This window comes from Scyliorhinus torazame, chromosome 1 (assembly GCF_047496885.1).
Source record: "Scyliorhinus torazame isolate Kashiwa2021f chromosome 1, sScyTor2.1, whole genome shotgun sequence".
NCBI classification, from domain to species: domain Eukaryota; kingdom Metazoa; phylum Chordata; class Chondrichthyes; order Carcharhiniformes; family Scyliorhinidae; genus Scyliorhinus; species Scyliorhinus torazame.
The window spans coordinates 76,334,602-76,395,549 of record NC_092707.1 but is presented as its reverse complement, the minus strand read 5'-3'; the positions used below and the strand labels follow the sequence as shown (position 1 = coordinate 76,395,549).

The window sequence follows — 60,948 nt, the reverse complement described above, 5'->3', positions numbered from 1 at the left end:
TGATTGGATGAGAGTTGAGGGTTATGGACGACAGACAGGAGTGTGCAGTTAAGGCCACAATCAAATCAACCATGATTTTATTGAATGGCAGAGCAGGTTCTGGAGGCAAACTTCTATTGCTTCGGAAAATGGGCACTGCTTGAGGTGAAGAGCAGTGATGTTCGTATCCTGGGCAATGTAAATTGGTTGAGCAAAGAATCGACCACACCTTTGCTTGGCTTTCACTGGCAACTGGGAAATTTGGCGAAACCTTAAAAAAATATGCAGCCAACATCAAAAGCAACTTTAAATTGTTTATTTCTAAAAGTTAGACCACAGTACTGAAAATATATTCTATTTTTTTTTAAATATAATGAAAATAAACAGACTTGGACAAATTATCAAACCTTCTCCAGTGGAGATATTTTGCACTTGTTAAATCTAATTGGAGGTATAAAACATTTTGGTGCAGTGACGAGACTTATTGTATGGAGTTAAATAGTTGCAAGTGATTTCTTAACCCAAAATGTGACAACACTTCCCTTCTATTCCGTGAAAATCTCATCATTGATCATAGCCGACCTGCAAAATCCATTGATACAAAAAAAATGCACACAGACCAATAGCATTGTACCATTGAGTTAATTTTGCTTGCATCTCCACATTTTCCAGTTCTTATCATTTTTTTGTTTGGTTGACATTTGTTTAATTTTTCAAACATTTTTTATAAAAAATCTTGTCACTTGCAATTCTTCACTGGATTTAAACCTAGTGCATGTGAAAAATATAACAGTAAGAGTGAAAAATTAGAAGACAGACTAGCCCAGAGGTGGCATAGGTACAATGAGCCAGAGTCTTTGCTTCTGTACTGTAAAATTCTGATTCTAGGGCAAGATAAATTACTAATCCACTGAAAAAAGGTGTAAAGTTACAAAGGGACGGTACGAAAATACAAACAGGAAGGAATGTTAACCAAATCCCACAAAATGTTTAAAAATGAAGTGTGGTTACAGCTTGCAGTTAAGAGATTTCAATTGGAGAAGAATTTAAAAGATAAATCTAGAATATTCTTTTAACCAATTGCCAAGATAAGGTACAAATTAGTAAAAGGAAAAATTTTAATTTTCCAGACCACATTTAGAGATTTGATTAGTGAAAATAAATTATTTAAAGGAACAATTATGACCGTAGTTAGTGTCTTTTGAGATAGATGGATAAAATGAACCTCCTTGTGCAATTCTGAGCCACATAATTCTTGTGAATACATGATTGGTTTTCAAAGTATACTAGAGACAAGAAGGTGGCACAACATGTGAATTTTGTTTCTCTAATTAATTGGAAGTTTCAATAACAAAAACATTTTAATCTTCAGCCTGAGTTTTGAACACATTCATGGTGTCCTACCTTGATCATTCATATGACTCTTTACAAAGTAGAACGTTGCAGAGGTTTGCAAAAGATTGATCGCTCCAGATGGCTCAATTTCTAATTGAACATATGCTAAGCAACTTACAGAAAATGTGCAAGGCTTTTTTGTTTTTAAATCACAACAAATCAAAAATACTCATTCAAATAAATCTTGGTAAAAAAAATATTAATTATCTGATATTATTGATAAGATTTTCCTCCCATCCTGTTACACTGCACTTCCAGGGGCAAACTAGAACGTCTTGTAAACCAAAAACTCTTTTATTTTCTTTGGAATGGGCAAGAGCATAACTTGGTGGGTCGTCATCACACGGCGCAGAGCGTTGCGACAAACGTGTTGCAGAGTTGGCAGCACTCTAGATATTGTCCAGAACTTAACATGACCATCTCTTGTCCTGAACAGTAGGGAGGGAAAAATGCAAGTTGAAAACTAGTTTGTATAAATACATATAATGAAGCATCTGCAGAGAGAATATATTCTAATATTTTGTCAGCCATTTTCCTCCAGAATTCACTGCCATAACAGATAGATGAATGTCGGTGGTTGTTCTTCTACTCAACTACTATCAGCACCTTCCAACAGGACAGCTAAGATTTGGGTCTCGCTAATGTCACCATTTTGGTTATATAATTAATCAATATAGTGCTCAAAAGTACACACTAAAATCCTACAGATCACCAGTTAGACCCTTTCATAATATCGAACCTCACTTACCCTGTTGCCAATACGCTACCATGTGGAGAGAACGTACAACAGAGCCCATTGGTCAGAGGAGCAACATAGATCGGCCTTTGTAAATCCAAGCACCAAATTCTCAGCAACCTAGGCACAAAAATGTTTTAAATTTAAAGTTATGATCTGCAGATTTCATATTGAACAAAGAACAGATTTGCCTTTAACCCAAGTAGCACAAACAATGGCAGGTTAGGTGGACGCCATGAGTAAATTGGCAACACAAAACTTATCTAAAAAACTAACTGCTGATTACAAATGATCAGATTTAATGACAGAAGCCCGACTTGCAGAACCTGAAATTATATTATTACTGAAGATTTCACACATAAGACCATAAGACATAGGTGCGGAAGTAAGGCCATTCGGCCCATCGAGTCCACTCCGCCATTCAATCATGGCTGATTTCAACTCCATTTACCCGCTCTCTCTCCATAGCCCTTAATTCCTCGAGAAATCAAGAATTTATCAACTTCTGCCTTAAAGACACTCAACGTCCTGGCCTCCGCCGCCCTCTGTGGCAATGAATTCCACAGACCCACCACTCTCTGGCTGAAGAAATTTCTCCTCATCTCTGTTCTAAAGTGACTCCCTTTTATTCTAAGGCTGTGCCCCCGGGTCCTAGTCTCCCCTGCTAATGGAAACAACTTCCCTACGTCCACCCTATCTAAGCCATTCATTATCTTGTAAGTTTCTATTAGATCTCCCCTCAACCTCCTAAACTCCAATGAATATAATCCCAGGATCCTCAGACGTTCATCGTATGTTAGGCCTACCATTCCTGGGATCATCCGTGTGAATCTCCGCTGGACCCGCTCCAGTGCCAGTATGTCCTTCCTGAGGTGTGGGGCCCAAAATTGCTCACAGTATTCTAAATGGGGCCTAACTAATGCTTTATAAAGCTTCAGAAGTACATCCCTGCTTTTATATTCCAAGCCTCTTGAGATGAATGACAACATTGCATTTGCTTTCTTAATTACGGACTCAACCTGCAAGTTTACCTTTAGAGAATCCTGGACTAGGACTCCCAAGTCCCTTTGCACTTCAGCATTATGAATTTGGTCACCGTTTAGAAAATAGTCCATGCCTCTATTCTTTTTTCCAAAGTGCAAGACCTCGCACTTGCCCACGTTGAATTTCATCAGCCATTTCTTGGACCACCCTCCTAAACTGTCTAAATCTTTCTGCAGCCTCCCCACCTACTTAATACTACCTGTCCCTCCAGCTATCTTTGTATCATCGGCAAACTTAGCCAGAATGCCCCCAGTCCCATCATCTAGATCGTTAATATATAAAGAGAACAGCTGTGGCCTCAACACTGAACCCTGCGGGACACCACTCGTCACCGGTTGGCATTCCGAAAAAGAACCTTTTATCCCAACTCTCTGCCTTCTGCCTGACAGCCAATCGTCAATCCATGTTGAATGAAGTTCTACAGTACTGGTTCTTTTGTCATTCATCTTAAATCAGCTACCTTCAATCAACTAAAGACGATATAAGGAAAATTTCCCTTGGTCAGTAAGTGGGATTTGAAATGCACTGCCTGAGATTTTGATTTGATTTGATTTATTATTGGCATGTATTAGTATACAGTGAAAAATATTGTTTCTTGCATGCTATAAAAACAATGCACACTCCATAGGGAAGGAAGGAGATACTGCAGAATATAATGTCACAGTTATAGCAAGGTGTAGAGAAAAGCTCAACTTAATACAAGGTAGGTCCATTCAAAAGTCTGATGGCAGTAGGGAAGAAGCTGTTCTTGAGTCGTTAGGTACGTGACCTCAAACTTTGGTATCTTTTTCCTGACGGAAGAAAGTGGAAGAGAGTATGTCCGGGGTGCGTGGGGTCCTTAATTATGCATGCTGCCTTTCCAAGGCAGCGGGAAATGTAGACAGAGTCAATGGATGGAAGGCTGGTTTGCGTGATGGACTGGGCTACATCACGACCTTTTGTAGTTTCCTGCGGTCTTGGGCAGAGCAGGATCCATACCAAGCTGTGATACAATCAGAAAGAATGCTTTCTATGGTGGATCTGTAGAAGTTGGTGAGAGTCGTAGGTGACATACCAAATTTCCTTAGTGGTTTGAGAAAGTAGTCGTTGGTGGGCTTTCTTAACTATAGTGTCGGCATGGGGGGACCAGGACAGGTTGTTGGTGATCTGGACATCTAAAAACCTGAAGCTCTCAACCTTTTCTACTTCGTTCCCATTGATGTAGACAGGGGCATGTTCTCCACTATGATTCCTGAAGTCAATGACAATCTCCTTCGTTTTGTTGACATTGAGGGAGAGATTATTGTCGTTGCACCAGTTCACCAGATTCTCATCTCATTCCTGTATTCTGTTTTGTCATTGTTTGAAATCCGACCCACTACTGTGGTGTCATCAGCAAATGTGAAAATCGAGTTGGAGGGGAATTTGGCCATACAGTCACAGGTGTATAAGGAGTATAGTAGGGGGCTGAGGACACAGCCTTGTGGGGCACCGGTGTTGAGGATATCCTTACTGATTGTGGCCTGTGGGTTAGAAAGTTTAGGATCCAGTCGAAGAGGTAGGAGCCGAGGACAAGGAGTCTGACATAGGTGTCTTTGTTATCTAGGTGTTCCAGGGTAGAGTGCAGGGCCATGGAGATGGTGTCTGCTGTGGACCTGTTGCAGCGGAAAGTGGAGAGCGTAAAGAGGCAGATTAATTCAACTGTGGCTTTCAAAGGGGTATTGGATAATTATCTGAAGAGAAAATAATTGAGGTTACAGAGAAATGATGAGGAAGTGGCACTAACGGCTGTTCTTGTGGTGAGTAGGCATAGACACAAAGGGCCAAATGGCCTCCTGAATAGCAAAAATAGTTGCAGAGTTGTGAATCCGAAGTCCCACCCGTGAACCCTGCCCCTGCCATTTCACATGGGGGGGGGGGGGGGGGGAGGAGAAAGAGAGAATGGGGCAGGTTCTAAATAACACATCCACAGTCACAGAGCTGCCTTAGTCAGATCTGACTTCTGCTTGTGGTATGTCTGTAACATGACTTATGCACTTTAGACCCAGTGGACCTGGTAGAGGGTCTAAATTTACCAATTTCTTTTTGGGAGAGGCAGTGTACCCTTTTGGATATCCTCCCAGGACATTTTTGGGAGCAGTCAGATACTCCATGCTATTGTTAAAGGTAGACATGAAAGTGCGTAAAAATAGTAGGATCTGTCAAAAGGCTTTAATCCTATCCTGCTTATCAAAAGTGCTTGCTATTTCACAGTCTGCTGATCTAAGCCTGAGGGCTACTATTATAGGTTAATGTTACATGACTTATTTCAAGGGGCAGCATATGGCACAGTGGTTAGCACTGCTGCCGACAGCGCTGAGGACCCGGGTTCGAAATCCAGCCCTGGGTCACTGTCCGTACGGAGTTTGCACATTCTCCCCATGTCTGCTTGGATTTCACCCCCACAACCCAAAGATGTGCAGATTATGTGGATTGGTCAAGCTAAATTGCCCTTTAATTGGGTATTCTAAATTTATTTAAGAAAACGTAAATGACTGATTTCACAAACTGTCACCACTATGGGGGCCTGATAGTTCACAGTTTGATTAATAGCTCCAAGTGCTTACAAGTCTTTGAAGTGGGACCATGGATATAAATGCTCATTTTCAAATGGGATTAATGCAAGTTAAATGAAGAAAATGTTAATTAGCGATAGTTTTCATTAAAACAGTGCATTGATCATTAAATACTCGAACTTTATTTAATCTCAGCGTGGGTCCGGAGGTTTGTCCATGGTGGTTACTGGGTGAATTGGCCTGGTGGAAATGAGGGCAACGGGTAGTATGCAGGGTCCATGGACTAGCATGAGCTGGTACTAAGTCAGCATAGTGGGCTATAAAGGGCTATGTGGATCAGTGGTGGTGGTGGGGGGGCATGGCGGGTATGAGGTGGCAAGGGTTAGCATAGAAAGAGAAATGTGAGAGGTGAGTTTTGGTGTGCTGTCTTTTGTTTGTTATTCAAAATAATTTCAAAGTGGCAGAGCCTTTTGCACCGTCCATGTCAGCAGCCTCCAAACTCTTTCCGGCACACAAAAATTCTAGTTCTTTGACACAAAACATCTAGTTCTTTGACTAGTAAGATAGTTTATTAACAAAATGAACATGTGGAAAGATAACTAATCAACCATAATACAAATGGTGACAGATAATTGAATTCTCCTGGAACTACTTCCAATGTGACTGTCCTCGAGTACAACTTACTACCAACTGCCAGTTCTGTGGAGTCACATGGTGGATCTCTGTCCCCACCTGCTGGTCGGAGGTCATACATAAAACTATACATTGCTGTGCATATGCACACCACCACATCCCCCTTCCTTTGGAAACGTGAATGTTTAACAAATATAACTGCTTTACAAAAAAGGTTATGCAGAATAATTTTGAACATGTTACATATACAAGTCTGACTGCTTTATAAAACATGATATGCATAACAATTTCTAACTTGTCCCTTGTACACAGTTCATTACACGTTCAGTCTTTCAAGTTAACGACACCTTGTTGGTCTCCTGAACCTTGACCGAATAAGTGATCCTGTTTAATCTTTTGAAAGACTGGTTTTCTGGCTGGTCTTGGAGTCACCACTCTTTCACCCTTTTGAAGTGAAGCTTCCTCCCTGCATGTGTTCTTGTATATTGGCCTTATTGCCGATGCCCGTGTCTTCACTGTCACAGCTGCTACCCAATCGACTAACTGTGTCCTCGACTCTTCGCTTACCCTTCCTTCTCTTTTTTTATAATCAGCTCTTTCCATCTCCTTTTCTTAGCTTCACCTGTGAAACTGGTGTGGTTCACACTCGCATCTGCCTGTCCACCTAGAGCGTCATTCTTGCCAAGGGATTAGCTGTTTCTGGATCCCTTGCTGCAATAGCTGCTTTTAGATTGTCTGCTGTAGCAGCTGTTTCTGGATCTGCTGCTGTAATTGCTGTCTCTGGGTCTTCTGCTATGAAAGCGGTTTCTGGCTCTTCTGCCACAGTAGCTGATTCTGGATTGAGGAGTTTTGGTTGATCCTGGTGCTTGCACTCGAACGCTATACTGCATGCCCATCAACTGGTGAGGCATCCAATGTTGGCATACTTTTGGAATCTTTTGAAGATGCAGGCTTGTGACTTCAGGAATGATCTGCAAACACTCACATTCTGGTCTCTTAGCTGGATCAATGTCCTCAACATCAGGTATCATTTCGTATTTTATTCTCATCCATGGACTCATCCTCACCTGATATAACCATACATACTTGGTCTGTTGTTGTAGAACTGCACAAAAATGTATCCATCTGTTCTTGCTGCATGTGTTTTGATGGACTGGCCTCGAGTATTTGGGAATCAACTGCAGGAACTTATGCCTCTGCTTCGTTTTATTGGTCCTCATGGTTATGTTTTTTCCTTTCTACGTTTTATTGGTCCTCATGGTTATATTATTTCCTTTCTACAAGTTGATTTGGCATCCTGTGCATCCTATCATTTGTACTCGATCAAAAAAGAAAAAAATCTGACTCATCAGGTTGGGACTTCATTGTGTGTATCTTGATCATTGCTTCATTTGTGAAATACTCATTTGACTCAAACTTAAACTCCAGAGTAAAACTCATTGGCTGCCCTGGACCTGAAAATCTCACCTCAGTCTTTTGCAAATGCTTTAGGATGGGCTCATTAAGCTCCTGTATAATGTCACTGACGCAATCCACATTCTTGAAGACGGTTAACCAGAATTCGGGAATTCCTATTGGCTCCTCCATCTGGTTTATCTTCTTTCACCTTGACTTTTGCTTTCATCTCATCGGATAACTGCGCCACTTCATCTCGTTGCCATTTGCAATCATCCTCTGCTGTAGTACTGTCTGGAATGTACAGCTGCTCAACAAGGTTCAGTGCCTCGCACGCTTGCACTCCCATGATGGGCCCCCGTTCCGTGTCCACACTGGAAAATGTTATGGTGTGACTTCTGTTGTGTACCTATGCTTTGAGCTCACATGCGTCCTAACATTGCAATCTCCTTCCCATTGTAGTCTCTCAGCAGTCTTGTTTGATTGATGACTCTCAGTTTGACTCACGACCTGTTCAAATCTGACAAACTGATAAGGTTGGCCCTTGCTCCAGTGTTGAACTTACATTTAATTAAAGTGCCATTGATCATCAATGGAATCGTCTACCTGGCTTCCATAGAGTCACGATCACGATCATTGCTGCTGCATCTTCTTCACTGTGCATATTCGGACTCATCGTGTCCTCAGTCGAAATCGGATCAACGGAAACAGGTCTTCGAAGCACATCTCAATCACATTAACTGATGTTTGGTCCCCAATTGGACGATAAGAACATTGCCTCGCAAAATGATTTGTTCTGCCACACTTGGAACACACCTTCCCAAAAGCTGGACATTGTCGTGGCCCATGGACATTGTCGATTGCCGCATCAGTAGCACAAAATGGGGGCTCTGACTGGCTATTTAAAATGGCCACCCACACTGGAACCGCGTTTCTTATTGGAATGAGTCACTAAGCTTGTGGCGCTGGTGTCTTCTCCCACATTGGCACCAAAATGTTTCAGGTTGAGTGTACTGATCTGCACAGCGAGCTCGCTTGCATGATAATCTTGATAGTTTTCAAATTGAAGCTCTTCTCTCAATAGCCTCTCACCTACCTAATATTCAACACCCAAATACTATCTGATCGCGGATCAGTTGACGACTTTAACTGAAATTGCATGACTGCGCCTTCAACCGAAAGTCGGTTAGAACACCATCAAAAGATTCTCCTGCCTTCTGAGTACACGTCACGCTCGAATATTTCATTTTTCTTCAGGGAAGGTATTATACATTCCGATGGCTTGAGGACCTACTACCATGAGCAGCAACAATATACATCTCTCGTCAGGTCGTGTCTGCAGGCCAAGGGCTGCAGCATAGAGTTTGAATTGCTGCTTAAAAACAGCAATTCTCATCTACACTACTGGTGACTTGAAGCTGGTAGGTGCCTTCAGACCTTCCATCTCTAACCTCAGTCTTTCTGTGCATTGATTTTCAGTTGCGAGTAGTTTACCAGGTTGGTGGAAGAATTTTCTTATTTCTTTCTTCGGTCTATTTCATCCCATCTTCTCTGTAGTTATCTTCAATTGTTCTACACTCTTGGTACCATGTTATGTTCTATGTTATGGCCATGGTAAAGATGCACACAGAACATCTAGTTCTTTGACCAGCAAGATAACAAAATTAACATGTGGAAAGATAACTAACAAACTATAATACAAACGGAGACGAATAATTGAATTCTCCTGGAGCTACTTCTAATGCGACTGTCCTCTAGTGCAACTTACTACCAACCGGTTCTGTGGAGTCAATGGTGCATCTCTGTCCCCACCTGCTGGTCAGAGGTCATACATCCAACTATATACATTGCTATGCATATCACCACAGTGGCCATGAATTCCATAGTCACCCATCCCGCCAGAACAAAAGTCCCAACTTCCAGGCTCCCAGGTTGGGTTCATGGGGCCACGAATTGTCTCAACTCTGTCCTTTTAGATCCAGGAGCAAAAATTCAGGCCTCAATGATCAGATTGTGTCCTTAATAAAAATTACTTCTACAGTTCTTTGAAATAAAAACAATCCCCCCATTTAAGAGGGCACTTTTGATCTCACCCGTCATCTGCTACCGAGGTAACATTTAGTCCTTCCTGGGAAAAGGAGACTGCTCGTACAAATCCAGTACTGAAACCATCATTAACATCCAGAGCTGCAAAGGGGGTACAATGCCTGCAATACAGGAGCTTTATGTTAAGAAAACTTGTTCTGATTTATAATCAAGGACTTTACCTAGTTTAGTGATATATTTTCATTTTAAAAAAACAATTTCTCCCCTAATTCATGGGGACGGAGGCTGCTTCCCAAAGCAGAAATCCAGCTTGTTCGCTCCAATTGGGCAGAAGCATTGGGAGACAGGAAATCCACTTGAAGATTCTGTGAGCCCTGAATACAGGAAGGTAAGTGAAGTACCGGATAGTGCTTTCAGCGCTCCCTGGAATGGCCAGGTCACAGATTCTCTAGGTGGTGGATGGGTCTATCAATGTGGCCACTAAGAGTCAACCATGTTACTGTGAATCTGGAGCCAGACCAGGTAAAAGGTCCCTAAAAGGACACTAGTGAACCAGATGGGCTTTTACGACCATCATTTCATCGTCACCATTAGACTATTTATTCCAGATTTTTACTGAATTCAAATTCAATCTGCACTGGCGGGATTTGAACCCGCTCCCAGAGTATTACTCTCGGTCTCTGGTTGACTAGTCCAGTGACAATACCACTATGCCACCGCCGCCCCTCATAAGCCAATATCATTCCGAACACGTTGCAAAATACTTGCTATATAATTTTGCACAAAATGCTTTTTTTTACCTCAACTTCATCAGGCTTTCTCCAGTGTATGGGTCCCACACAATTACATGTGTGTCATAAGATGCAGTAGCTAGTAATGCTCCACTGGGGGAAAATTCACATGATACGACATCACCACCATGTCCTTCTAGTTTCCGAATCACTTTATATGATACCGTACTCCACAGCAACACCTGCAATCATACCACAATTTCTTGGCAATGTCACAGAAAAATGTCAAATCAGAAATAATTAGCTAGCAAGCGCACTGTTTAATGTTCATACCAAAGGTATAATCAGGATAGTATTCTCAGTCCTTGCTTGCAATGAGTGCCTCAGCAAACACATCAAAATCCTGTGGGCCTACTGCCCTTAACAGAAACGTTTACACCATCAATAAGACGGATATCAGATATTGTAGGAAACTCCAATTATCTGAGATTCATCTCTCTCTCACACACATAAACAGCCCAAATTCTGTGCTGTAAACATCCAGATAGGAGACATTTCTTTAGCAGAAGGACTGATGCTGGAACTATTGAAGCCAAGACAAAATAAGTTACCTGTTCATTTCAAATCAGTTTTCAAGATTCCTTCAAATTGATAGTGACAAAATGTACCCAAGACTTGCAGTAACAAATACAAGAATTTGCATAATGTCTTTCACAGAAAAAAAACATTCAAAAATGCTTCAGGAATAATCAGGCAAAAGGATATACAAGAAGGGCTGACCAAAAGCTTGGTCAAACAGGTTTTACAGAAGGTCTTAAAAGGAGGGTTATACATATACAGAAGACCGCATGCATGTACATAATGGAATAAAGCTAGGTCTGCAAACCCATCCCAAAACAAGTCTAGCATAGGAAGTAGACTCAGTGAAATAACTGACAAATTAAAATGAAACAAAGGGGAGGCGAAAACAAAGATACTGGTTCAGATGTCTAATCTACCAAGAGAACTTTGTGTACTGAACTCTTGGGACACTGACACTGCCACGCCTTCCTATTAAAGGAACACTATGACGTTAGGTCATAACATTCATTGTTTTGCAATTCTAACTTCTTCACAGCCACAAACATCTTAGCCATTTCAGTAATGTCAGGACAGAGAAAAAAATATTGTAGAAGGTAAATGGACCAAAAGGAAAGTCTAACTAATGGAAAGAAATAAAAGACCCCGGTGCAAAAGTTAAAATTAAAATCAATCATGTACAGCACCCCAAACTCTGAAGATAGCCATCAAGAAATAGATGAATAGTCTTGCTGAACTTTATATCTGAATGCTTCCTCTGACTGTAAACAAATGCAGCCACAGCAGATGATCTAATAGGTCCAGCAAGAAAATATTGCAAATGACAGGTTCATTTGTGCTTACCCACGAGTCATAGACAACCTTTCATTTACTAATTAAAGCTGCAACTAAAGTAGAGTAGTCAGCTTTGACCAGAAGGGTGTGAATTTTCCAACCATCCCACAAATGTTAGTAATGGTTATTTATGGCCTGAAACTGGGTATGTAAGAAGAGATTGTGAACATTAAACAAAGGGAGTTAACTTCCAAATTCCTTTATAATGTTCAATAGAACATCCTACAATTCTTTTAGAATTACCATGTACTTTTAATGAAACTAGCGTCACTCAGTAGCATCTTACTGTCATTGAATAACTATCTACAAGCCACATCTTATGTAAATGAAATGTTCCTTGCTCAAAAGGCTCAGGCTGATTGACCTTTTGGAAACTTACAGTCTTTCCTCCTCCCACAGAACAAAGCATGCTCGAGTCAGGAGTGACAGCACAAGAATAAACCCATTGGTTGTGGCCATTTAATGTATGCAGTAGTTTACCTGGAGGGTGGAGAGAAAAAAAGAAGCAGCAATGTATTATACTTAAACAACCCTCAGCGATGAAAGCCAGAATTGTGACAATTGTGCAGTATATTCAGAAGTAGTAGACCGAGGAGCACCCAGCTATGAGAAATATTCCCACAACTGAGAATGCTAGGAATTCCAATTGACAGAGATAAAGTATCTATTTAACAAGTGCAATTTTAGATTCTTAGTCATCGTATACAGTCAACTTTTAAATATGATTCACATATTTAGTTGACATAGTTCATTAAAATACTGAATGTTTTAATAAAAAGCACCTTTTTGATAATCAGAATATCAAAAAAAAGACATCCATAGAACCAAACCATAATGGCAGACAATAAAATCTTGAAGTAAAGACACTAATATTGCATAACTACAAATTAATATTGAGAACATAATTACATTTTTAAATTTGCTTCATGCACCAGCCTTTTGGATAAGATCAAGCCCAAGATGAGATGCAATTTCTTTTCTTGTCAGCTTGGATCTTGTATATCTCTCTTGTGGAGACCATGAATTGGATTCAATTTGAATTGTTTTTTGGAGCAAGCAATGAGATGGATTAAGGGCTTACCCAGCAGTGGCTTTGTAACTTTAATGGGATAAAAAATTTAAAAATCTAATGTGTTTTCCTCTCTTACAATGCCTGCTGCTTTTGTTACATATAAACCAATCTAATAGGTGGGCATGAATGGGAGTTGTCTTTCGATTTCCTCACCCCCTCTATATCATTGTCCAACCACCATCAGGATATCTACAGGTATTCATTTTCTTCCATTCACTCTGTAGAATATTTTGGATGATCAATATTCCATGCAACAAGCACATATGAAGTATGAATAAGTGGAGCAAAAATGTGAACCCAAAAATCTTTATAAACACATAGCAGAAGGATTGTTGAGAGTTGGATCCAATTAAAGACAAAAAAAAAAGGTTCTTGCGGAGGCACAAGGCATGGCTGAGGTACCAAATGAATACTTTGCATCTGTCTTCACTAGAGAAGAGAGAATGCTGACAATATAGCAGCAAAGTGGAAGGTAGTAACAAATTTAGATAAGAGGTGGTACTTTTAAAAAAGGTCCACAGTTTAGAAAAGTCATCCAGTCTGGATGGGATACTTCCTCAGTAAATGAAGGAAGTAAAAAGGGTGAATTTACAGAGGATCTGGCCACTAAATTGCCTTTGATATAAGGCAGTGATGCTAGAGGACCGATAAATGTCATCATAGAAACATTACGGCACAGAATGAGATAATTCAGCCTATTGTGCCTGTGCCGATTGAAAAATAAACAATAAACTAGCTTCCTATTCAAATCCCATCATCCAGTACCAGGCCTGTAGCCTTGCAAGTTACAGCACCTCAGGTTCAGATCCAGGTACCTTTAAAATGAGTTGAATATTTCTACCTCCAGCACCAAACAGGCAGCAGATTCCAAACACCAGCACCCTCTGGGTGAAGAAGATTTTCATGTCCCCTCTAATCCTTCTACCAATCACCTTAAATCTGCACCCCCTAGGCGATTGCCCTCTCCGCTAGGGGAAACTGGGCACCCCTGTCTATTCTATTCAGGACCCTCATAATTTTGCACACCAAAAATCGGGTCTCCAATCAATCTCCTCAGTTCCAAGGAAAATAAACTCTGCCTGTCCAATCTATCCTCATAGCTGCATTGTCAAGCACTGGCAATATTCTTCGAATATTTCTCTCTCCAGAGGAATTTATGGCATTCCTGTAATGTGGCAACCAGAACTATATAAAAATTTCAGCTGTGACCTAACCAGCGTTTTATAAAGTTCCATCATTACCTCCCTATCCTCCCAATTGTGCATTCCCTAGCTTATCTGCCCTATCCAAATCCACACAGACTTCTCGGAATTGAATTCCATCTGCAATTTTCTCGCTCACTCAATCAAGCTATCGATATCATTCTAGAGATAACAGCTATCCTTTTTCACCATCAGGTACATGGCCTATTTTTGTGGCACTAAAAATTTCACAATCATGCACTGTTATGTCCAACAAACAGCTAGAGACTCAACACTGAGCCTTGCGGAACACCACTGGAAACTATTTTTCATTCACAAAAACATCCAGCAATCATTACCCTTTGTTACCTTTCGCTAAGCCAATTTTGGATCCAACTCGTCACCTTCCCCTCCTTTATCCCATGGGCTTTTACTTTTCTGACCAGTCTGTCATGTGATACCTTGTCAAATGCCTTACTAAAATTCATGTGGACGACATCTTAAAACAAAACAAAAAAAACAAAAGAGAGTGGCGACGGTAAATATTGGTCCTTTAGAGGATGAGAAGGGAGATTTAATAATGGGAGCGGAGGAAATGGCGGAGGAACTGAACAGGTTTTTTGGGTCGGTCTTCACAGTGGAAGACACAAATAACATGCCAGTGACTGACAGAAATGAGGCTATGACAGGAGAGGACCTTGAGATGATTATCACTAAGAAGGTAGTAATGGGCAAGCTAATGGGGCTAAAGGTAGACAAGTCTCCTGGCCCTGATGGAATGCATCCCAGAGTGCTAAAAGAGATGGCTAGGGAAATTGCAAATGCATTAGTGATAATTTACCAAAATTCACTAGACTCTGGGGTGGTCCCGGCGGATTGGAAATTAGCAAACGTGACACCCCTGTTTAAAAAAGGAGATAGGCAGAAAGCGGGTAATTATAGGCCAGTGAGCTTAACTTTAGTAGTAGGAAAGATGCTGGAATCTATCATCAAGGAAGAAATAGCAAGGCATCTGGATGGAAATTGTCCCATTGGGCAGCCGCAGCATGGGTTCATAAAGGACAGGTCGTGCCTAACTAATTTAGTGGAATTATTTGAGGACATTACCAGTGCAGTAGATAATGGGGAGCCAATGAATGTGGTATATCTGGATTTCAAGAAAGCCTTTGACAAGATGCCACACAAAAGGTTGCTGCATAAGATAAAGATGCATGGCATTAAGGGGAAAGTAGTAGCATGGATAGAGGATTGGTTAATTAATAGCAAAGAGTGGGGATTAATGGGTGTTTCTCTGGTTGGCAATCAGTAGCTAGTGGTGTCCCTCAGGGATCAGTATTGGGCCCACAATTGTTCACAAGTTACATAGATGATTTGGAGTTGGGGACCAAGGGCAATGTGTCCAAGTTTGAAGACGACACGAAGATGAGTGGTAAAGCAAAAAGTACAGAAGATACTGGAAGTCTGTGGAGGGATTTGGATAGGTTAAGTGAATGGGCTAGGGTCTGGCAGATGGAATACAATGTCGACAAATGAGGTTATCCATTTTGGTAGGAATAACAGCAAAACAGATTATTATTTAAATGATAAAATATTAAAACATGCTGTGCAGAGAGACCTGGGTGTGCTAGTGCATGAGTCGCAAAAGGTTGGTTTACAGGTGCAACAGGTGATTAAGAAGGCAAATGGAATTTTGTCTTTCATTGCTAGAGGGATGGAGTTTAAGACTAGGGAGGTTATGCTGCAATTGTATAAGGTGTTAGTGAGGCCACACCTGGAGTAGTGTGTTCAGTTTTGGTCTGCTCATCTGAGAAAGGACGTACTGGCGCTGGAGGGTGTGCAGAGGAGATTCACTAGGTTAATCCCAGAGCTGAAGGGGTTGGATTACGAGGAGAGGTTGAGTAGACTGGGACTGTACTTGTTGGAATTTAGAAGGATGAGGGAGGATCTTATAGAAACATAAAAGGGAAGGGAATAATTAGGATAGATGCGAGCAGGTTGTTTCCACTGGCGGGTGAAAGCAGAACTAGGGGGCATAGCCTCAAAATAAGGGGAAGTAGATTTAGGACTGAGTTTAGGAGGAACTTCTTCAGCCAAAGGGCTGTGAATCTATGGAATTCCTTTCCCAATTAAGCAGTTGAGGCTTCTTCATTAAATGTTTTTAAGATAAAGATAGATAATGTTTTGAAGAATAAAGGGATTAAGGGTTATGGTGTTCGGGCCAGAAATTGGAGCTGAGTCCACAAAAGATCAGCCATGATCTCATTGAATGGCAGAGCAGGCTCGAGGGGCCAGGTGGCCTACTCCTGCTCCTAGTTCTTATGTTCTTATTTATCTTCTGCGCTACCCTCAACAAACCTCCTTGTAAGACATGACCATGCTGATTATCCCTGATTAATCTATTCCTTTCTAAGTGACAGTTATTCCGTCTCTCGGAATGGAATAATTTGCCCACCATTCGATTAAACTGACCAGCCTATAATTATTTGACCTATCCCTTCCACCCTTTTTTAAATAATGGTACAACGTCCGTAGACCTCCAATTCTTGCGTGTATCTAGTGAGAATTGTAAAATGATCCTCACTGGCTGCCATGAACAGCCTGGGATACAATCCATCTGGCCCTGGTGATTTATCCACCTTCAAGAATGTCAGTCCCTCCAGTAATTTCTCTCCATGCTTATTGTATTTAATATTTAAGGTCCTCATTAACTAGAATAATCAGCATCATCCCCCTCCTTAGAGAAGACAGACAACGTATTCATTGAGAACCCTGCCCACATCGTCAGCACACAAGTTACCACGTACATCTCAGATAGACCCCACCCTTTCCTTAGTTATTCCCTTACTCTTATTATTCCCTTACTCTTAATGTACTGGTAAAACATATGCGTTTTCTTTGATTTTACCTGCCAATAATGTTTCATATTCTCTTTTTTACCTTCCTAATTACCTTTTTTATTTCACCCTTGAATTTTCTATATTCCTCTAGGCTTTCCGTCATAAGCTTTCAAGCTTCTAGATAACCAACAGGCTCTAGATTTGGCAGTACTGCCGCCTTTTTTCTTTGTAGGGACATGTCTACACTGTGCCCATAGGATCTCGCTTTTGAATGTCTCCCGCTGGTCTGTCACTTCAATTGCTGCAACCAAACTACTTTGATCACCCCTCAGCTTCATAAAGTTTGTCTTTCCCCAATTTAGAACTGTTACTCCTGTTCTATCTTTATATTTTTTCATAAGGATGCTAAATCTAACTGCATCATGGTCACCCACTGCTACTTCATCCACTTGCCAAACTTCATTTTCTACGACTAAATCTAGAATTACACCCTATCTCAGTGGACTTGTTGCGTGCTCGCTGAACAAAAGGTTCTCTTGAACGCAGTTAAAGAATTTTGTGTCCTCTGTGCCAATTACACTGTTCAGATCCCAGTTGATATTGGAGGAGTTGAAGTCCCCAACTATTCGTGCCCTATTGAGCAAATTGTCATCGGGAGTGACAAGGTATAGGACATATTAGCGGGCTTAAAAGTGGACAAATATCCAGGTCCGGAAGAATTGTGTCAGAGACTGCTGTGGGAGGCAAGGGAGGAGATTGCCAGGGGTCAGACCCAAATTTCTAATTCCTCTCTAGCCTCGGAGGCAGTGCCAGAGGGCAGCTAATGTCCCACTATTTAAGAAAGGTTGCATAGACAAGCCAGGGAACTACAGACCAGCGAGTCTCACGTCAGTGGATGGGAAACTACTGGAGAAGATTCTGAAAGAGAGAATCTATCTCCACTTGTAGAGGCAAGGTTTGATCAGGGGTAGTCAGCATGGCTTTGTCAGTGCGAGGTCATGCCTAACAAATTTGATTGAATCTTTTGAGCATGTGACTAAGTGTATAGATGAGTGTAGTGCAGTTGATGTAGTTTACATGGATTTCAGCAAAGCCTTTGACAAGGTCCCAAATGGGAGACTTATTTAGAAGGCAAATGCACATGGGATATAGGGCGATTTGATAAAGTGGATTCATAATTGACTTAGCAGTAGGAGACAGAGGGTGATGATAGACGGCTGCTTTAGTGTCTGGAAGCCAGTGACCAGTGGTGTAACACAAGGATCAGTGTTGGGCCACCTATTGTTTTCATTCATATAAATGATACAGATGACTATGTGGGGGGTAGGCTCAGTAAGTTTGTAGATGACACAAAGATTGGTTGTGCCTGACAGTGAGGTTGAGTGTCTTGGGTTACAGGAAAATATAGACGGGATGGTCCAACGGGCGGAAAAGTGGCAGATGGAATTTAACCCTGAAAAGTGTGAGGTGATACACTTTGGAAGGAGTAATTTAACAAGGAAGTATACAATGAAAGGCCTGACACTGGAAAGTTCCGAAGAACAAATGGACCGTGGCATGTGTGTCCATAGGTCTCTGAAGGCAGAAGGGCAGGTTATTAGGGTGGTGAAAAAGGCATATCGCTTTTATGAATCAGGGCATAGATTACTAAAGCAGGGAGGTCATGATGGAGCCGTATAGAACTTTGGTGAGACCACAGCTGGAGTACTGTGTGCAATTCTCTATCTATCCTGCCTAAAACCCCTATACCAGGGATGTTGAATTGTCATTCTTGACCCTTTTTAAACCAAGTCTCTGTTAGAGCAATGATATGCTGTCATGCATCTACCCGTGCCCTCAACTCACTAGCTTTATTACACTCCTTCCATTTCAAGAAATCACATTTTAACATTGCCGTATACCTTTTAACCTTTGCTTCTCGGTCTTTCAGTCATTCGCTAACATTCAGTCTCCCGCTACCTCCTCTGAATTTGTTCTATATGAATCTGCCCTCCGGTTCCCATCTAACTGCCAATCTAGTTTAAACACTCCTCAACAACATTAACAAATCTCCTTGCAAGGACATTCACCCTGTTCCTATTTAGGTGTAGACCGTGTGGCTTGTACAGATCCCACTTTCCCCTGGGCTGGTCCCAATGCCTCAGAAATCTAAAACCCTTCCCCCTGCGCCATCTCTCCAGCCACTAATTAATCTGGTGCATTCTCCTATTTCTATACTCATTAGCATGTGGCCCTGGAAGTAATCCAGAGATCACCACCTTGGAGGACCAGCTTGCTCATCTCTTTCCTAATTCTCTGAACTCAGCCTGCAGGACATCATCCCTTTTCCTACCTATATTGTTGGTACCGATATGAACCACAACCTCTGTCTGGACACCCTCCCCCTCTAAAACAGTCATTTCCAAAGTTGGGGTCGAAACCTGCGAGCTAAAAATGCCGGCTGCGACCAGCTTTCAGAATGCAGGTGGACTCGCATGTGTTCACGCTCATAAGTGCGCATGCCCGGAGTCCAGCAAGATACACTGCCTCCTCCTGATGTCAGCGCACTGACCTTCACGCTCATCAGTGTGCATGCCCGGAGTCCAGCAAGGAACATGGATGGCCTCCTCCTGACGTCAGCACGCTGACCCAGGAGAAGATTTTAATTTTTTTTTAAATTCAATGCAGTCTTCCTGCTGAAGCGGCGGCAGAGAGCAGGTCACGTGCCCCGAACACTGCGTCACGTGCTCTGGACGCTATTGTGATTCCTCCATTTTGCAGCAGCAAACAAGCAACAGGACTGTAAAATTTTAAATGGATCATTTTGTAATAAGGAAGAGAGGGCCAGAGACACAAGCAGGCCAGGATCTCCAGCGCTAAACCTGCTGGAGTGAGTGGCTCAGGAGAATCCACAACAGGACAAAGCAGTGGTGGTGTGAGTTCCAGGACCTCTGATGAACAACCCATACAGAAATGTAACATTGAATGGCAAAGCAAGTGAGATCGTGAGGACCAAGCAGGCTCACCTGTCACATTAAAGGTAAGCGAAAATGGTGGGTCACGAAGGCTGGCTGGCAGGGGTCACGGCGGTCGGCGGGCTGGTAAAAATGGGTCCCCGGAAAAAAAGCTTGAAAAACACTGCTCTGGAATGTTCCGAAGTCACATGATGCTATCCATGACTCTTGCATTAGGGAGACAACATACCACCCTGGAATCACATCTTCTATCACAAAAGCATCCCTATGTTCCACTATCTATGGAAGCTCCCCTGTTCCCCTTTCTATTGTATGCCCCCCCCCCCCCAAACTCTCCTTTCTTTTCTCCTCCCTTCACAGCTGAGCCAGGTGATCTGGCCATGACCCTCGCTGCTCTCTCCAGAGGACCCCTCTTTCCCTCATTAGTACTCAGAATTTAGCAACTGTTAGAAAATGGGATGTCCTCAGAGGTCTGCTGCACAACCTCTACCTTGTCCTTCTAGTCTGTCCAATGTTCACCCAGTCCCTCTCTGCCTACTCTTCCTGAAGCTGTGGGGTAACCACCTTCTGAAATGTGTTATTCCACACAAATTCACCTCAGTGGCCCTTGGAAAGAGTATCCCAGTTAAGCACACACCTCCACCCTATCCCCGGAAATCCACTTGACCTTTTTGGACACTTAAGGGCAATTTAGCATGGCGAATCCACCTAACCTGCACATTTTTGGACTGTGGGAAGAAACCGGAGCACCTGGAGGAAACCCACGCAGACACGGGGAGAACATGCAGACTCCGCAGAGTGACCCAAGACGAGGAATCGAATCTGGGACCCTGGAGATGTGAAGTAACAGTGCTAACCACTGTGCTACCGTGCTGACCAAAGTGCATATATTCCACATTGACATCACTTTGCCTCCAGCTGCATGATTCAACAGTCGTTCAAATGCTGATTGAATTCCAAGAGCGATGATTCTTTATTTTAAATTTAGAGTACCCAATTCATTTTTTCCAATTAAGGGGCAATTTTAGTTTGGCCAATCCACCTGCCCTGCACATCTTTGGGCTGTGGGGCAAAACCCACGCAAACACGGGGAAAATGTGCAATCTCCACACGGACAGTGACCCAGAGCCGGGATCAAACCTGGAACCGCAGCGCCATGAGGTATCAGTGCTAACCACTGCGCCACCGTGCTGCCTATGTCAATGGTGGTGCTGATGAGTACAATCCAGGAATATAGGGGAAGATCTTTCTCATCCCATACTGTAATACTGTATCAGCAAGGTAATAAAAGGGAGAATTGAAAATGCTGTGAATTCATACTCACAACTATTACTATTCAACCTAGCATCATTGTTCCCCACATACAACTTTGGGAAGAAATTATTGATCAAGTTTGATATGGTATTGCTGGAGGTTTGTTCCACATGCATACAGCTATACATGGGGTGGGGATTATTCCTTTCCTAATTCATAGTCTCACTGGAGGCACTGTTTGCTCACAACACAATGTTAATTAGCTGGTTTCTCTTTAACAATATAGACAGAAAATTATGTGTGCTTTTTCTTTCCACGTACCATCCTGTTTTAGATCCCATACACGCATTGTTGTGTCTCGTGACGCAGAAATCAACATGAAGTTTTCATTGGAGATAAAAGCAAAACATCTCACTACAGACTGGTGTCCTTTTAAATTGAAGAGAAGATGTGCTGCAACAGAAATAGGAATGTTTAAAACTACATGCCGTGTAAAATGAAGTTCAGTTCAGCCTCTGGATAAGGTTTTCAGGAGTGTCAGATTTGCACTCTCTCACTTGAGTAATTATTCTTGTAAATTCAAATGCTGAATATTGGCAAGCTACTCAACTACAGCAATCATCACAGCCAAGACCTCTCCTGCCCGAACCCAACCCAACACATGGACCTGGCATGTGGAGTGACTATGATAGCGATGATGAGGAGGAACCCTGGCAGATTCTGATTTTATCCCTCAGACCAATGATCATTGATACCCCAAAGGAGAGACATCAGTTAATTACTGGGGATCAAACTGGTGAGCTTCTTATTCTGAAGGTGTCAGTTCCAGACTTTAAACAAGATATCAAGTGGAAGATTTGTAACAGCGTTGAAATACTCAGTACATATTGCAGGCAACTTTCCAAACATAAAATTACTAAATAGTTTACTTTGGTGCTGGCCCAACATGATGTTTGCACCTTCAGCTGCTACTAACCACACAACTGGATCATAAATTTCTCAAGTTACAAATGAATCAGAACAGGAACATGTTCCTACATGTTTTAGTTTTTAAATGACCATTGTTGAGGCAAGCTTAGGTACTTAGCAGAACTTTAAACACCATAGATCAATGACGGCCAATCAATACTAGTTGTCCATGAAACTTGTAAAAGTAGAAATAGCTAATATTGAAACAATCTTAGCGTGAAAAACATCGAAACATCTACCCTGGTTTGTCAATTGAGACCATCAGTAATCTGTTAAAAATTAACCAGTTAGAAGCGTTAATTGTGATCTGAATGCATTGGCATTTTTCTCTTCATCTCTGCAAGCATAAAAGGTTGAAGGCATCAATGGTTTGGTGGAGTGAGTGCATTCAACAGGGAGAAAGAGAGCTGAATTAGCACATACCATGGTTCTCTTGCTGTCAAATTACCCAACTTATACAACAAAGTGCAATTAGTACAGGCTACCTTCAGGACTGTGAATTTTCAAGCTCTTTCCCCACCCATGTTTGAGAAAATGTCCCCACACACCAGCAATAGCAGATTGAAAACAAGTGTCATCATCCGCAAAGAGAACCAAGAGTTTCAGAGCATTTCACAAAACTAGCGGGGACTTGCATTAGGGGGTCACATCTAATGATGCCACTTGCCTCCAGAAGCAGCATTATTTACTGCAATGAGTGAAAATTGCAATCTCACAGAAACTAAGAATGAACCAATGTTAACTTTTGAGACCTCACACTGTCAATGGCACTCCTTTCAATGGTTTGGTGAAGTGAAAACACTCCGTTCAAAACAAGATGGCGCCGGAGCAAGGCGAATCTGCAAGCTCTCCCCAACACATCCACTTTTTACTTAACTTATACTCGTTCTAATCTTTTAAAATTTAATTCTAAGACTAACATTATTACTAACGTCTCTCTTTTATCTTTTCTTGTAGGCTTGAACATCCTCCGAGGCCCGTGAAGACCTTTTGACCTGACCTCCACGACCTGGAAGTGGATCGGGCTCAAACCAGAAGTGAAGCCCCGACCTCGATTTGGAGCCGACCCGGACCTCAGAGCTCCTAACCCGGCCTAACAACCGACGCCAGCCCTTGGATCGTCCGGCCCAGTCCCCGGAGCTCCTGACCCGACCCCCGAAGGAGACACCCGGTCCAACTCGACCCCGAGAGACCCGCCCAACGACCCGACCTGGAGAGCCCGTCCAGCAATCGGACCTACCTCGAGATGGAAGAAAGAAAAATTCGCGTGGAGGCCCGACCGGGCCTACTTCAAGACCGGACCCCAGCAGCGCCCAGGGAGGGAACGGACCACGGGACTCAGCCCAAGCTGCCTCAGGAAGCCCCTGCCCACGACCCAGGACCCCTGAAATGGCGGAGACCCCGCGCGAGGACCCAAACATGCCGCAAGGTATTCCCGTGCCCGCAGAACGCCAGGACCCATCTGGATCGCAAACATGCCCCCCCGAGTAACCCTTCTACCTCAACCAGTGCCCGGGACCCTGCCAGATGTGACTCCGGAAACATAACCAGCGCCCTGGTCCCCGCCAGAGCCCTGGACCCCGCCAGACACAATCACCTACTTTCCACAAGGTCAGACTTCTCCCATCGGATGCCAGGACCATCCAGCCGCAGCTACCGACCGAGGAAGCGAGGGAAACACGGTGGTCTGCAGGTTAGACTGAAGCAACGCGGTTTCAAGACCCCTCTCCCCAGCATACTCCTGGCAAACGTCCTAGCGATCGAAAACAAGCTGGATGAACTTAATGCCAGACTTACCTCCCAGAGGGAAGTGAGAGACAGCTGTTGGCTTTGTTTCACAGAGACATGGCTCACCCCCGCCTCACCGGACTGTGCCATACAACCTGAAGGCTTCTCCATTCACCAGACGGACCGTGTCATCAGGCAAAGCGAAGGGTGAAGGGGTTTGCCTTCTCATCAACTCCTCCTGGTGCTTGGATGTGGCGACCCACTGCTCCCTGAACCTGGAATACCTGACCGTGAAGTGGCGCCCATACTATCTTCGACGTGAGTTCACTTCAGCCATTATCACAGCAGTCTACATCCCACCCCAGGCAGAAGTAAGGAAGGCCCTGGACGAACTGTACACAGTTATAAACAACTACGAAACAGAACATCCGGAGGCCTTGTTCATAGTGGGCCAACAAGGCCAACTTCAAGAGTGTACTGCCAAAATTCCACCAGCACATCTCCTGTCCCATCAGGGGCGACAACACCCTTGACCACTGCTACTCAAAAATCAAGGGCGCCTACCGTTCCATCCCCCGACCGCACTTTGGGAAATCAGACCATAAGACGATGCTCCTTCTCCCGGCATACAAGCAGAAACTCAAGCGGGAGAATCCAGCTAAGAAGGTTGTGCAGTGTTGGTCCGAGGAAACAGAAGAGCTCTTATGTGACTGCTTAGAGACAGTGGATTCGTCCATATTTAAGAACTCAGCGACCAATTTAAATGAGTATGCCACCACCGTCACAGACTTCATCAGCAAATGTGTGGACGACTGCGTGCCAAAGAAAGCAGTACGTACGTTCCCCAACCAGAAACCATGGCTCAATCATGAGATTGACTCCCTACTGAAGGACAGATCTGAGGCGTTAAAGTCAGACGACCCTGACCTATACAAGAAATCCAGGTATGACCTCCGCAAAGCCATCAGAGATGCCAAGAGAGAATATAAAACCAAGCTAGAGTCACAGACAGACTCTCGGCGATTGTGGCAAGGACTAAACAACATAACAGGCTACAAAGCGAAGCCAAGCAGTATCTCCGGCAGGAGCGCACCCCTCCCCAATGAACTCAATGCATTCTATGCTCGGTTCGAGCAGGTAACCAACAATCCGCTGTCGAGTGCCCCAGCAGCCCATAACTCACCCATGCCCACCATCACAGATTCCGAAGTCAGATCGGCCTTCCTAAAAGTGAACCCGCGGAAGGCGACGGGCCCAGACGGGATCCCTGGTCGTGCACTCAAAGCCTGCGCAGACCAGCTGGCAGAGGTATTCACGGACATCTTTCACCTGTCCCTACTCCACTCTGAGATCCCCACCTGCTTCAAGAAGCCCACCCTTATACCGGTGCCAAAGAAGAACCAGGCAACGTACCTCAATGACTACCATCTGGTGGCCCTGACATCAGTCGTAATGAAGTGCTTCGTGTCATGAGAATGTCACTTTAAGAAATGCTTAGCTGCTCATGTTACTGCAGTAATGTCAAAGTGTGGGTGGAGCTAAGCTCTGGTTCTGCTTTTTAGTTTCACTTTGAGAAAAAGCTTGGGTGTGTCTGGGTTTTCCAGTGAGCTGCAGCTGAAGTTAAACAAAGCTGTCCTGTTGATCTCTGCCATCCAAAGACTATCTCTGGATCATTTGGTGAATTCAGAATTATAAATGTTCTCCATAGTGAATGTGAATCTAATGTGCTCCTATTTAAAGGTTTATTAAGTCTTTTGGATGTTAAAAGGACAGCTTAAAGAATTACTTAGTGTTGTATTCTTGGGGTTATCTTTGAATTAATGGTTGCTAAGATATTCACTGTTTATTTTAAAAAGGTTAACTTGAGTTCATAGAATAAACATTGTTTTGTTTTAAAAAGTACTGGTCCATTTCTGCTGTACCACACCTGTAGAGAGCCGTGTGCTCCCCATACCACAATCTATTAAAAGTTGTGGGTCAGGTGAACTCCATGATACACTTTGGGATTCTCTAAACCCTGACCCATAACATTAGAGGGGTTGATCATGAAGCGCATCACCTCCCTACTCCCAGAACACATTGATCCACTGCAATTTGCATACCGTCGCAACCGGTCCACAGCAGACGCCATTTCCCTGGCCCTACACTCAACCCTAGAGCATCCCGACAACAAGGACTCCTACATCAGACTCCTATTTATTGACTACAGCTCCGCCTTCAACACCATAATCCCAGCCAAGTTCATATCAAAGCTCCAAAACCTAGGACTTGGCTCCCCACTCTGCAACTGGATCCTCGATTTTCTGACCAACAGACCACAATCAGCAAGAATGAACAACACCCCCTCCACAATAGTCCTCAATACTGGGGCCCCGCAAGGCTGCGTACTTAGCCCCCTACTCTACTCCCTGTACACATACGACTGCGAGGCAAAATTTGGTTACAACTCCATCTACGCTGACGATACGAACATAGTGGGCCGGATCTCGAATAACGACGAGTCAGAATACAGGAGGGAGATAGAGAACCTAGTGGAGTGGTGCAGCGACAACAATCTCTCCCTCAATGCCAGCAAACCTAAATGGCTGGTCATTGACTTCAGGAAGCAAAGTACTGTACACACCCCTGTCAGCATCAACGGGGCCGAGGTGGCGATGGTTAGCAGTTTCAAATTCCTTGGGGTGCACATCTCCAAAAATCTGTCCTGGTCCACCCACGTCGACGCTACCACCAAGAAAGCACAACAGCGCCTTTACTTCCTCAGGAAACTAAGGAAATTCGGCATGTCCACATTGACTCTTACCAACCTTTACAGATGCACCATAGAAAGCATCCTATCTGGCTGCATCACAGCCTGGTATGGCAACTGCTCGGCCCAGGACCGCGAGAAACTTCAGAGAGTCGTGAACACAGCCCAGTCCATCACACGAACCTGCCTCCCATCCATTGACTCCATTTACACCACCCGCTGCCTGGGGAAAGCGGCAGCATAATCAAAGACCCCTCCCACCCGGCTTACTCACTCTTCCAACTTCTTCCATCGGGCAGGTGATACAGAAATCTGAGAACACACACGAACAGACTCAAAAACAGCTTCTTCCCTAAATGATTCTCTTATGGACTGACCACATTAACACTACACCCTGTATGCTTCATCCGATGCCGGTGCTTATGTAGTTACATTGTATTCCTGGTGTTGTCCTATTATGCATTTTCTTTTCTTCCCATGTACTTAATGATTTGTTGAGCTGCTGGCAGAAACATACTTTTCACTGTACCTCGGTACACGTGACAATAAACAAATCCAATCGGTTCCCATTAATAGCATTTGTTTGCAAACAAAAGCTATGAAAAATGAAAAAGACATTAATCATAATTATTTCAATGTTTTACACTGCAGAATTCCAATTGTAGATTACCTCATGCCCGGTGTTACAATACAATCCACTTAGCTGCTCTCCACTCCATTACTGCCGATTCCATGTGAAAATGGTTCTTCCCATACAAAAATTTCCCAAAAATGATATTAAAAATCATCTTGCGAAGTCAATTATTCTCATATAAGCTAGAATATAAAATAGTAACCAGAGACAATCTCGGACTTACATAAAACACATCTGTTTGAAACTAGAGAAATACATAGAATTTTGAAATTCTATGAAAAATTTTGAAAACACCAAAGGGTTATGTGCTCCAACAACACAGTACTTTTCAATCTGACATCAGCCCCAAAACATCCACCTCTCCTCACAACTCAAACAAAAGATTTTAATTCGTACTTTAGTAGCTTAGTCAAACACTGCAATGGGTATTTTTGCCCACAAAACGACCAATAAATAGCTATCACGCAGTACAGGACACTTTTACACTAGATCGCTTTCAAAAACATCTCTGAATTCAGTGACTCAGTATACCCCTTTTTACAACCAAAATTTAAACAAGGAAATATTCTCCTTGCTGGTTTGTGAAACTTTAGAGCACTTCATGGAAACTATACAGCAGAGAACTGTAATGCTGAACACAGCAAGATCATAAGTAAAACAAATGTAGATGCAAGGAACATTAAAACAGTCAAATTTATAAACTGACAATTTCCAAATGCTGGAGACCATAACATTTTTAATTCTTTTTCTTTTGCACATGGGAAACATGTGGAAACTTGAACCCAATGATAATATTAACACAATTGGACAGGATCAGCCAAATTAGTACAAAATAAATCAGGAGAATTTTAAACATAATGAGTTATGGCCAAAGCCACTTACAATTGTGTCACTGATGATTCTGTTGGTTCAAGATTAAAATTGCTGGAATCAGGCCCCGCTCACAAAAGCGGCCATGGTCCGGACTCTGTTGTATTCATTTTCTTAAATCAGGCAGGCACATTTCGGGAAAAAATTACATTAACAAAGTATTTAAATTTATGAAAAAAAACACCTTGTTGCACCATTGTAATTGTTGAACGGTTCAGCAGTTTATAATATTCTTTATAACAGTCATTTTTAGTGATTTTAATTTGGATTATTTAGAGGTGGAAAACTGGACACTTATTCAAAAATTATTATTTTTGTTGACAAGGCAATCTTCAATGACATTTTAAAAAAAATTTAGAGTGCCCAATTAATTTTTTTTTCCATTTCAGGGGCAATTTAGCGCAGCCAATCCACCTACCCTGTACATCTTTTGGGTTGTGGGGGCGAAACCCACGCAAACACGAGGAGAATGTGCAAACTCCACACGGACAGTGACCCAGAGCTGGGATCGAACCTGGGACCTCGGCGCCCTGAGGCAGCAATGCTATCCACTGTGCCAGCGTGCTGCCCTTATCTTCAGCTATATTAATAAAACTCAAATAGATCAGGGAATATTTTTGGGCAACAAATTATGTTTGATTATGCAACCTGATGCACTCATTCATGGCACATTTTATGTTTGTGTTTATGAAAAACGAAAAACGATTTTAGCAGAAACCCGAAGCCAAACCAATGCAATTTAATGCGTATTTTGGACATAATTCCCAATTGAACACATAGGACTAAGAGAATTTTTGATAATGTATTTCATTGTAAAGCGACCTTCAACCCAATTCGTATTGGTTCAAACTTTTTTTAATAAAAGCACTAGTGGGACTTGCGGGTGCGGCGATGACCAGCTAAGTCGCACGTTTCGGCAGCTCCCGGTGGAACGGACTTTTGGGCTCTTGATAGGAGCCCCAACGGCAATTTTAACGGCAAAAAACACTGTGCAGTAATCCAGAAGGGAATCCCCCCTGGACACGGATGGAAAAAAAGAGAGGAAAGTGGCCGGATTGCGGTGGATCCTCTAGAGCAGCGGCCAGGAAGGCAGGCACAAAGCAAGATGGCGTCGGAAGGAGGCAGTTTAATATGGGGCCCTGACCAACAAGAGTTCCTGCGGCGTTGCGTGGAAGAACTCAAAAAGGAGATGAAGAAGGAGCTGTTGGCCCCGATATTACAAGCGATTGAGGGGCTAAAAGAGGAGCAAAAGACCCAGAAACAGGAGCTTCGGGTCGTGAAGGCAAAGGCTGCTGAGAATGAGGACGACATACAGGGCCTGGTGGTGAAAACGGAGATGCACGAGGCACAACACAAAAGGTGTGTGGAAAGGCTGGAGGTGCTGGAGAATAGTGCGAGGAGGAAGAATTTAAGGATTCTTGGTCTTCCCGAAGGTGTAGAAGGGGCGGACGTCGGGGCATATGTGAGCACGATGCTGCACTCGTTAATGGGATCGGAGGCCCCGACGGGTCCGCTGGAGGTGGAGGGAGCCTATCGAGTTATGGCGCGAAGACCGAGGGCTGGAGAAATTCCTCGAGCCATAGTGGTGAGATTTCTCCGATATAAGGACATGGTCCTCAGATGGGCAAAGAAAACTCGGAGCAGTAGGTGGGAGAACGCGGTGATCCGCGTGTATCAAGATTGGAGTGCGGAGGTGGCGAGAAGGAGGGCAAGCTTTAATCGGGCCAAGGCGGTGCTGCACAAACGGAAGATTAAATTTGGAATGCTGCAACCGGCAAGACTGTGGGTCACACATCAAGGGAAACACCACTACTTCGAAACGGCAGATGAGGCGTGGACATTTATTGTCGAGGAGAAACTGGAGTGAGCGGGCCAGAAAAAGAACGCTTGGGACAAAGTGGGGGGGTGAATATGTGGGATGAAGGGGGGGGAAAAAGAGGGAAGAGATGACTTCCCAAGTTGTTAATCCTGCGACCCTGTTACTTTTCTCTCTTCCCCATGTCGTGGGGGAGGGGGGGTGGGGGGGGGGGGGGGGGGAGGATGAGGAGCTGAGGGCGCCGGCCATTGGGGGCAGGGCCAAAAGGGTAGTGCGGGCTTTGTTTCCGCGCTATGGTAATCACGGCGGGAACAGGGAAGCAGGAAGGAGGGGGCCTCGCACAGTGTGAGCCGAGGTCACGGGGGGAAGCCGAGGTCGGCCAGAGTTTGCTGACTTCTGGGAGCAACATGGGGGGTGCAATTACACTAGTTTGGGATCTAGCGGGGGGGGTGTTAACTGGGTTGCTGCTGCTGGGGAGAAGGGGGAGCTGGGGGGTGGCCGGGGGGGGGCGCCGCTTGGGGGAGATACGGCTACGTGGGAACCGGGTGAGGAGCTGGATTGAAAAAGGAGATGGCTAGTCGTCAAGGGGGGGGGGGGGGGTAAAGAGCCCCCCAACCTGGTTGATCACGTGGAATGTGAGAGGGCTGAACGGGCCGATTAAGAGGGCACGGGTACTCGCACACCGAAAGAAACTTAAGGCAGATGTGGTTATGCTTCAGGAGACGCATCTGAAGCTGATAGACCAGGTCAGACTACGCAAAGAATGGGTGGGGCAGGTGTTTCATTCAGGGCTAGACGCAAAAAACAGGGGGGTGGCCATACTAGTGGGGAAGCGGGTAATGTTTGAGGCAAAGACTACAGTGGGGGCAGATACGTGATGGTGAGTGGCAAATTGCAAGGTGAGGCGGTGGTATTAGTGAACGTGTATGCCCCGAACTGGGATGATGCCAACTTTATGAGGCGTATGTTAGGACGAATCCCGGACCTAGAAGTGGGGAAGTTGGTAATGGGTGGAGATTTTAATACGGTGCTGGACCCAGGGCTGGACAGATCGAGGTCCAGGACCGGAAGGAGGCCGGCTGCAGCTAGGCTGCTTAAGGACTTTATGGAGCAGATGGGAGGAGTAGACCCCTGGAGATTTAGTAGACCTAGGAGTAAGGAGTTTTCGTTTTTCTCCTGTGTCCACAAAGTTTATTCACGAATAGATTTTTTTGTTTTGGGAAGGGCACTGATCCCAAAGGTGACGGGGACGGAGTACACGGCTATAGCCATTTCGGATCATGCTCCACATTGGGTGGACCTGGAGATAGGGGAAGAAAAACAACAGCGTCCACCCTGGAGAATGGACATGGGATTATTGGCAGATGAGGGGGTGTGTTTAAGTGTGAGGGGGTGTATTGAAAGGTACTTGGAACTCAATGATAATGGGGAGGTACAGGTGGGAGTGGTCTGGGAGGCGCTGAAGGCAGTGGTTAGAGGGGAGCTGATATCTATTAGGGCACATAAAGGAAAGCAGGAGGGTAGGGAAAGGGAGCGGTTGTTGAAAGAACTTCTGAGGGTGGACAGACAATATGCGGAGGCACCGGAGGAGGGACTGTACAGGGAAAGGCAAAGGCTACATATAGAATTTGACTTGTTGACTACGGGTAATGCAGAGGCACAATGGAGGAAGGCACAGGGTGTACAGTACGAATACGGGGAGAAGGCGAGCAGGTTGCTGGCCCACCAACTGAGGAAAAGGGGAGCAGCAAGGGAGATAGGGGGGGTGAGAGATGAGGAGGGAGAGATGGAGCGGGGAGCGGAGAGAGTGAATGGAGTGTTCAAGGCATTTTACGAAAGATTATATGAAGCTCAGCCCCCGGATGGGAAGGAGAGAATGATGTGCTTTCTGGATCAGCTGGAATTTCCTAAGGTGGAGGAGCAGGAGAGGGTGGGACTGGGAGCACAGATTGAGACAAAGTAGTGAAAGGGATTGGGAGCATGCAGGCGGGGAAGGCCCCGGGACCAGACGGATTCCCAGTTGAATTCTATAGGAAATATATGGACTTGCTGGCCCCGCTACTGATGAGAACCTTTAATGAGGCGAGGGAAAGGGGGCAGCTGCCCCCGACTATGTCAGAGGCAACGATATCGCTCCTCCTAAAGAAGGAAAAAGACCCGCTGCAATGCGGGTCCTACAGGCCGATTTCCCTCCTGAATGTGGACGCTAAGATTCTGGCCAAGGTAATGGCAATGAGGATAGAGGATTGTGTCCCGGGGGTGGTTCATGAGGACCAAACTGGGTTTGTGAAGGGGAGACAGCTGAATACAAATATACGGAGGCTGCTAAGGGTAATGATGATGCCCCCACCAGAGGGGGAAGCAGAGATAGTGGTGGCGATGGATGCCGAGAAAGCATTTGATCGAGTGGAGTGGGATTATTTGTGGGAGGTGCTGAGGAGATTTGGTTTTGGGGAAGGGTATATCAGGTGGGTACAGTTGCTGTATAGGGCCCCGATGGCGAGCGTGGTCACGAATGGACGGGGTCTGACTATTTTCGGCTCCATAGAGGGACGAGGCAGGGATGTCCTCTGTCCCCGTTATTGTTTGCACTGGCGATTGAACCCCTGGCCATAGCATTGAGGGGTTCCAGGAAGTGGAGGGGAGTACTCGGGGGGGGGGGGTGGAGAAGAACACCGGGTATCTCTGTATGCGGATGATTTGTTGCTATATGTGGCGGACCCGGCGGAGGGGATGCCAGAGATAATGCGGATACTTGGGGAGTTTGGGGATTTTTCAGGGTATAAATTGAACATGGGGAAAAGTGAGTTTGCGGTGCATCCAGGGGGGCAGAGCAGAGAAATAGAGGATTTACCGTTGAGGAAGGTAACAAGGGACTTCCGGTACTTGGGGATCCAGATAGCCAAGAATTGGGGTACATTACACAGGCTTAATTTAACACGGTTGGTGGAACAGATGGAGGAGGACTTTAAGAGATGGGACATGGTGTCCCGGTCATTGGCAGGTAGGGTGCAGGCGGTTAAAATGGTGGTCCTCCCGAGATTCCTTTTTGTGTTTCAGTGCCTCCCGGTGGTGATCACAAAGGCTTTTTTCAAAAGAATCGAGAAGGGTATTATGGGTTGTGTGTGGGCTGGGAAGACCCCGAGAGTGAGGGGGGGATTCTTGCAGCGTAGTAGGGACAGGGGGGGCTGGCACTACCGAGCTTAAGTGAGTACTACTGGGCCGCCAATGTTTCAATGGTGTGTAAGTGGATGGGAGGAGGGGAGGGAGCGGCGTGGAAGAGATTGGAGAGGGCGTCCTGCAGGGGGACTAGCCTACAAGCAATGGTGACGGCACCGTTGCCGTTCTCACCAAAGAAATACACCACAAGCCCGGTGGTGGTGGCTACATTGAAAATTTGGGGGCAGTGGAGATGGCATAGGGGAAGGACGGGAACTTCGGTGCGGTCCCCGATAAGAAACAATCATAGGTTCGTTCCGGGGAGAATGGATGGGGGATTCGGAGCATGGCAAAGAGCTGGGGTAGTACAACTGAGAGATCTGTTTGTAGATGGGACGTTTGCGAGTCTGGGAGCGCTGACGGAAAAATATGGGTTGCCCCAAGGGAATGCATTTCGGTACATGCAATTGAGGGCTTTTGCGAGGCAACAGGTGAGGGAATTCCCGCAGCTCCCGACGCAGGAGGTGCAGGATAGAGTGATCTCAGAGACATGGGTGGGGGATGGTAAGGTGTCGGACATATACAGGGAAATGAGGGACGAGGGGGAGATCATGGTAGATGAGCTGAAAGGGAAATGGGAAGAACTGGGGGAGGAGATTGAGGAGGGGCTGTGGGCTGATGCCCTACGTAGGGTAAACGCATCGTCCTCGTGTGCCAGACTAAGCCTGATACAATTTAAGGTGTTACACAGGGCGCATATGACTGGAGCACGGCTCAGTAAATTTTTTGGGGTAGAGGATAGGTGTGCGAGATGCTCGAGAGGCCCAGCGAATCACACCCACATGTTCTGGTCATGCCCGGCACTACAGGGGTTCTGGGTGGGTGTGGCAAAGGTGCTTTCGAAGGTGGTGGGGGTCCGGGTCGAACCAAGCTGGGGGTTGGCTATATTTGGGGTTGCAGAAGGGCCGGGAGTGCAGGAGGCGAGAGAGGCTGACGTGTTGGCCTTTGCGTCCCTAGTAGCCCGGCGCAGGATATTATTAATGTGGAAGGAAGCCAAACCCCCGGGTGTGGAGACCTGGATAAACGACATGGCAGGGTTTATAAAGTTAGAACGGATTAAGTTTGTGTTAAGGGGTTCGGCTCAGGGGTTCACCAGGCGGTGGCAACCGTTCGTCGATTACCTCACAGAAAGATAGAGGGAATGGAAAAGAACATAGAACATAGAACGATACAGTACAGGCCCTTCGGCCCACGATGTTGCACCGAAACAAAAGCCATCAAACCTACACTATGCCATTATCATCCATATGTTTATCCAATAAACTTTTAAATGCCCTCAATGTTGGCGAGTTCACTACTGTAGCCGGTAGGGCATTCCACGGCCTCACTACTCTTTGCGTAAAGAACCTACCTCTGACCTCTGTCCTATATCTATTACCCCTCAGTTTAAAGCTATGTCCCCTCGTGCCAGCCAGTTCCATCCGCGGGAGAAAGCTCTCACTGTCCACCCTATCTAACCCCCTGATCATTTTGTATGCCTCTATTAAGTCTCCTCTTAACCTACTTCTCTCCAACGAAAACAACCTCAAGTCCATCAGCCTTTCCTCATAAGATTTTCCCTCCATACCAGGCAACATCCTGGTAAATCTCCTCTGCACCCGCTCCAAAGCCTCCACGTCCTTCCTATAATGCGGTGACCAGAACTGTACGCAATATTCCAAATGCGGCCGTACCAGAGTTCTGTACAGCTGCAACATGACCTCCTGACTCCGGAACTCAGTCCCTCTACCAATAAAGGCCAACACGCCATAGGCCTTCTTCACAACCCTATCAACCTGGGTGGCAACTTTCAGGGATCTATGTACATGGACACCTAGATCCCTCTGCTCATCCACACTTTCAAGAACTTTACCATTAGCCAAATATTCCGCATTCCTGTTATTCCTTCCAAAGTGAATCACCTCACACTTCTCTACATTAAACTCCATTTGCCACCTCTCAGCCCAGCTCTGCAGCTTATCTATATCCCTCTGTAACCTGCTACATCCTTCCACACTATTGACAACACCACCGACTTTAGTATCGTCTGCAAATTTACTCACCCACCCTTCTGCGCCTTCCTCTAGGTCATTGATAAAAATGACAAACAGCAACGGCCCCAGAACAGATGCTTGTGGTACTCCACTTGTAACTGAACTCCATTCTGAACATTTCCCATCAACCACCACCCTCTGTCTTTCAGCTAGCCAATTTCTGATCCACATCTCTAAATCACCCTCAATCCCCAGCCTCCGTATTTTCTGCAATAGCCTACCGTGGGGAACCTTATCAAACGCTTTGCTGAAATCCATATATACCACATCAACTGCTCTACCCTCGTCTACCTGTTCAGTCACCTTCTCAAAGAACTCGATAAGGTTTGTGAGGCATGACCTACCCTTCATGCTGACTATCCCTGATCATATTATTCCTATCTAGATGATTATAAATCTTGTCTCTTATAATCCCCTCCAAGACTTTACCCACTACAGACGTGAGGCTCACCGGTCTATAGTTGCCGGGGTTGCCTCTGCTCCCCTTTTTGAACAAAGGGACCACATTTGCTATCCTCCAGTCCTCTGGCACTATTCCTGTAGCCAATGATGACATAAAAATCAAAGCCAAAGGTCCAGCAATCTCTTCCCTGGCCTCCCAGAGAATCCTAGGATAAATCCCATTAGGACCCGGGGACTTATCTATTTTCAGCCTGTCCAGAATTGCCAACACCTCTTCCCTACGTACCTCAATGCCATCTATTCTATTAGCCTGGGTCTCAGCATTCTCCTCCACAACATTATCTTTTTCCTGAGTGAATATTGACGAAAAATATTCATTTAGTATCTTGCCTATCTCTTCAGACTCCACACACAACTTCCCATCCCTGTCCTTGACTGGTCCTACTCTTTCCCTAGTCATTCGCTTATTCCTGACATACCTATAGAAAGCTTTTGGGTTTTCCTTGATCCTACCTGCCAAATACTTCTCATGTCCCCTCCTTGCTCGTCTTAGCTCTCTCTTTAGATCCTTCCTCGCTACCTTGTAATTATCCATCGCCCCAACTGAAACTTCACACCTCATCTTCACATAGGCCTCCTTCTTCCTCTTAACAAGAGATTCCACTTCTTTGGTAAACCACGGTTCCCTCACTCGACGCCTTCCTCCCTGCCTGACCGGTACATACTTATCAAGAACACGCAGTAGCTGATCCTTGAACAAGCTCCACATATCCAGTGTGCCCAACACTTGCAGCCTACTTTTCCACCTTATCCCCCCCAAGTCAAGTCTAATGGCATCATAATTGCCCTTCCCCCAGCTATAACTCTTGCCCTGCGGTGTATACTTATCCCTTTCCATCATTAACGTAAACGTCACCGAATTGTGGTCACTGTCCCCAAAGTGCTCTCCTACCTCCAAATCCAACACCTGGCCTGGTTCATTACCCAAAACCAAATCCAACGTGGCCTTGCCTCTTGTTGGCCTGTCAACATATCGTGTCAGGAAACCCTCCTGCACACACTGTACAAAAAACGACCCATCTAATGTACTCAAACTATATCTTTTCCAGTCAATATTTGGAAAGTTAAAGTCTCCCATAATACCTACCCTGTTACTTTCGCTCTTATCCAGGATCATCCTCGCCATCCTTTCCTCTACATCCCTAGAACTATTTGGAGGCCTATAGAAGACTCCCAATAGGGTGACCTCTCCTTTCATGTTTCTAACCTCAGCCCATACTACCTCGGAAGATGAGTCCCCATCTAGCATCCTCTCTGCCACCGTAATACTGCTCTTGACTAGCAGCGCCACACCTCCCCCTCTTTTGCCTCCTTCTCTGAGCTTACTAAAACACCTAAACCCCGGAACCTGCAACATCCATTCCTGTCCCTGCTCTATCCATGTCTCCGAAATGGCCACAACATCGAAGTCCCAGGTACCAACCCATGCTGCCAGTTCCCCTACCTTATTTTGTATACTCCTGGCATTGAAGTAGACACACTTCAAACCACCTACCTGAACACTGGCCCCCTCCTGCGACGTCAAATCTGTGCTTCTGACCTCTATACTCTCATTCTCCCTTACCCTAAAACTACAATCCAGGTTCCCATGCCCCTGCTGCATTAGTTTAAACCCCCCCAAAGAGCACTAACAAATCTCCCCCCCCCCAGGATATTTGTGCCCCTCAGGTTCAGATGCTGTCCATGCTGTCTGTAGAGATCCCACCTTCCCCAGAAAGAGCCCCAGTTATCCAGAAACCTGAATCCCTCCCGCCTGCACCATCCCTGTAGCCACGTGTTTAATTGCTCTCTCTCCCTATTCCTCATCTCACTATCACGTGGCACGGGCAACAACCCAGAGATAACAACTCTGTTTGTTGTAGTTCTGAGCTTCCATCCTAGCTCCCTGAAAGCCTGCCTGACATCCTTGTCCCCTTTCCTACCTATGTCGTTAGTGCCAATGTGGACCACGACTTTTCCAATGCAGCAGGGGCATAGGACCACGCAGGGGGGAGGAATTGGACAGACTCTCAGAGATGTTATTGTATATGTATAATATGTATAGGTATTTGTTTTAGGTAATTGTATATTGGATTGTTGGATTGTATTTTTGGAGTGTATTTATTTTGGACAAGGCAGTTGCCATTCAGTTTTGTTTTTGTTTATATATTATTTATTTATTTGTTTAAAACTGGCCACTGTTATTTATATTGCTTTATTGTTGTGTAAAAGAAACACTACGTACTGTTATGTTTGGCCAAAAATCTTGAATAAAATATATAAAAGCACTAGTGTTTTAAAACCGTTGAATTTTCACATTTCCCCTCCATCAGGAGGACCACAATTTAGGAGTCTAGTTTTCAGAGGGAACAAAGTACAGTACAGGAACAGGCCCTTCCACCCTCCAAGCCTGCGCTCACTATGCTGCCCGTATAACCTAAAACCTTCTACACTTCCAGGCTCTGTATCTCTTTATTCCCATCCTATTCATGTATTTGTCCAGACGCCCCTTAAATGTCAGTATCATACCTGCTCCACCACCTCCTCCGGCAGCAAGTTCCAGGCACACACCACTCTGTGTAAAAAACGTCCCTCGCACATCGCCTCTAAACTTTGCCCCTCGCACCTTAAACCGATGTCCCCTAGTAACTCTTCCACCCTGGGAAAATGCTTCTGACTATGCACCTCATAATTTTGACGACTTCGATCAGGTCGCCCCTCAACCTGTCGTTCCAGTGAGTACAAACCGAGTTTATCCAACCTCTCCTCATAGCTAATGCTGAAAAGTAGCGTAAGCAGAGGAGACCATTAGTAAGGAGTGCCACAGGAAATTCCATCAATTTGCTTCCTTTTCTGACCTAGTTCCCTCCTGGACTGGTAGCTAAAGCAGGATTCAGGAGGCAGCCAAATAAGCCTGAACACCTCTCTCAATTCAATCCTCACCTTACTTCATTACTCCTTTGCAATTCCTTTATTTATTTATTTATTCTTTCAATTTTTTTTCCCCAATTAAGGGACAATTTAGCGTGGCCAATCCATCTACCCTGCACATCTTTGGGTTGTGGGGGTGAGGCCCACGCAGACAGGGGGAGAATGTGCAACTCCAGGCGGACAGAGACCCAGGGCCGGGATCGAACCCGGGTCCTCAGCGTGGTGAGGCAGCAGTGCTAATCACAGTACCACCGTACCGCCTGCAATTCCTTTATTTAGATTAGGGGAAGAAAACAAATCTTGGGGGGGGGTTTGATGATAAATAAAAGAATTAATCAAAATGTTGCTCTTTGTACAAATAAAATGATTAAAATTCATCTGTACTCCGTGGGACAAGGCAGGGATGTCCTATGTCCCCTCTGCTGTTCGCACTTGCGATTGAGCCGTAGGCCATCGCATTAAGAAGTTCGGGAGCATGGAAAGGAATAGTGCGGGGGGGATAGAGCATAGGGTGTCCTTGTATGCTGACGACTTGCTGTTATATGTGTCGGAACCGAGTGTGTCGATAGGGGGAATATTGGAGCTACTGCGACTATTTGGGTCTTTCTCGGGGTACAAGTTGAACCTAGACATGAGTGACTATTTTGTGGTGTCTCGGCCGGGGGCGGGGACAGGGGTGAGGGAGCTGCCATTCTGTAGGGCAGGGACTCTCTTTAGGTATCTGGGGGTGCAGGTTGCCCGGGAATGGGGGACACTTCGCAGGTACAAGGTACAACATCTCTAGTTTGGTGGGGAGAGTGAAAGCTGACCTGGCAAGGTGGGATGGTCTCCCTCTGTCACTGGCGGGTCGGGTACAGGTGGTTAAAATGAATGTGTTCCCGCGATTTCTGTTTATTTTTCAATGCCTACCAATTTTCCTGCCAAAGGCTTTCTTCAGGGAGATTGAGGGAAGGATTACCTCGTTCATATGGGGAGGGAAAGTGGCCAGAGTGAGAAAGGTGCTGCTACAGAGGGGAAGGCAGGCAGGGGGTTTGGGTCTTCCGAACCTGATGTACAACTACTGGGCGGCGAATGTGGCGAAGGTGCGGAGCTGGGTCAGAGGGGTTGATTCCCAGTGGGTCAGAATGGAGGAGAGCCTGTGCAGAGGATCGGGACTGAAAGCACTAGCAACAGCGCCGCTCCCGATAGCTCAGGGGAAATACTCAGGGAGTCCGGTAATAATAGCTTCATTGAAAATCTGGAGGCAGTTTCGCCAACACTTCGGATTGGGGGCATGGTCAAGGGAAATGCCGATTCGGGGGAACCACAGATTTGAGCCAGGGAGGTGGGATGGAAATTTCCGGAAATGGGAAGAGAAGGGGATTAAGATGCTAAAAGATTTGTTGCTTAGGGGTCGGTTTGCAGGATTGAAGGAGCTGGAAGCGAAGTATGGGCTGGAACAGGAAGAAATGTTTAGATACATGCAGGTTCGTGATTTGGCCAGAAAGGAGATACCGAGCTTCCCGGAGGAATCGGCCTTCACATTGCTGGAGGAGGTGCTGGCGACAAGGGGACTGGAAAAGGGGGTAGTGTCAGCGGTGTACGGAGCTATTTTGGAAGAGGATAAGGCACCACTGGAAGGGATCAAAGCAAAGTGGGAGGAAGAGTTGGGAGAGGTTATAGGAGGAGGGGGTCTGGTGTGAGGTGCTCTGGAGAGTAAATGCCTCCACCTCATGTGCGAGGTTGGGGCTGATACAGCTGAAGGTGGTATACAGAGCACACCTCACGAGGGCGAGGATGAGCCGATTCTTTGAAGGAGTAGAAGATGTGTGTGAGCGTTGCCGGGGGGCCCCCGCTAATCACGTTCATATGTTTTGGTCCTGTCCAAAGCTAGAGGATTACTGGAAGGAGGTTTTTAGGGTAATCTCCAAGGTGGTGCACGTGAAACTGGACCCGGGCCCTCAGGAGGCCATATTCGGGGTGTCGGACCAGCCAGGGTTGGAAACGGGAGCGGAGGCAGATATCGTAACCTTCGCCTCGTTGATCACCCGAAGGCGGATCCTGTTGGGATGGAGAGCAGCCTCTCCACCCTGTGCCCTGGCATGGCGGAGGGACCTGTTGGAATTCTTGACTCTTGAGAAGGTTAAGTTTGAACTGAGGGGAAGGACGGAGGGGTTCTACAAGTCATGGGCACTATTTATTATGCACTTTCAAGAACTGGATAACATTGAACATTAGTTGGAGAGGATTGGGGGGGGGGGGGGGGGCTGTGTGTATTAAGGGTGACTATGGGTAATCCCCGATTCCTTTTTGTCATTTGTTTATGTAAACATGCGGCTAATGTTTGGGGGTTGGTGGGAGGATGGGATCGTTGTTATTGTTATGGGGATTGACATATTTGTTGCTGATTATTGTTTATTGTTGGTGGGTGTAAATTTGGGAGAAAATGTGAAAAAGGAGAATAATTTTTTTTTTTTTTAAATTCATCTGTACTGATCTCTGAAAGGTGCCCCCCCTGCTCCCTTGTTAGTTGGAACTACTGAGCCTTACAGAAAATGCCAAAGCTTCTACCAAGTTAGCTGATTTTGACTAAGGCCAGAATTGGAGCACTACAATTAACCTCAATGCCCTTAAATTAGCAAGAGGGAAAATCAGTCAGGATTTTCACACAATCATTATAAAGCAACCCCTGTTAGATGGGTGCGAATTAAGGGTGTAGACAGGATTAAGCTTGGCTGTGATCCACCTTATAATTGTAATCACTGACATCGCCAAACACACAATGGACAATTGAACAAACTGTTGCACCCTGAATCAATAACCACACCAAGAGTTAATACCTTGAGGCGCAAAGAGGAAAATAGTTACTGTTTTGAATGCAACTTGCTTAAAGTGACAATTACATTCTTTCAGCACTATGAGATCATTGGCCCGTATTCAGAGATACCGCAAGGTATTTTACCAGTAGGCACTTTCCACAACTTGATTTCTCCATTGGTGAGACCTGTGGCAAGGATTGTACCCGAACATTTGTGCTGGTTCTCAGACGACTGAATACCATTCTGAGATGGACGTGTTCCAAATGATAACCCCCACACTGTTTGACCACAATCGATTATCCTTTCTCCACACTGGCCCTTTGCTCTTCCATCTGCTTTAAAAAGATGTGTACTTGTATAACTTCTGTCAAAGGAAAATAAGGATAAAGCATCAACAGTAGAAGGACTCACTGAAGATATGCTAACCATTTATGGTTCAAAAACACATTTGTGATGCCTGCGGACATGCAACTTATGCTGGATCCTGGCATTTAACCCACAATTCAGCATTATGAAATGCTAACCTTTTGAAACATTCTTATTTTTAAAAGCAATGATAGCGTAATTCATGATTAATGTGGAATGTTACCATTTTAATTGTCGTTTTCACTGGTAATTGATGTAAAATATACATGAAATTACAAAGGATATACCGTAATAGAACCAAGCCATTCTGTTCGGCCATTTCATGCCAACACTTATGTTCCACTCAAGCCTCCTCCCGTCTTCTTTCCTAATCAAAATCTATCAGTATAACCCTCAAATCTCCCCCCACCACCACAATGTGCCAGTTTAGTTTCCCCCTTAAATGCATCTATGGTATCCACCTCAATGAATTCCACATTCGCACCACTCTCTGGGTAGTTTCTACAGAATTCCCTGTCAAATTTCCTCATGATCGTCTTCTACTGATGGCATCATGTATTACTCCTCCCACAGGTGCAAACATTCTCTGTTTACTCTCTCAAAACCTTTCACAATTTTAAAAACCTCCCTTAGGCCTTCCCTCAGCCTCCTCTTTTCAAGCGAAAGAGACACAGGCTGTTCATCTTTTCCCAATGGACAAGTTCAACCTCCAGTCCATGGTGGTTCAGCTGATCTCAGTTGGGGATGATGGTAGAGGAGTTACATTGGTCTCAGCCCCCCCTGCCCCCTACAGAATAAATTTTGTAGATATAAAAGGGGGAAGGAACAGGTAAAACTAGGTGAATTGGTGAGGGGAGGAAAAGAAAGAAAATTGGCAGAAGCAGAGGGCATTCCCCATCTGTATTATTTAAATCACTATTAAATAAATTTGATCAACTTCAACATGACTTGCTTTTGTTTCAGTCCATGTGTTGAGAATACTTTTTTTTTTTTTTAAATGGTGATTGCCTATGACATCATCTGAAAGGAATATTGTACTTAAAAACTTGAGGAAGTGAAACATGATCAGAACAGGCCTGAGGGTTCATCAAACCCAGCTGAAGAAAGGCAGGGAAGGAACTGAAGTGTAACGCAATAATACTAATACTTCATAGAAATGACGATTCAAAGTACCTCTGGGGACTGGCAGTAGTTACATCTACATCAAATTCTTGTGCAACTTGAAGTATAAAAGGATGCCAGAATAAGAGGGTGGCATCATTCTGCTGGTCCCAACTCCTGAACCCCAAATTTACTGGATGCCGACAAGATACTGTTGATTTGTACTCTACACCAGCAGAAATAAATCCCAAAGGATTGTTCCAAACTAAGATCATAGTTTTTTTGAGGGCTTCATGTTAAGAGCAGCTGAATCAGTTAATTCTGTAGGTAGGCAGTAACCTAACACCGCACTGTCCCAATAAGGTGCGGTCAGTGATCAAAGACTATGTGGAGTTGAATCAGAATGGGGAGGTATTGGCGGCCACATTTTGGGAGGCATTAAGGCGGTGGTACGGGGGGGGGGGGGGGGGGGGGAGATTATCTCGTTCAAGGCTCACAGATCGGAGAAGGAGTATGGAGGTTGTTGGATGAGATAGTCGAGGTGGACAGGAAATATTCGAGGGCCCCCATCAAGGAGGAGTTGGCAGAGAGAAAGAAGTTCAAGGGGCAGTTCGATAAGTGGACGACGGGGAAGACAGTGGGGCGGCAAGGGGGTTGCACAATGAATATGTAGAGAAGGCAAGCCCTATGCTAGCCCATCAGCTACAGAGGTAGGCCGGGTCTAGGGAAATCCTGAGAGTATGGACAGGGAAGGGGGAGGTAGTGTTGGAGCCGGGGAAGATAAACGGAGACTTTCAGGGAGTATGGGAAGTTATGTAGGGCTGATCCGGATGGTGAGGAAGGGGACATGGGGCGGTTTTTGGATGAGCTGGAATTCCCATGGCTAGATGAAGAGAGGAGGCAGACGCTGGAGGAGCCTTTAGGATAGAAATAGGTAAAGGATAGCATAAGAGGGATGAAGTGGGGAAGGCCCTGGGGTTGGACAGTTACCCGGTGGAGTTTGCGTCAGAGCACCACATCAATTGGGGATGTTTAGCGAGGTGCTGGAGAAGAAGGAGCTGCCGGAGGCACTGACCCAGGCGTTGATCATGCTAATCCCGAAGAAGGGGAAGGACCCACTAGAGAATGGGTCATATAGGCCTTTGTCATTGTTTAATACGGATGTGAAGTGTTGACTAAATTAGTGGCGGGGAGGATGGGAGGATGCGTTCCGGGGGTGGTTGCAGAGGACCAAACGGGTTTAGTGAAGGGGCAGGCAATCCAGCAACATTAGGCAGTTATTAAATGTGATTATGACCCTATCAAAGGGATGGGTACCAGATGTAGTGGTTTCTCTGGACGCGGAGAAACATTCGACAGGGTGAAGTGGCGGTACCTATTTGGAGGTTCTGGGAAGGTTTGGGTTTGGATCAAAGTTTGTGGCATGGGTGCGTCTGCTGTATGTGGCCCCGGCAGCGCGTGTACAGACAAACGAGATGAGTTTACGGAGCTTTGGGCTGTAAAGGGGAACGAGGCGGGGGTGTCCGCTGGTGTTTGCGTTGGTGATGGAGCCTTTGGTGATGCCCCATAAGGGGTCAGTAGAGTGGCAGGAGATTGCGAGGAGAAGTAGGGAACACCGGGTGTCGTTGAATGCAGACGACCTGCAACTGGATGCAATGATTTCGGAGTTTATATCAGCAGGGAAGGTATTGAGGGTGAAGAGGGCCCTGCTACAGAGGCAGAAAGGGGGGTTAGCGTTACTGAATTGGGCGGCGAATGGAAGGTTAGGGGTTAGAATGGGTTAGGTTTGAGGAGGCGTCCTGTAGGGAGTCCAGCCTGATGGCCATGGTAACTGCGCTACTGCTGGCATCGAAGAGGTACACGGAGAGCCCGGTGGTGCAGTCCATGATTAGGGTGTGGAACCAGTTGAGGATGGAGGGGATGTCAGTGCTAACACTGCTGTGTGGGAACCATGGGTTTAAGATGGGGGAGACAGATGGCATGCATAGGAGGTGGAGAGAGGTGGGGCTGGTGAAAGCAAGGGATCTATAGCTGGAGGAGAGGTTTGCAAGTCTGGAAGAGCTGCAGGAGAGGGTAGAAATTTTGAAGGGAAATGAATTCAGGTATATGCAAGTGACGGACTTTGAACGGAAGGAATGGAGAGGGTTTCCCAAGTTGCCAGAATATACCTTATTGGAGCGGTTGCTGCTCCCAGACTTGGAAGGGGAGGGTAGGATTGGGGATATATACGGGTGGCTGGGGGAGCAGGGAGGAGTGCAGGTGGTGAGGATTAAGGAGAAATGGGAGGAGGAGTTTGGGGGGGTTGGAGAAGAGAGAGGATGGGGTGCGTAGAGTGAGGCGATGCGCAGTGTGAATCCAATCTCATAGTGTGCGATGAGGAGTTTGATTCAGTTTAAGGTGATGCATAGGGTGCATATGACTCGGGCGAGGATGAGTTGGTTCTTCCAGGGGGTGGCAAACGAGTGTGAGAAGTGTGGGCAAGGACCAGCAAATCATGCACCCATGTTCTGGGGCTGTGAGAAGTTGGAGAGATACTGGGAGGGAGTGTTTGAGACGCTATCAAAGATTATGGGGGTAGAGGCCAGGCCAAACGCTATGGTGACAATTTTTGGGCTGTTGGAAATGCCAGAACTAATGGAGGGGAGGAATTCCGATCTTGTGCCTTCTCCCAGCGAAGGTTTCTGCTGGAATGGTGGTCGACAATGCCACCAGCAGTGGTGGCCTGACTAGGGACCTGCGAATGGAGGGGGATCAGCAGAGGGCTTTGAGAAACGATGAGGACTATTCATGACCATGTTTGAGGAATTGTTCATTGCAGGGGGTGGGGATGAAAAGGGGGAAAATAAATCTTGCACAAACTGTGAACAGTGAGATGTGGAGAATCTCTTCGATTTATTTATGCTTTTGTACTTTTGAATACGTTTGGAATAAAATACATTTTTTTTTTTTTTTTTTTAAACTGCATTGTCCCAACTAGCAGGCACAGGCACCCAATAAAGCACCAATATTAGATACAGGCATGCACAGACACCACAAATGATCCAGTCTCAGGATCTCCTCTAGGCTTTGGCATTTTGATTACCTGTGGGCCTCCCACTCCATCATACCCATGGCAGTGTTGGATGACAGCTTTTTGGGCTCACTTGTGATTGATCTGCCACTTTAACTGTGTATTTTAATTTACCATCTTCCTCCAAGCAAGTTCTGAACAAGTGATTACCTTGGACACAACTGGACTACTGACTAAGCAACAAATAATGACTACAAACATTTTAATTATTCTTCAGGGGAGTAGATGCAAAGACTCATTTGAAGTTATAGAAACCTTTTGCAGCTGTAACAAGCGATACGGGCAGTTATATAAAACTGAAGGGAATTTCCATGCAAATAATTACGTTATTAAATTCAGAACATTGTTTGAAACAATGCAAACAGTTATATTATATACCCCAAAGCCTGCTAACATTCTCTTCAGAGGATCAGTGCAGACTTGATGGGCCGAATGGCCTCCTTCTGCACTGGAGGGATTCTATGTAATATTTCTCTCTTGCGTACCCGAAAAGTTAATTGGAAAATTATTTCTCGATAGCCTCATGTTTTGCATTTAAGCAGTTTTGCCTTACAAAATGTGGTGCACATGTATTAGCAGTATGTTATCAAGCCACGCACAGCTGTTCGGTCACAACTGACATTGCTCAATTATTTTATCTTAAATTTTCTTGGTGTACAAAATCGCATAATGCTGCTTTTGTTCGTCTTTATTCCCATGCCTGTTTTATTTGTACATGAGGTACCAAATTTTTTACCTCTAATTTGATTTTTGGGGTGAGAGCACTCAATCAGAGAATAATGGGAATAATGGAGTTTTCAGTGGAGTAGCTCTGCATACTTTCATTGAATAAAAAAATGCACCACAGGAAAAAGGTCAAGCATAAACATTTGTAATAAAAGTTCCTCACTGAAGCTCCTGGATTCCTCAAGTAATGAATTTGCAAACTTACATTAGATGACCTTCAAGTGGCCAGGGTACCAACTTCACAATATGGTGCCCCTGTGACCATGCAAAGTATAAGCCATCAGGGGAAAATGCCACACCCCAAGTCTCACAGCCAGATTTACAATCTAATTCACGAGATCTGCTGGGTATGAGCTTTGCCAGCAGGAGAGACTCAGCTGCTGGAAAACAAAACAAAGCATTATGCTGGTTATAACATAGGTACATAATGTGACCCTCATTAAAATGTTCCTTACAACAAGCATGTCCTCTGTAACCAACACCATGCTGTCTCTTCACCCGCAATATTCACATTTTCAGATCCTATTTACGCATAAGTCTTCCTTTTATATTAAGAAAACATTGATTAAGAAACCACACTGTTTAAACATATTGAACTTACAAATTCACGAGACGGTTCAATTTTCATTAAAACCATCTTTTAAAATATACTAAAAAATGCACAAGCTATTATTCCTTCATGCTCAAGTTAAATGATCTCAAGTGGAAAGTGAAACAATCATTTCTTGGTTCCTCTAGGAGTGATTTTAGTTTAATATTAAAAACACATTTTCGTGGGTCATATTTGTTTTTCGACTGGTTTGTTCATTATTCCTCAAATAGTCATAATCCAAAATTAAACATCACGGTCAGCGGCTTATGGTTCAATGAGGCACCGTTCAGATGTTGTGCCCACTCACTTTCTAAAACATTATATAGCTAGTTTCAGAGTTTGGCTGAAGTCTCAGAATTGGAATCTTTAGTTGCCAATTCTTGCATTTTTTGTTTCCGTTTTGCCTTGGAGAAGTTATCAAGTGGAAGGATTTTAGCCTTGGGGAATAAAACTCTTCCCATTACAGTCACCCAGGGTCAGCATTGAGCACATGGCATGGCTATAGCACAGTGAGATGCAAGAGTTAAGATCTCTTGACTCTGTCCAATGAGGCACCTTTAAGCGTGGGGCACCTTTAACCATGGAAGAGCAATCCTGCTATCCAGTTCTAATCTTGAAAACAAAAATTCTAAGCACTTTTCACCCTTACAGGCAGGGCAACATTAAAAAAAATTGAGTAATGTGCACCAAGAAAATGTGTCCCTCGTTATCTGTTAAAAGAACCATAGAATAGAATTCCTACAGGAGGCCATTTGGCCCATCAAGTCTGCACCGACCCTCTGATAGAGCACCATACCTTAGTACATTCCCTTGCCCTATGGTCGTAACCCCAACATCCCTGGACACTAAGGGGCAATTTAGCATATGTAATCCACCTAACCTGCATACCTTTGGACTGTGTGAGGAAACAGGAGCATCCGGAGGAAACCCATGCAGGCACGGGGAGAAAGTACAAACACCATACAGATAGTCACCCAAGGCCGGAAATGAACCTGGGTCCCTGGTGCTGTGAAGCAACAGAGCTAACCACTATGTCACCCAAGAAAAACATTTCATCTAACCTTGAGGAGCTGCTAATTACAATGTGCTCAACAGCTCAGTATAGCACTTGTAGCCACGTAAAATGGCTGATTCCCGATTAGAATAGCCAAACCCCGATTTAAAATGGCGAACGGAAGAGGCTGATGGGAAAATCAGCCAACAGGACTCAAACGGACAGCTGCAGGTAAAACAGTGTATTCGCCTCTGGAGAAGCCAGACCAAACCGATACCTGCAGACATTAACATAACAACACCCCAGCCATCTGCATACGAAGCAGCAATCCCCGGGAACAATCGATACAAAATAGACACGCAAAGCCGACCCAGGCCTTTCGGCGCCAGCAGGAGCTGACACAAAGCGAGGTGAACGACCACCCCTCGATCAAGGAATCGCTCCAGTATTGGAGAATATCGAACCAAGTGATAGGGACCAAGTCCAATCACTTGGAACCAAGTACAAGGTGCGCCCCGAGAGGCGGGCAGCCCCTGGGGACTAAGAATAGGGGCCAAGTTCAACTCGACCCTTCTCTTCCTGCTCGCAACCTTCGAGACCCTTCTACAAGAAAACTGTAAGTCTTACTCCAGCGATCGCTACCAGATAGGCGCTCCCGACTATTGACTTGTACCAGCTTTTGAATCCCGCAGGCTCAGAACCAATTCGAAAGACCATTTGTTTCCCGGACCTGGTGGGCCATTTCCAAAGTTAAGTATTGGCCTTTGGTGGTAGGTAGTAGTCTAGAAGTAGGATTATTGTATAAGTATTAATTGCTGTATATAATAAATGAGCGTTGATTTAACTCTTACTAAGCGGTGTGTTGCATTATTAATCATTACTTGGACTTGAACCACGTGGCGGTATCAGAAAGATACCTGGCGACTCATGAGCAAAGGTGACAGAATAAGAATAAAGTAAACTAAGGCTAAAACGAGCAACACACTCCAGTCTTAGAATCAGAACATTGAGAGGTCACACCCCATTCCAGAGAAAGGGGCATATGTTCAAGGTTAACATTCCAGTGCAGTAGTGACTGTGGGAGTGTCAAAGCTGTACTATCCAATCTATTTCAGGTCACATTTATATACCACTTTTCACACCCAGGTGTTATCGCAAAAGCACTTCACGGCCATTGAAACACTTTTGAAATATAGTCACTCTTGTAATGCAGGGAATTTTCACACAATAATTCAATGTCTACAAATAGCAATGTGAAAACGGCCAGAAGATCCGACTTAGCGATTGTGATGGAGGGATAAATATTGGTGAGGACCAGGGAGAACGCTCCCTACTCTTCTTTTGGGAGAGGGCAAACGGGACCTCTCATCCGAAAGACTGCACCTCCCACAGTGCCGCACCCCGTCCATACCGAGTGACAGCCGAGAGTTGATGCTCAAGTCTCTGGAGTGGGACTTGGAATCCAGAACGTGACTCAGTGGCATAAACTGAGCCCCGGTTGGTAACGGATTGCCGCCATGAACTCTGAAGGGGCAGTGTCCCTTTATGGTGAAACGCCTGCATGTCAATTAACTATCACATTTACCACAAGTGGCGACCACTTACCAACAAAAGCCTCAGTGTGTGTTTGAACCTTATGGAGTTTTTTGTGCGTGGTTACAAAGTAAACAAGTAATTCGGATGTGTCCAAAGGCGATTCCCAGGAACTTGTCCTCGCAACATTCACTCACCTCCAGGCTGGGGGCTGCAGTCTGTAGATCCGTCCATCAATACAAGGGAGCAGTTGTCAGGCTGTATCTTCATGGAGATACAACAAACAGTGAACACCCTTTTCGTTTCGGTTTGGTTTCAACGCAGTTTCCAATCGTCTCCCTCCAATCCATTCGAGGTTTTACTTTTGAAAAGTGCAATTTTCCATGCTGTCTTATCACCAGTGCCGCTCTGGTGTTTAGCTGTGTTTAGGCGCTCTGGGCACAGGTTTCATTCTAGCAAAACCAACAGCTGAGCACAACCAGGACCCTCCCTGTTACCAGCTGAGCAGCGCCACGTGACCCAGCTCTTTGCTGCCCCCTTGCAGCAAGGAGGACCAAATAAATATCCCAATACACCCTGAAAATTAAAACAAACTCCTTTATTCATTTCAGTGACCCCCCCACCACCAAGATCCACAGCCAATTAATTATTTTCTGAAATGTAATTGCCAATGGCAATACTCCCAAACGGATGGCCATATGGGTTCAAGTCCGACTCTTGGCAGACTAAATCTAGGTGGACAATCTATGCCATACCAAGGGAGTGCCACACTGTTGAAGGTCCTGCGTTTCAAATGAGATGCTGAAAGGAAGTCCCAGCAGCCCTCTGAGCTAGGTGTAAAAGATTCTGTTGCAGCATTTGAAGAGAAACAGGGGGCTTCTTCCCCAGTGTCCTGGCCACTATTTACCCAACCAGCAGTATTGTTAATAAAGGTGATTTGGTCATTGTCATATTTCCATTTGGATTCCTGCTATGCAAAAAACGGAAGGCATCGTTCATGCACTCCAATCGTCAAATAATACAAGATCGTTTTTTATACCCACCTAACCATGGTGCCTTGGAATAAAATACCTTCCAAACAGTCTTCAGTACTGCATCAAATCTACCTATTTTCATTCATCTCTACGTCTTTCATCAAGCTTACATCCGTCCTAAAATCGTAAAATAGTTCCAGCACAGAAGGAGGCCACTCTGCAACAGCAATTTAGCAACTCTCACTCCCTCCCTTTCCCCATAGCCCTGCATTCGTTTTATTTTCAGATGCTTATCCAAATCCTGTTAGAAAGCCATGATTGAACCTACCTCCACTACACTCTCAGGCAGTGCATTTCAGTTCTGAATCATTTACTGCATTAAAAATCTTTTCCTTATATCACTGTTGGTTCTTTTTCAAATATCTTAAATCAGTGTTCTTTGCTTTCATTCTGCTAAAGCGAATAGTTTATTCATTTTGAATACCTCTATCAAATCTCCTCTAAACCTCTCTTCTCTAACAAGAACTCCAGGATCTCCAAACTATCCACATAATCCCTGGAACTATTCTATCTCTTTTTCTGCACCCTGTCTAACGCCTTCAACATAATTCCTAAATTGTGAGGCCCAGAATTGGACACAATATTCAAAGGCGGACTGACACTTTGGGGGGGGGGGTCCACACTCTCCCACTTTGCGGGGCCCCATGTCACATCCCTCCCCCTGGTGACGTGGCAGCCCAACCCGAATGGCGACCATGTGTGCTCCTGGCTGGCTGCCTGCTGCTGGCTATCTGGCCTGGTGGCCTCTGTTCTTTTTGGTGGTTGCCCACCCTCCTCAGCCCTAGAGGTTGAGTCGCCCCACTGTTCCCCTCAAAGGCCATTGACCAGTGCCTCCTCCTTGCCTCTTTGAAGACTTTGTGAGCGATGTTAGGTCGACCACCTCATTTTTGCTTCATACCGAATGCCAAAATCCTGGCTGCTGTTCTGCTCCTTGACTCAATGAAAGTTTACAAACGTCACATAAATTCAGGAGACCCATGTCTGAACTGCGCTAAACAGGTAGGGAGGTGGTTTTGAGACCAGGAAGAGATCAGCCATGATCTGATTGAATGGCGGAGCAGGTTTGAAGGGCTGAATTGTCTAATTCTGCTCCTAATTCCTATGTTCTATGTTTCGTATGGGCCCCTCGGCCCCTCCCCACCCCCACTGTGCTACCATGCCACAGGATATAGAAAATTTAGGTGTCTAAGATGTTTAAAGTAGTTAAAAGATAGTTGGAGAGAATCAATATGCTTTGCTGGGGGAATCAAGCAATAAACTTAAAATTTGAGCTAGGTCATGTAGGAGTGATGTCACAAGATCAAAATCCCAGAACTCCCTCCCTAACAGCACTATGGATGTACCCACACCACATGCATTGCAGCGGCTCAAGAAGGCAGCTCACCAGCACCTTCGCAGGGGCAATTATGGATGGGCAATGAATGCTGACTTGGCCAGCGCAGCCCACATCCCATGAATGAATTTTAAAAAGCATTTCTTCACATAAAGTGTAGTGGAAATCTGGATATCTCTTCCCTCAAAACATTGTTGAAGCTTGGGGTGAATTGAAAATTTCAAAACTGACATCAGTAAAGCTTTTCTCAGGCAAGGGTATTAAAGTCTAGGAAACCAAGGTGAGCAAATGGAATTAACATACAGATCAGCCATGATCAAAATGAATGACTGAACAAGCTCAAGGGGCTGAATGGTCTATGTCTGTTCCTCGGTTCAAAAAATTGAGCGCTTTAAAGACAGGTTCCATTTTTATTAGAATGGACATCAAAGCATTTTCACAACATCCATCAACAAATGAAAAGAGTAGCAGACTATCAACAGCAGAGGTGAGAGAGCAAATTAGTAGCAGTAAAGATTGGAAGACCAAAGGAATTGAGCATGGAAATGCAAATTGGATTGGATTGGATTTGTTTATTGTCAAGTGTACCGAGGTACAGTGAAAAGTATTTTTCTGCGAGCAGCTCAACAGATCATTAAATACATGGGAAGAAAGGAAAATACATAATAGGGCAACACAACATATACAATGTCACTACATAAGCACTAGCATCGGATGAAGCATACAGGGTGTAGTGTTAATGAGGTTAGTCCATAAGAGGGTCATTTAGGAGTCTGGTGACAGTGGGGAAGAAGCTGTTTTTGAGTCTGTTCGTGCGTGTTCTTAGACTTCTGTATCTCCTGCCCGATGGAAGAAGTTGGAAGAGTGAATAAGCCAGGTGGGAGGGATCTTTGATTATGCTGCCCGCTTTCCCCAGGCAGCGGGAGGTGTAGATAGAGTCAATGGATGGGAGGCAGGTTTGTGTGATGGACTGGGCGGTGTTCACGACTCTCTGACGTTTCTTGCAGTCCTTGGCCGAGCAGTTGCCATACCAGGCTGTGATGCAGCCAGATAGGATGCTCTCTAGGGTGCATTTGTAAAAGTTGGTAAGGGTTAATGTGGACATGCCGAATTTCCTTAGTTTCCTGAGGAAGTAAAGGCGCTGTTGTGCTTTCTTGGTGGTAGCGTCGACGTAGGTGGACCAGGAGAGATTTTGGGAGATGTGCACCCCAAGGAATTTGAAACTGCTAACCATCTCCACCTCGGCCCCGTTGATGCTGACAGGGGTGTGTACAGTACTTTGCTTCCTGAAGTCAATGACCAGCTCTTTAGTTTTGCTGGCATTGAGGGAGAGATTGTTGTCGTTACACCACTCCACTAGGTTCTCTATCTCCCACCTGTATTCTGACTCGTCGTTATTCAAGATCCGGCCCACTATGGTCGTATCGTCAGCAAACTTGTAGATGGAGTTGGGACCAAGTTTTGCCACGCAGTCATGTGTGTACAGGGAGTAGAGTAGGGAGCTAAGTACACAGCCTTGCGGGGCCCCGGTGTTGAGGACTATTGTGGAGGAGGTGTTGTTGTTCATTCTTACTGATTGTGGTCTGTTGGTCAGAAAATCGAGGATCCAGTTGCAGAGTGGGGAGCCAAGTCCTAGGTTTTGGAGCTTTGATATGAGCTTGGCTGGGGGATTATGGTGTTGAAGGCGGAGCTGTAGTCAATAAATAGGAGTCTGATGTCGGAGTCCTTGTTTTCGAGATGCTCTAGGGATGAGTGTAGAGCCAATTTGGCAAGGAGGTGTGTGGCAGCAAGGAAGTGTTTATTTCCCTCAAGGGTAGCAGGTGACAGATTTGGAGATGATCTAACCAAGATTTTGTATGCTAGAAGTAAAATGTCATCCAGATTTCTGCCAGATGCAAGAGAGCAAAATTCCTCTCTACTGGGGCCCCATTTATGAGCGAGCAAACATTCCGAATGGTGGTGTGGAGCAAGGTATTGGTTGATTGTCCACTGGTAGCGTTAGGTGGAACTAGAGGGGTGGACAGGGGGGTAGGGGTGAAGGGATTGGGTTGTGTAATAGGAAAGGTTCATGTGAAAGAGTTAAGAAATGAGAAGAGGTTAACAACCATTTAGAAACAAGGTCACATAGAGCTATAGAATTTTATAGCACAGAAGACCCACCTGCCCATCATGTCTTCGACAGCCATCAAGCACCTATCTTTACCAATCCCATTTTCTAGCACTTGGTCCATCGCATAGTCACTAAAATCAGTGGAAGAAAATGTTGGGAATGTATTATCTCCTGCTTGTGGCAGGGCATATTAAGAGAGGTGTAGACAATATTGCAGGAAACAGGAAAGGTTACATACCGATGTCGAGTGGGTGGAGGAATTGAGAGGGACAATGTATTGGGGAGTGGGGAAGCACAGTTAACCATAAAGAAGGGGAGAGCAGAGGTTGAACAGAAATGGTCACAAACTAAAGTAGGGCTGGTGTCAGAGTTGGAGCAGCAGCCAATGTTTGCACGAGTGGACACAAAGATTGCATGGACCAGTGACAGAGTTCAACGTTGCAAGGGAAAATCTAACAGGAGAATCTTGATATGAAGAGGTGTCCAGTTCAAGAGCTCACCTTAAGAGCCAGGGTAAACTTCACATAAAAATAGCTACACCTGCTCCTCATGGAAGATCCTTCGGCAAACTGGGTGTGCAGACATGAGATCATAAGATGTAACTTGGTTTCAAACCTTTCAACATGTCAAATAGTCACTGTCAAAACTCACGTGAAGTGTATTGTGACACTGCAAACTAGGTGGAACTGGACCCAGCATTAGTCATTTCCTTTAGGTTGGAAAGAACAGAGAAAGCCTCCCTATTTAACATCATTTTCTCCATCCGTGCATATTGCCGCTTTATGCTTTGGCCAGTTGCTTTGTCAGGGCGAGTTTCTGGGTGTCAACATTTTTGCCAACTGCATCAAGAAAGCAGAGAAACAGTGATTTGTTGATAGAGTCCAGTTTCCAACACAACATTTAAAATTTCAGGAGTGATTCAGTTAAAATTTATGATTGAATTTGGAGTATTGAAGTGGTCCGTCCGAATCAATTGAAATTTCTTTTAAAAAAATATATTTATTAAGAATGTTAACACAATTTTTCACCCTTACAAACAAACCCCCCCCGTAACAAAAAGAAATAAAGCGCACATAGCAAGACATGAACATGATAAATCAATATGATACCGAGCTTTGTACATTGGATTCCTCCCGTACATGTCAGTTTTCTAGATCCTTCATGTATTCTCTTGCTCAAATGCCCCCCAAACAAGCCCCCCCCCCCCCCCCCCCGTTGCTGCTGCTGCTGACTGACCTTCATCTAACGCTCCGCGAGATAGTCTAGGAACGGTTGCCACCGCCTGTAGAACCCCTGTGCAGACCCTCTCAAGGCAAACTTTATCCTTTCCAACTTGATAAACCCTGCCATATCATTTATCCAGGCCTCCACGCTGGGGGGCTTCGCCTCCTCCCACATTAGCAAGATCCTTCGCCGGGCTACTAGGGACGCAAAGGCCAGAATACCGACCTCTTTCGCCTCCTGCACTCCCGGCTCGACAACTACTCCAAATAGTGCTAGCCCCCAGCTTGCTTGACCCGGACTTTCACCACCTTAGATACTGTTCCCGCCACTCCCCTCCAGAACCCCTCCAGTGCTGGGCATGTCCAAAACATATGGACATGGTTTACCGGACTTCCTGAGCACCTCCCACATCTGTCCTCTCCCCCAAAGAACCTACTCAGCCTTGCCCCCGTCATGTGCGCTCTATGAACCACCTTAAATTGTATCAGGCTAAGCCTGGCACACGAAGTAGAGGAATTGACCCTACTTAGGGCATCAGCCCACAGCCCCTCCTCAATCTCCTCCTCCCATTTACCCTTCAGCTCCTCTACCAACGCCTCCCCCTTCTTTCATCTCCTGGTATATCGGCGACACCTTGCCCTCTCCGACCCATACACCCAAGATCACCCTGTCTTGAATCTCCTGTGCCGGGAGCAACGGGAATTCCCTCACCTGCATGTACCTGAAAGAATTTCCCGGGGGTAGCCCAAACTTCTCCTCCAGTGCCCCTAGGCTCGCAAACGTCCCATCAATGAACAGGTCCCCCATTCTTCTAATCCCTGCTCGATGCCAGCTCTGAAACCCCCCGTCCATCCTCCCTGGGACAAACCGATGGTTACCCCTGATCGGGGACCACACCGAGGCTCCCATTGCACCCCGTGCCGTCTCCACTGGCCCCAGATCTTTAGCGTTGCCGCCACCACCGGACTCGTGGTGTACCTTGTCGGCGAGAGCGGCAGCGGTGCCGTCACCAGCGACCCAGGCTCGTTTCCTTGCAGGACGCCATCTCCAACCTCTTCCATGCCGCCCCTTCTCCCTCCATCACCCACTTACGAATCATCGCCACATTTGCTGCCCAGTAGTAGCCACCCAGATTCGGCAACGCCAACCCTCCTCTGTCTCTACTGCGCTCCAGCAACCCTCTCCTTACCCTCGGGGTCTTATTTGCCCACACAAAACCCATAATACTCCTGCCTACCCTCTTAAAAAAGGCCTTGGTGATTACAATTGGAAGGCACTGGAACACAAAAAGAAACCTCGGGAGGACCACCATTTTGACCGACTGCACTCTACCCGCCAGCGAGAGCGGCAACATGTCCCATCATTTGAAGAGCTCCTCCATCTGCTCCACCAGCCTCGTCAGATTAAGTTTATGTAGGGCCCCCCAACTCCTAGCAATTTGGATCCCCAAGTACCGAAAGATCCTTTCCGCCCTCCTCAGCGGTAGATCGTCTATCCCCCTTTCCTGGTCTCCTGACTGTACTACAAAAAACTCACTCTTCCCTACATTAAGCTTATAGCCCGAAAAATCCACAAACTCCCTTAGAGTCTGCATGACCTCCACCATCCCCTCCACTGGATCCGCCACATACAGCAACAGGTCGTCTGCATAAAGCAACACTCGATGCTCCTCTCCCCCTCGGACCACCCCCCTCAATTTCCTAGACTCCCTTAATGACATGGCCAAGGGTTCAATTGCTAATGCGAACAACAGAGGGCACCCCTGACTCGTCACACTATACAGCCGAAAATACTCCGACCTCCGCCGATTCGTAACCACACTCTCCACCGGGGCTCTGTATAGGAGCTTAAACCAGCTAATAATCCCTCCCCTGAACCCAAACCTCCGCAGCACTTCCCAGAGGTACTCCCACTCTACTCGGTCAAAGGCCTTCTCTGCGTCCATAGCCACCACTATCTCCGCCTCTCCCTCCACCGATGGTTTAGGAGCCGCCGCACATTGGTGTTTAGCTTCCTGCCCTTTACAAATCCCGTCTGGTCCTCGTGAACCACCCCCGGGACACAGTCCTCGATCCTCGTAGCCAGCACTTTTGCCAGCAACTTAGCATCCACGTTGAGGAGCGAGATCGGCCTGTACGACCCACATTGCAGTGGGTCCTTGTCCCGCTTCAGGATCAAAGAGATCGTCGCCTCAGACATTGTCGGGGGCAGGGTCCCTCCCTCCCTTTCCTCATTAAAAGTCTCACTAGCAACGGGGCTAACAGGTCTATGTATTCCCTATAGAACGCAACTGGGAACCCGTCCGGTCCCGGGGCCTTCCCTGCCTGCATACACCCCAGACCTTTGATCAGCTCCTCCAACCCAATTGGTGCCCCCAAACCAACCACCTCCTGATCCGCCACCCTCGGGAACCTCAGTTGGTCCAAGAATCGTCGCATCCCCTCTTCCCCCGCTGGGGGCTGGGATCTGTACAGCTCCTCAAAAAAGGCCTTGAATGCCTCATTTACTTTCGTCGCACTCCACACCGTAGCTCCCCTTCCATCCTTGACTCCACCTATTTCCCTCGCTGCCATCCTCTTACGGAGCTGGCTCGCCTTCTCCCCATACTCATACGTCACCCCCTGCGCTTTCCTCCACTGTGCCTCTGCCTTCCCTATAGTCAACAGGTCGAACTCCGTCTGGAGATGTCGCCTTTCCCTAAGTAGTCCCTCTTCAGGGGCCTCTGCGTATCTCCTGTCCACTCTTAAAATCTCCCCCACTAACCTCTCCCTTTCTATGCCCTCTATCTTCTCCCTATGAGCCCTGATGGAGATTAGCTCTCCCCTGATCACCGCCTTCAGCGCCTCCCATACCACCCCCACCCTGCACCTCCCCGTTGTCGTTGGCCTCCAAGTACCTTTCAATGCACCCCCTCACCTTCCCACACACCGCCTCATCTGCCAGCAGTCCCACATCCAACCGCCACAATGGGCGTTGGTCCCTCTCCTCTCCCAACTCCAGTTCCACCCAGTGCGGGGCGTGATCTGAAATGGCTATGGCCGAATACTCCGTTCCCTCCACTTTCGGGATCAGCGCCCTGCCCAGAACAAAAAAATCTATCCGGGAGTAGGCTTTGTGCACGTGGGAGAAAAAAGAAAATTCCCTGGCCTGCGGCCTGGCAAACCTCCACGGATCCACTCCCCCCCCCCCCCCCTCATCTGGTCCATAAACCCCCTAAGCACCTTGGCCGCCGCCGGCCTCTTTCCGGTCCTAGATCTGGAGCGATCCAATGCTGGGTCCAACACCGTATTAAAATCCCCACCCATTATCAAGCTTCCTACCTCCAGGTCGGGAATGCGCCCTAACATACGCTTTATGAATCCAGCATCATTCCAGTTCGGGGTGTATACATTTACCAATACCACCCACGTCCCCTGCAACTTACCGCTCACCATCACGTATCAACCTCCATTGTCCACTACGATATTCTTGGCCTCAAACGACACCCGCTTCCCCACCAATATTGCCACCCGTCTTGTTCTTCGCATCCAGCCCCGAATGGAATACCTGTCCTACCCATCCCTTTCTTAACCTGACCTGGTCCGCCACCTTCAAATGTGTCTCCTGGAGCATGACCACGTCTGCCTTCAGTCCCTTTAAGTGCGCGAACACTCGGGCCTTCTTTACCGGCCCATTCAGGCCCCTCGCATTCCACGTTATCAGCCGGATTGGGGGGCTTCCCACCCCCCCCTTGCCGACTAGCCATCCCCTTTTGTAGGCCAGTCCAGTGCCCGCGCCGCCCTCACCCTCCAGTCCCCCAGACGGGGGAACCCCGCCCCGACCACCTCTTCTGTGTCCAATTCCCCCATGTCTAGCTCTTTTGCTCCACCCATAGCACTCCCCTAAGTCAGCTGACGCCTGCTGACCACCACCACCCCCCATGTGGGAATCTCCCAATCAGTGTGCGCTCCTCCATCCCCCCCCCCCCTCCGTCCTTCCCTAGCGCGGGAAAAAGCCCGCGCTTTCCTAAGCCTGCCCCGCCCCCTCTGGCGCAGCTCCTGTCGCGGCCTTGTCTCATTTCTCCCATCCCCGAGCCTCCCCTCCCTCCAGCACCGGCGTCCACCGACTCGCAGTTTTCTCACCCGGTCCCTTTCCCCATCCATCACCCAACCCGTGGAACATTTCCTGCACATGATTAACTCCCTGTGTACAACAAACATCGAACATCCCCCCCACCCTCACAAACCCTCAGTTTGAGTCAACTTTTCAGTTTGAATAAAGGTCCAAGCCTCCTCAGGCGTTTCAAAATAGTGATGTTGATCCTTGAATGTGACCCACAATTGCACTGGCTGCAGCATTCCGATTCTCACTCCCTTCCGATGCAGCACCGCCTTGGCCCGGTTGAAACCCGCTCTCCTCTTTGCTACCTCCGTGCTCCAGTCCGGGTAGATTCGGATCTCCGCATTCTCCCAGCTGCTGCTCCGCTCTTTCTTGGCCCATTTCAAGACCCTCTCTCTGTCCGTGAAACCTCACTACAATCGCCCTTGGCGGCTCATTAGCCTTGGGCCTCCTCGCCAGCACCCGATGTGCCCCATCCAGCTCCAGAGGCCTCGGAGGGGTCAATCTTGGCACTGCAGCTGCCACGAAACACCCGCCAAATGCACCCGAAACCAGACGTAGAAACGTTTTGGTTGAATCGTGCCCTACACTTCTGGTCTGCTTGATACTTGATCAGCAATGGCTCATTGCACCAGCCTTCCACAGAGATGATACATAGACCCAATGATTGCAGGATAAGTTACTTAAGTGCCAGAAGCAGTATGGAGGGATAAAAATGTAAAACATATTTTGCAGTGTTCCTAATTTAATCAGCATTGATGTATTTTTCTCTTGATAGACCTATTGGTTTTACTGTTCCTTGGGCTGGATTTTATGATCTTCGGCAGAGTGAGGGAGGTGAAATGGAATGTGACTGGTCCACTCATCCCGCCCCACCACCTCAGCTCATCGAATCAAGCGTCAGATGGTCAATTCACAGCCCAATGGCAGGAAGGCAACCAATTAGAGGTGCAAATGGGGTCTCTGCACCTTGTCAGGCATTTAGGCCAGTATTTCATCCGGCAGAGGGATTCGGATTTGTTTTATTGTCATGTGTACCGAGGTACAGTGAAAAGTATTGCTCAGTGTAGTGCAGACAGATCATTCCATACATGAAATAAACATAGGACATACATAAATACACAATGTAAATACATTGGGATTTCTGCCACAAACAGAAAGTCGGTTATGGCTGCAAATTTAAAGAGCTCCTTGAATCTGCCCTTATTTTTTAAATTGAAAGTTCAAACAGAAAATGAACTCAGAAATCGTACAGATGCTGCCACCTCCACTGGCAGACGTTACTGGTACATGTAGCCATGGATCCGGTGTCAGGACTTTTGTCATACCTGCCGTAAAACAATCCCAACTTTTTTCCCATCTGACGCACTTGAAC

The 60,948-nt window shown here is 45.8% G+C and overlaps 1 protein-coding gene across 5 annotated transcripts; it reads right to left on the bottom strand.

The window, feature by feature from the left end:
- Positions 1–280: 280 nt before the first annotated feature.
- wsb2 (WD repeat and SOCS box containing 2) lies at positions 281–50,282 on the bottom strand. Of its 5 annotated transcripts, none has more exons than XM_072496759.1 (9): positions 49,972–50,280; positions 46,861–47,035; positions 41,536–41,756; positions 21,526–21,657; positions 12,271–12,386; positions 10,563–10,735; positions 9,810–9,923; positions 2,123–2,230; positions 281–1,802 (listed from the first exon to the last, which is right to left on the bottom strand). In XM_072496759.1, exons 1-9 carry the CDS (start codon positions 50,042–50,044, stop codon positions 1,640–1,642), a joined length of 1,275 nt encoding a protein of 424 aa, XP_072352860.1. In that variant the 5' UTR covers positions 50,045–50,280; the 3' UTR covers positions 281–1,639. The 5 variants fall into 5 exon arrangements, with proteins under 5 accessions (XP_072352860.1, XP_072352869.1, XP_072352878.1 ...); XM_072496768.1 differs by having other exon boundaries at positions 46,861–47,032; XM_072496777.1 differs by having other exon boundaries at positions 12,286–12,386; positions 49,972–50,279.
- Positions 50,283–60,948: the final 10,666 nt, after the last annotated feature.

Excerpts from the sequence above, each read along its gene's own strand:
- wsb2 (XM_072496759.1), bottom strand. The coding sequence starts at position 50,044 with ATGAAGATACAGCCTGACAACTGCTCCCTTGTATTGATGGACGGATCT. Across the intron at positions 41,757-46,860 it reads CCACTTGAAGGTCATCTAAT|AAGTTATACAAGTACACATC; the intron begins GTAAGTTTGCAA and ends TTCCTTTGACAG. Across the intron at positions 2,231-9,809 it reads ACCTCGGTAGCAGATGACGG|GTTGCTGAGAATTTGGTGCT; the intron begins GTGAGATCAAAA and ends TTTTGTGCCTAG.